At 44.7% G+C, this 63,400-nt stretch overlaps 8 protein-coding genes across 16 annotated transcripts; 7 read left to right on the top strand and 1 right to left on the bottom strand.

The window, feature by feature from the left end:
• Nucleotides 1-4,631: 4,631 nt before the first annotated feature.
• Nucleotides 4,632-15,577, top strand: st6galnac5b (ST6 (alpha-N-acetyl-neuraminyl-2,3-beta-galactosyl-1,3)-N-acetylgalactosaminide alpha-2,6-sialyltransferase 5b). Of its 3 annotated transcripts, none has more exons than XM_029827593.1 (6): nt 4,632-4,710; nt 7,298-7,413; nt 8,011-8,193; nt 11,773-12,182; nt 12,690-12,797; nt 13,984-15,577. In XM_029827593.1, exons 3-6 carry the CDS (start codon nt 8,059-8,061, stop codon nt 14,207-14,209), a joined length of 879 nt encoding a protein of 292 aa, XP_029683453.1. In that variant the 5' UTR covers nt 4,632-4,710; nt 7,298-7,413; nt 8,011-8,058; the 3' UTR covers nt 14,210-15,577.
• Nucleotides 15,578-21,007: 5,430 nt separating this feature from the next.
• Nucleotides 21,008-24,034, top strand: ptgfr (prostaglandin F receptor (FP)). The gene is made up of 3 exons (XM_003974035.3): nt 21,008-21,566; nt 21,864-22,680; nt 23,691-24,034. The coding sequence occupies exons 2-3, from the start codon at nt 21,883-21,885 to the stop codon at nt 24,000-24,002; spliced, it is 1,110 nt and encodes a 369-aa protein (XP_003974084.2). The 5' UTR covers nt 21,008-21,566; nt 21,864-21,882; the 3' UTR covers nt 24,003-24,034.
• Nucleotides 24,035-24,627: 593 nt separating this feature from the next.
• On the top strand, nt 24,628-26,758 carry btf3l4 (basic transcription factor 3-like 4). Of its 2 annotated transcripts, none has more exons than XM_011614625.2 (6): nt 24,628-24,758; nt 25,193-25,254; nt 25,595-25,708; nt 25,794-25,995; nt 26,239-26,298; nt 26,433-26,758. In XM_011614625.2, exons 2-6 carry the CDS (start codon nt 25,201-25,203, stop codon nt 26,477-26,479), a joined length of 477 nt encoding a protein of 158 aa, XP_011612927.1. In that variant the 5' UTR covers nt 24,628-24,758; nt 25,193-25,200; the 3' UTR covers nt 26,480-26,758. The 2 variants fall into 2 exon arrangements, with proteins under 2 accessions (XP_011612927.1, XP_011612928.1); XM_011614626.2 differs by lacking the exon at nt 24,628-24,758 and adding an exon at nt 24,801-24,880.
• Nucleotides 26,759-26,824: 66 nt separating this feature from the next.
• Nucleotides 26,825-33,623, top strand: zfyve9b (zinc finger, FYVE domain containing 9b). The gene is made up of 16 exons (XM_029828894.1): nt 26,825-27,130; nt 28,481-29,217; nt 29,303-29,402; nt 29,483-29,682; nt 29,763-29,874; nt 30,197-30,319; nt 30,499-30,654; nt 30,741-30,965; nt 31,047-31,129; nt 31,200-31,304; nt 31,381-31,531; nt 31,864-31,944; nt 32,176-32,338; nt 32,698-32,803; nt 32,870-33,049; nt 33,387-33,623. Exons 1-16 carry the CDS (start codon nt 27,067-27,069, stop codon nt 33,546-33,548), a joined length of 2,748 nt encoding a protein of 915 aa, XP_029684754.1. The 5' UTR covers nt 26,825-27,066; the 3' UTR covers nt 33,549-33,623.
• Nucleotides 33,624-34,566: 943 nt separating this feature from the next.
• Nucleotides 34,567-50,211, bottom strand: elovl1b (ELOVL fatty acid elongase 1b). 3 transcript variants are annotated; one of them, XM_029828895.1, is made up of 8 exons: nt 50,191-50,211; nt 36,536-36,638; nt 36,269-36,459; nt 36,117-36,197; nt 35,986-36,042; nt 35,800-35,905; nt 35,439-35,575; nt 34,567-35,345 (listed from the first exon to the last, which is right to left on the bottom strand). In XM_029828895.1, the coding sequence occupies exons 2-8, from the start codon at nt 36,612-36,614 to the stop codon at nt 35,025-35,027; spliced, it is 972 nt and encodes a 323-aa protein (XP_029684755.1). In that variant the 5' UTR covers nt 36,615-36,638; nt 50,191-50,211; the 3' UTR covers nt 34,567-35,024. The 3 variants fall into 3 exon arrangements, with proteins under 3 accessions (XP_029684755.1, XP_003974086.1, XP_011612929.1); XM_003974037.3 differs by lacking the exon at nt 50,191-50,211 and adding an exon at nt 45,397-45,553; XM_011614627.2 differs by lacking the exon at nt 50,191-50,211 and adding an exon at nt 38,590-38,984.
• On the top strand, nt 49,149-52,260 carry mob3c (MOB kinase activator 3C). 2 transcript variants are annotated; one of them, XM_029828896.1, is made up of 4 exons: nt 49,149-49,565; nt 50,491-51,093; nt 51,503-51,705; nt 51,882-52,260. In XM_029828896.1, exons 2-4 carry the CDS (start codon nt 50,676-50,678, stop codon nt 51,909-51,911), a joined length of 651 nt encoding a protein of 216 aa, XP_029684756.1. In that variant the 5' UTR covers nt 49,149-49,565; nt 50,491-50,675; the 3' UTR covers nt 51,912-52,260. The 2 variants fall into 2 exon arrangements, with proteins under 2 accessions (XP_029684756.1, XP_003974025.1); XM_003973976.3 differs by lacking the exon at nt 49,149-49,565 and adding an exon at nt 50,197-50,335.
• Nucleotides 52,261-52,584: 324 nt separating this feature from the next.
• Nucleotides 52,585-58,176, top strand: mknk1 (MAPK interacting serine/threonine kinase 1). Of its 3 annotated transcripts, XM_003973977.3 has the most exons (14): nt 52,585-52,724; nt 53,269-53,319; nt 53,787-53,904; nt 54,152-54,250; nt 54,494-54,591; nt 54,753-54,832; nt 54,918-54,991; nt 55,074-55,178; nt 55,263-55,318; nt 55,400-55,495; nt 55,572-55,766; nt 56,200-56,364; nt 56,479-56,522; nt 56,731-58,176. In XM_003973977.3, exons 2-14 carry the CDS (start codon nt 53,278-53,280, stop codon nt 56,948-56,950), a joined length of 1,392 nt encoding a protein of 463 aa, XP_003974026.2. In that variant the 5' UTR covers nt 52,585-52,724; nt 53,269-53,277; the 3' UTR covers nt 56,951-58,176. The 3 variants fall into 3 exon arrangements, with proteins under 3 accessions (XP_003974026.2, XP_011612931.2, XP_011612932.2); XM_011614629.2 differs by having other exon boundaries at nt 55,074-55,318; XM_011614630.2 differs by having other exon boundaries at nt 52,622-52,724; nt 53,204-53,319; nt 55,074-55,318.
• A 139-nt stretch (nt 58,177-58,315) lies between these two features.
• Nucleotides 58,316-59,967, top strand: LOC115247350 (transmembrane protein 275-like). Its single transcript, XM_029828897.1, has 2 exons — nt 58,316-58,544; nt 59,186-59,967. Exon 2 carries the CDS (start codon nt 59,201-59,203, stop codon nt 59,657-59,659), a length of 459 nt encoding a protein of 152 aa, XP_029684757.1. The 5' UTR covers nt 58,316-58,544; nt 59,186-59,200; the 3' UTR covers nt 59,660-59,967.
• Nucleotides 59,968-63,400: the final 3,433 nt, after the last annotated feature.

Raw genomic sequence — 63,400 nt, 5'->3', positions numbered from 1 at the left:
CCTTCTTACTCACTGCATGGGCCTGAATACTTCATTGGGGCTGTTGTACTTTCCTCACTTCCACTTAAACAGACTCTGCATTAGATGACGGCTCTTTAGGCTGCAGAGCAGGAGGCCGGGCCGGCGTGCACGCTGCTGGGTGGGGTCTGCGGTCGGCAACATTTGGAAAAAGCCTGACGGGCACGTTGCACTGGGACAGCGCTAGACTCACGGTTGGCTAACAACAAGTCTCCCATATGGACTCTGCTGGGTCGCGCCGCCGTGTCCTACTACAACTTCAAGGTTTATGTGCGACAAAAAGGGTGAAAATCAAGAATATCTAAAAATGACGCATGTGCTCAGGGAACAGGGCGTGATCTCATTAAGACTGCAGCAACCTCTTCATGGTCCTAGCTTGGCTATACTGGATTCCCAGCGATGAGGACCAAACACAACAATCTGCCTGCGGCAACTTTAAATGCGTCTTACGCTCGCTCCAAACAACAGGTTTAATTAAACCTTTTTGAAGACGGCAGCATAAAATGCTTGTTCTAAATTGGACTGCGTGCATCAGAGGATGACAGCAGCTGTCCTGACAGAGTCAGACGGAACAATCTGGACCCAGGAGATAAGCCATAGAGGGGGGGGTAAAAGAAAAAGGAGGATATTGATTTATATATATTTTATAGTGACAGAATATTAATGCACAGACACGTTCATACGACTTGAAGATACAAGTGAGTAAAGGATAGAAGACACAAAGATGTGGGTTTTATTCAGACGCTACCGTCCACCCACCTTCACCTCAGAGAGTAAAACCTTATTTTCCTGTACTGTGTTTCCAGCATTTCTACGCCCGTGTCTCCATAAACATCGATGCATGCGGACACAAGCAGCAGTGTGTCCAGGCTCCACAACACAGGTTGTCCAACACAGGTCTCTTTCATCGCACAGCTCAGAAACCACAGGTGCTCGACATGGTTTGGGTCAGAGAGGCCGTTTGGGGAGAACTTTTTACTGTTGTTTTCACCCTACAGCTTCATACACATTTCCAGGAGCAGCAGAGGAGGGCTGGACTTGTGCTACGGCTCTGCTGAACTAACAGTCAGCTAACAGAGTCGGAGTATTCTAAGTATGAATGCTGCCTTAGTCATTCATAATTGATGAAAGCGCCGCCAATCTGGTGAGGAAAGCAACGTCAGAACCACGGCTTTGGGGCTTTGTGTTTTCCTCTAGACTCTAGAAAAAAAAAAGCAGAGCTGAAGCTTTGCATGGAATATCAGGCTGAGGTACATGAGATGCTCATAATTAAGTTGCTACTTGGTTGGATCGTGGCTGTAGAGAAGATGGAAGCGGAGCGGAATCTAGCAGGGCAGAGATTTGCTGCGAAGCGGTGGAATTTGAAAAATCGTGCAAAAGGAAGACTAAAAATAGCAATCAGGTGAGAGCTTTTTGGACTAAATGACACCCCCTACACGCTCAACTTGGAGTCCATTTCTAAAAGAATCCAGGTTTAAAGAGTGCCAGATGGCTGCCATCTCCAAAATATTAAAATGTGGAGAGGAAATAGACTCAAGCGCTCTCTGTGCAGCACCAGAGCTCTCTCCTGTCGACCAGTGCCTCCCTCGCTCCTGCCCCACAGTTACCCCACCTCTGAGGAGAGAGGCACAACCATTTAAGTGCTTGTCTCCTCATTGAGACAAGACAACATCCAGATCTGTGGTGTAGTTGTACTTAGGCGAGTCCTTTGGGATTCTCCGAACTATTAGCAGATGGTCGGGGGCGAGTACCTGGCGTATCCATTTTGGCAGCAGGCAGGGTTAACTCCTATCATGGACACTCTTTACTGTTTATATTTACAGAGGGAAGCAAAGGCCCCTCATATGCCAGGAATAGTAGAATCCGGGTTGAGATTCAAGGCCCCAGAGGGGAGTTAGTGTCTGAGAATCTCATCTGCTGACAGCTAGCCTGCCGCTGAGCTCAGACGTGGCAGCATTGTGGCTGGAGCTTTGCGACCTTGGTTACTTCTGTGGGAGCCTCCATGCATGTCGGTGGTAGCCCTCGGTTCCCACAACAGCTAGGCCAGATCAGTGACAGGCTCAACTGGCTTTGCCTGGATTTGTAAAGAATTAAGCAGGAGGGGGACAGCGCACATTCGGAGATCCAGATATGTGAAAATCTGTGATTCGAAAACACTTGAATGTAAAAACAAGCGTCGGTTTCAGATCTATTATTCAAGATATAAGATGAAAAAGTGAAACGGCAGAGGGGAAGATCAAAAGAGCTGTTTTATGTGTACATTTATAGAAAACACTTTTTTTTAGTGTCTTTCGGCGTGTATGTTTTCATGTTTACACAGATTCTCAAAAGCAGAGGAGTAACTAGATCCTGATTAATTATCCAACAACAACTTTTAGTCCTCAATAGCCTGGTCAAGTACCCCTCCAGGCCTTGCAGGCTTTCATGATGCAATTATTTACACTGAATTTCCCAGCAATCGCTGGGCTGCTTCAACTCAAACAAACACGGACGATATTTGCACTGCAACCTGGAAATTTAAAAGCCCTTTTATCAAATAGAGAGCATCTTAGCTGCTAAATGACAGTCAAATGCCCCATTTTTGCCACAAGCAGCAGCGAATCTGCGGAATTATTTACTGACTCACCCTGTCATTAGTGTGAATAATACACTTCGAACTGCAGGCGGACGCATCTATCTCTGGAGAAACGAGCTGTTTCAAACAACAACCAACCCCCCCTTCCCCACCCTCTCTGTTAAAAAAATAATGATCTGAGATACCATAAAGGCTAATAAATGAGTGGGAGCATGGCAGACTGAGGCTCAGGCTTCATTTTAGAGAAGACATCTACACTTATAAAGTCCATAACTGTACTGAGATGCATCCTTCATCCGGCTGCAATTTCGCGAGAGAGCCTGGGAACGTGCAATTCTAAACCCATCCTGTCAGCTTTCTGCCAGGACTCTGCACTGACTCAGAACAAAAAAAAAGAAAAAGAAAAGCAGCATTTAAGGAACCCGTCCATGCGAGAAATGTGTTAATTAACAGTGTGCCCGAACACTTGAGGATAATTTAACGTATACCTAAATCGCTACTTACAAACCTGTCATAGGATGATTAAGAGCCGCTTTTTTTTTTTCTATCTGAATGATTTTAATAGCAAGATATAGACCCGCCGTGCATGGTTAGAATGTGCTGCCCAGGCCAAAAGAGTACAGGCTGGAATGCAGAGCAAATGGAGAAATTCTGTAGGTTGATCGTGGGATGGAACATAGATAGAACAGCTGCTGAAATCTGGCTTTCTGCTGTACCTGCAGCTAATAACTACTATACTGGAGCTGCGCGCTCTCACGCTGTAATATCCTGATTTTAATGAGTCCGATCGTGGTTACAGAGATTGAAGCCGTTGACTCATGATGTTTAACAACTCCTGTATCAGGTTTCAGTGTAAAGTGCCAGTGGGAACTTTGGAACGGGGATTGATGGGATTTGAAGGCCCCAGCGGGGAGCTGCGCGTCTGCAGAGAGCGGCGAGAATCAAATAGTGCTGACAGGCTGCAGCTGTGATTGGCAGAGCGTTGTGGCCACAAGGTCTGTGGGACGCACAAGGTCAGCGGGTGGAGGAATAACAGGGAATAAAACAGGAACCTGTCCCACCAAGAGATGGGAGCAGATGTGTCGGCGTGCCTCCCCGCTCCAAATGCATCCCAGCGACCGCATCCCACTCACCCAGGCTGGATTTAACGAGGAAAAGGCTAATAAAGTTGTGATTACAGCAGCCCAAGTGTAAACGAGTCATCTCCTCCTGAGATGAAAACGCGCCGTGGTGTCATCTGGGGACGGCGAAGGATTAAGCTGCTGCGATAAACAACGGTGGTAGTAAAGCCAGCTAATGGACAGACAATCTGGATTAAGTCTACACCAGCAGCCGCCAAATCGCCCCCCCCCCCCCCCCCCTCCTGCTCAAGAATCAAATCCTTTGTTATGAAGCCCTTGTGCACCGAATGCGCCACACCTGGGCTGCAGATGTTTCCACACCGAAATTACCCACGAGGGTGGAAAATAGACCCTTTTAGTGAGACTCTTGACAGCAGCTCCTGAGCAGACGGTTCCAGGGTGACAGTCCAGACGTGTGTGGTGAACTTGGCCAACATTATATATCCTCACACACACCTAAAGAGGACAATGTTGCCACGCGTGAGCGCGAGCCATAAAGAATACTTTTGCACAGGAATACTTGTCAACATTTCTGGTGATGCAGAAAATTCCCCGTCCTACCTTCACTCCCAGCCAATTACATAACGTGGGGGATGACAATGGGAATGCTGCCAACCGAACAAAAGAATACACCAAATTGCAAGTTGCTGGACAAACAATGATTGACGTGCGTCAGGTTCTGGCTGAAACAGTGACTTATTTCACTGATGCCTCCTGAACATCTACATTTTCTACCATCTTATCTGGACTTCATCTCCTCCTTGCACAGTTCCAGCCATCACACTACTGCATTCATTAGTTTCCTGCTCTTCCTAGGCTACTTTTAATTGTTGCCTCTTTGCTTTTTCTCCCCCCCCTCTGGTGGCTATTTTAAACTTAATGGTTTCGGGTTTCTTGTCTTTCCCAGAATCTCAGTCGGTGATAGGGAAAAGGAGGGGAAGTGGAGGAGGAGGTCGGGAACACTCGCTGCGGAGAACAGCCTGACTTTCACGCCAGGTAGAGAATGGAAGCCAAAATGAATGTTTAATCTCGGGAGGCAGCCAGCAAACGCCAAGAAGGCGCATAGGGACACTCGCACGGCGCCTCAAACGGGGGGGAAAGAGCACTTATTAAAGCGCAATCACCCGCTTTGAGGCGTTGGAGCCTGGCGGCTGACAGTCTGCGCTAACGTTAGCCACCGCGAACACGACACCGTCACATTCCACCGCTGGAACACTGCGGAGTGGGAAATAATCTTGGCGTTCACAACAAAGACGGAGCCACTCACCATAGGAGGGGATGTCCGTCTTTCTAGCCATGGCACTTGGGACAGATACAGCACCGTCGTCTCGGGTCTGGAGCCCGCATATGACAGTCGAGGTGGACCACGGTTATTTTTAGCGTCGTCCTGCGGCCCCGTCGACAGATGTACACTTGGATCCGAAAAGGTCTGGAGCTCTTTTAAGGATGCTTCGACCACGCAGCCGAGCGTCGGTCGTGTTTACAGCGCGACGTCATTAATTATTCCGAAACGTCCTTAAAGGGGACGCGGTGAGTTCAGGGTACCGCGGAGCTGCTGCCGCTCTCTGCCTTTGTTCGGACCGGAGCCCAAGCGCGATAATTCACCCTCGTTTCGGATCACTTTTCGGCTACCGTCAGCTGCTCGTTATATTAAAGATGTAAGCGACCTAAACAAGTATCAAACACTTCCAAAGTAAATCAAAAGCTACTCATTTCTGGACGTTCCTGATTATTTTAGATGGAGGCATGCATGATGACGCTTCTGGTAAATATACACTGACCCCCCGTGGCCAACGCGCGACATTGCACCTTGTTTCATGGGTCTGAATCTTCAATCGAGTTGATAATGTTTGGGACGTATACTGTATGTACCGTATATGGATCAATAAATAATTATCGATCGAAAATAATGGATTAAAAGTGGAACAGGTTCAGTTTAACCATTCTACACATGCCACTGATGGTGGCAGCACAGGCGTCACAATTTTGGCCTGTTGGATTCAGTCTAACGAACACAAACTCAATAAATAAAACTCATGCATTTTAATTCATCCACCAGCTGTTTGCACTAATAAATTAACCACAAAGAAATATTTAGAGCTGAGGAAGTCATGAGATATTTTTGACTTATCATAATCATATAACAGGTTAAAATGTGTAATAAATTAAAGACTGATGAGGTTCATTTATCCAGAGTCAACATGGATGGTGATAATAGATGAGCTGTAATCATCTCTAGGAATAAAGTATTTTCCAGTTGCCAGCCCATCTGTTCGTCATTTGCTGAAAATGATGGATGCCAACTGTTCTCTAATTATATAATCAAGAAGTACTCATTCAACACAGTCAGAGGGAGAGTCTTTTAAAACATTTTTTTAATTGTTGTTCACCGGTCACAGGAGTACCGGTCGCAAGAGGTTCTATTAAAAGTAATGTAGCCTCCAAAATATTCACAAGGCACCACTGTCCTTCCATCTATCTTCCAATGAATAGTTTCTAATCAGGGTCTATCCCAGCAGCCACTGGGAGAGAGGGAGGAATACACCCTGGAGAGCTCACCATTTTAGGACACTTTCACATGAAGGGTCCATTTAGAGTCTCAGATCAACCTGATCTCTATGCTTTGGCTATTAGGACGGGTCTTTCTAGTTCAATCCGAATCACTTTACCTCCCAGATAGAAAGCCAATTAGCCTGGAAAAACACATGTGTAAAGTGTGTGAATCTAGGCCAAAACCATGGAAGAGCCAGGATGATCCCACTGAAGCTTTGAAAGAAGCTACAATGATTTGTTCTTTCTACTGCAGTTCTAATATGGTTTTTTCTGATACCCAGATCATTGCCCAATAAAAACCCTCAAAGCCAATCAGAATATAAAAGGTCCATACTTAAGCTGTGTTACAACAGTGTGAGCAGCATGAACTGATTTGGTTATCAGGTCCTTAGGGGTTGTATCACACCCACCCACACACCCACACACACACACACACAACGACACACACACACACACGCTGTGGTTGTGCGTGGCAACCAGGTGTTCCTCTTCTCCTGTGCAAAGGATTTTTTTTTTCCTTCTTTAACAATTAGCCTTGATGTGATTCAGGCCACAAAACCACATCAGCTGTGGCCATCAAAGCATCGGACAGACGGTACCAGAACACAGCAGAACATCACCTCAGCATCACTGTACATTTGGGAAATATTAAAAGCTGCGATGGTCTTCGTAAGTTTTAATTCAATCTGACATTCATGCACGATATCTCAGGATGATGGCGACACGGTGAGATTTTGGATGATAGGAGGATTGAGCATCCTGATGAAACCAGGGGTCACTGGTGCGATTATGTCTGAATGCAAACAAAAACAATGCACATGTAACCCACCTGATCTGAAGAACAGGGCATATTACTGTACATTCCTATCTTGTATTTCACAGATTATATAACATATGCCACACCAAAAACCAAGTTTTATATCGTGATTCTTGATGTTGTATATCCCTGTTCACTCAATAATCTTAACACTTATGCACGATTCCTGCCAGGATCGTTTACATTCAATCAGGATTTGCTTTTTGCCAACAGCTGTCTGTCTGCAATCTCACGGATCCCCCCGTGAACCACGGAACTGATGTCAGCTCGGAATCGGAGCAGTTTAGGACCATGAGGACGTTGAGTGTGGAGAAGCGAGTGGGAGCAGAGTAAGTGTAGCAACGCGTCTCCGGCTCCACTGATGCTTGCAGTGTGCACGGATGTTGCAAGCTGCGAGAGAGGGGAGCCCTGGCAACCATGCGATGAAGGATCGTCCTGGAAACGAGAGGGAGTTAAGATGAAGATGAGAGTGGTACAGTAATTAGAAATGCAGTCTACAGGATGCACTGCTTGCAATATTCCTTTGTGTGTTTGCTGCTCAGGAGTTAGAAGATGAGTCTTCTGCTCGGGGATGATTGCACTTTGGAATGTTTTTATTTTTTATCTCCTTTAGTTTGTTTTTGAATGTGTTCCTGTCATTCTCTGGAAAGGCTTTCATTCTGGCACTTCTGCCATTTCTGTGCAGGGAAACCTGAAAACATTTGAGTGGCACCGCTGACATTTGATTAATTTGAACAGAGGCAGGAGCGAACAGCAGCTGTAACGAGGTTGCATCTGTTTGGAAGGATGGCATCTAAACGGCAAATTATTCAAGAAAAATACAACTTTTACCCTGAATCCAATCCGTTAAACCAAAATCTTTGCTGTCGACGTTGCATTTTTGGGTGACTCTCAGCGTGCCGTATGTCTCTTCTTTGTCCCCTCAGTGCCAAGGGGTTGGCGGCATCATCATTGTCACCATAGTTACCAGTTTCATGGTGGCTTACAACAGCTCTGGTGACACATCGTCTTCATTAACTTCCCACCGTGTTGCTGAACCTGTTCCATCCAAGAAGCAGCCAAAGGGAGGCTTCACACTCGAAGGTTACACCAGAGTTGTGGATCACCAGGTAAATGAGCATCTTCTGTTCATTAGCTTTTCAAAAAGCACAAATTCAATTCATCACCACCTCTAAACAAACCGAGATGACGGAACGTGAAGGCTCTGACCCAAACATCGGAAGGTTCTCATTACAAACCGAGAAAATTACAAAAAAAACATTAGTCTTTGAGTCCTCTGTTAATGCACAGCGTTATTCAGCTGTCTGGTGTGCACATTCTCACTGTAATTGTGACGCGTGGAACAGCTGCCCTTTGGTAGCAGCACCTACAATCTGCACCTAATCTGTATTCCGCTCTCATCCAGGTAAAGTGGAGTGCAGCATGTAAATGTAGAGTTCAGGTATGCACTGAAAATGTGGTTTTGAAGCTTTGGATTCCTGCCTGGCTGCTGGAGGGATTAAGTACTCTCCTGAAATTATCTTTTTTTGTTTCTTCTTGACTTGTGCCTCCAGAGGAATGTCCTTTTTTTAAAAAAAAATGTTGATTTTATGTGCAAGTATTGTTGTGCATGATCTAAAAGGCAGATTTCCCTAATTTTCCCATTTTTCTGATCCACTATAAACGTGTCACGTGTGAAATATTCAGTGGAAAGGCACCTTAAACAGGGCAGATTTCACCGGTTCCATTTGGCCGCGTAAGTGTCAGAGTGTGTTTTGCTTTAATGAACAGCCCAGACAGACAGATGATCCAGACAGCGGCGCATCTCTTCCCTTCAGTGGGAACGATATGGAGTCAGACACATCAGAGTGGAAAGGACATTATGTTGCATCGCCGAGCAGGAGAGGATTTGGTAGATTAGTTCACCTTTCAGCGATCGGAGATGACGCTCAGGGCTGCTGGAGCGTGGCCTCGTTTGGTTCTGGTTGTGTGTGATTTGGGCAGATTGTAAGACGCTGGGGGAACACCTTCATCTGTCTCCTCCTGATGGATCCGCCAGCGTTTTTTATACTGCTTCGTCTCACTCCCTCCCATCCTCCCACAGGGATGCAGCTCAGACAGGCAGGGAATGACTAACCCACCCTGTAGGCTCTGTGCAGGGGGAGCGTCCCTCCCTTCATCTACTCCAGGTTCCCAAGTGCTTCTGCCACTCGAGCAATGGCACACTGACAGAAAAAAGATGTCCAAGCTGTAAAAATGTTATGTCGCCTTCAGAGGAAGGGCTGGTTGGAAGCATTAGATTTCTATCTAATGCGCCTTTTATCGCCCAAATGAACTTTTTGTTTGCACGAGCTGTAATTTCCTTCATCTTGGGGCTCAACAGGAACACACAGCTCTGGAGGTATCTGGTTTCCTCAGCTCTGTCGCTACCACAGGCAGGAGGGGTTTCCTCTGTGTGCTTTGACCAGCTAATTAGAGCCGTGGTGATGACAAGACAAATGGCGCCACGTATTTTAGGGCCCGCACCTGGAGACAGACGCTCCCCTGCCTCGCTTTGCCCCTCACCACTCTTCCTTCCGTGATGATTCTTTTTAAGGTCGCTGACTGCCGAAGACTTGTCAGCAGGGCACATTTGCAGATTTGTTTATTGTTTATCGTTCGATCTCTGTAAATGATCTATAAATACAGCTGATGTAGTCGGTGTCAGGAAGTGAGAAGTGAGAATCACCCGTGCTTCCTTTTTTCTGTCCAAATTAAATCGACTTACAGATTCACATCACATACCACGAAATGTGGTGAAATACCAAAATTGCTGCTCCAAAATTACTTAGACTGATTATTCGTTTAAGCGATTTTGGTTTTCTGGAGCAAAAGAGCTCATCTTTCCTCCCCTTTATTACAAATTTTAGAAGCGTGTGCCTTGAGGAGAAGCTTAATGAGATGAGTCGTTAATCCTCACACTGCTGCTGGTCCCGTTATCAGCCTCATTATGAGCATGTTTCATGTAGGTAACAGCACAATGTGATCCAAGAAAAGCACACCATATCACAATGTGTGGGATTAACAAGAAATGCCCTGTGGTGTTTTCAGATCTGCACCAATGTCCATATTTCACCATAAATTAGCCTCACGGACGTGTTGAGTACCATATTTCTTCAATGAAGAGCATCAAAAATCAACTTTATGGTGCTGAAAACTCAGCAATACATCTAAAAATACTATGGCTGGACTGCTTTTATTCTCCCAATGTGCTCTAGATTCAGCAATGCATTGTGGGATTCCAACATGGATCCATTCACCTTACATTTAGAGGTCGTCTTGTCTTGTCTTTTGGACCGTCCCTAAGCTGAAGGAGATGTAGGCAGAGACGGGTGCATTAGTTCTACACACGCACCCTCTCTGGGAGTTATCACAACCCCACGTTCCCCTGGGAAGTATATAAGCAGGAGCATACAGATGAGTCTGGCGTCAGCCATTGATTTCTCTCTAAAGGCCAAAGGCTTCCTCTCAATGTTTACATCCCAACAGGGCCACACGTCCCGCATGCAGACGTTACGGTAGTGTGACCAGTGCCAGACCCCCTGTTACTGACATGAACAATTCAATAAATCAAGCCTGTCGCCAGACATTTGACAACAAACCAGTTAAAGTTACGCAGCAAAACCAAACTTTACACTTTCAGCACGAGCGGCGACCACGTGTGGTGGCTGTTGAAGGAGGGAAATGAACTGTGCTGTGAGGAGCAGCAAAGGGTGTGCGAGTGCAGCCAAGTGTGAAATTTCTTACTAAATTGGAAAACCAACCAGGATGCGACAATCGCAATTCCAGACCTACGTGACCCAAACTCCCGAACCAGCCACTGCACTCGTACATAAATCACACAAGTAATATTCTGTTGTGGATATTCTGCTCTCTAATGTACAAAATTAATATATATCTTTCAGAAATGCTCTCGGTCGGTATGATCCGTTGTATCGGAGGTTTATTTTGAGGTGGTTCTCTGTTCTTTATTGGATAACTTGAAACTATTTTTGACTTTCATGTCACCGGTGAAAAGAATCCACAAAGTCTTTTAGATGTTCAGAGAAATTGAGTAAAAGTCAGCATTCCCCCGTATTTCTACACGTTTCGGGTTTACACGTGTGGCCAAACAATCACCTAGTTTCTACCCTCTGGTAGTTGCTTTTGAGTAATATCATACCTGACAGGAAAGGCCATTATCAGTCCAGCTGCTTCATCAGTTTCCACTTTAGAGTGTACACGTGCTTCATGAGTCACTACAGTCAGGCTAAATTTACATTAGCGGCCTGGAGGGACTCCAGGCTTTTTTCCTTGCCCTACTGTGACACAGCGCCAAATGTTTTATGGCTTTGATAATGCACACATCATTGATTTGTTCCCCTTATTTCATCGCATATACCTGAGGACCTGACTGCTCTCCATCTTCTACAGCAGGGACAGCAAATCCAGTCTTCGAGGGCCAGAATCAAGCAGGGTTTTGTGTCCTACCTTACTTCCACCAACGGTAGGGAACCCCAGGGAAATCTTTGTCTACCTGTAAGATAGAGAACCTGGCTCGAGGACTGGATTTGCCCGTCTCTGCTCCAAAGCAAACTCAAAAGGGTGTTTTTATGAAAAACATATCACTGAAAACACATAAGCAATATGCATAGCTACAGTCACCTTTGACCTCTCTTCACACTCGGCAGCCTCTGAAGATGCACTGTGGGACCTGCGCCCTGGTCACCAGCTCCGGCCGGCTGATTCGGAGCAAAAGAGGCCAGGAGATCGACCGGTCGGACTGCGTGATCCGCATGAACGACGCTCCCACCGTGGGCCATCAGAGGGACGTGGGCCAGCGCACGAGCTTGCGCGTCATAGCTCACTCCAGCCTACAGAGGGTGCTGCAGAGCCGACAGGAGCTGCTCAACAGCAGCCAAGACGTGGCGTATGTCTTCTGGGGGCCGAGCAGCTGCATGAGACGGGACGGGAAAGGTCACGTTTACAACAGCCTCAGACTGATGAAGCAACTGATGCCTGCACTCAAGCTTTACATCATCTCTCGGCCCAAAATGTTAAAATTTGATGAACTCTTCAAAAAGGAAACGGGGATTGACAGGTAAATGTTTCTAAAGAGAAATATGGAGATGCAATTCCATTCTCCAATACATTATTGAGCATTTTGGCTTTGATATTAGCATATCAAAGCCAAGTTCACAAGAAAGGAGCCGGCAATTATAATTTCCCTTTTCATTACTGCTGCACGTGTTCTGCTTTTTTTCACATGATCGTTGCCTTGGCCACAGTCACTTTCGCGGCTGCTGAATGAACGACAGTTTGTTAAATTGGCCCTCAAACTTGTTCCATAAACTCATTTGCATGTGAACAGCAAACCAGCAGGAGGACAATGAAGTGCGTCTGAATCCAGTCACTCCTGCCACCAGCCTGGAGAATGGATTTTTTAATCATGGATGTTTGTTTGTTGATGCACAGACATCTTATTATTGTGGTTTTGTAGCCAACTGTGCTCCTGTTTATTCAATCCTTTCAATCCAAACCAGATTCACTGGTGTTGCAGTTGGATGCTTATGGATTTCTTACAAAATTGGGTGACTTTGTCTTCCAGGAAGAGCTCCAACTCCTGGTTGAGCACCGGCTGGTTCACCATGGCCATAGCTCTGGAGCTGTGCGACAGGGTGGATGTCTTTGGTATGGTGCCACCCGAATTCTGCAGGTATCATCGCAGCTTCTCCCTGCAGGAGCAATAAAGCTTCTTTTTAAGGGAAAGGGCTCAGTATAAACTTAATTTCATTGGTTTTAAATTAATTACAATGATTTAACGACAGGGAAGTCACACAATTCATTAACACTCGACAGCAATGTCTGCTTTCATTGTCAGTTTCCTAGCAACCGTGGTCATGTGACTCAAAGTGCATCACAATTAAGAATGTAATGCCCTTGAATATCTGGTCAAAACTTTCTATTGAAGTGGGACAAAAGTATTTTATATCATTTGTATGTAAATTGAATAATTTTGTATTCATGAAGGAAAAGAAAAACACACTGGAAAAAAAAGGGAACCACTGATTTTTATTCATCCCCAGACTCGCACTGAGCCCCCATGTGGGCTGTATATCACACTATGTCAATCAGACTGTTTACATTTTGACACACTAGGACACAGCGCAGACATTTCGCACATCGTGCACGTCTTCTTTGCAGCTGCTGCTCTCTTTAATGTCCTCTCCTCTACTGTGACTTAATTTTTTCTCAGGGTTTCACTTCCTCTTTGACCAGCTGTGATAAATTGTGCATGTAGCAAATGGACCCCTCGCCTCCGCCGCAGCTTCACTTTAGCGAGATGTGCCGTTGGGTGACATCTTGGGTGTGTTTTCGCATAAAAGATCCTTTCCAATACGTGCTTGATGCTGCCTTCAATTGGCAACGACAAGATAGCGCTCGGCCCTGCAGTTACAGCTGCAACTATCTTTTCTGTCTTCTGCTGTCAGACTGGGCCCCGGCGGTAATTTCAGCACTGGCGGAAACTGTCGTCTTGACATTTTATTCCATTAAGAAAGGAGTTTCTCTCCACTTGCTTTCATCTTCAGTGAAAACAGGGATGAATGCGGAAGGGCACAAAGGACACTGGGATATTTTAGCTCTTCATGGAAGAGCTCTATTCCAATGGAAGTGACTGTGTCCGACACCGCGCTTCTGTAAATGTAGAATAAAACAGTGAATAATGAGCACATCTGCGAGCCCTCATTCTTCTGATCCTTCTTTGTTGTTGCACATTTTCATCCCTCCTCTATTACTCCTTCCTCTCCCTCACATCATCTAATTATCACTGTTCCCACATACCTCCCTCACACTTTGACTCGCTCATCTTATCATGCTTTTCTGCTCCCTCCCCTCTGCAGATCCTCCTCCCATCCCTCCGTGCCGTACCATTACTACGAGCCCAACGGGCCAGACGAGTGCTCCATGTATCTGTCCCACGAGAGGAGTCGACAGGGAAGCCACCACCGCTTCATCACGGAGAAGGCGGTCTTCGCAAACTGGGCTCGAACCCTCAACGTCCACTTTCACCAGCCAGACTGGAAGCCGATGGCTGTTGTCTCTGGACCGAACAGCTCACGCACGTGATTTCTGGGTGGATCCTGGGATTCAGACGGGAGGTGTGGACATGTTCGCTGGCTGATAGTCAGAGAAACACCAGTGCTGCTGCTGCTGACCTGCTGTGTACTCAGCTTGGCAGAGCGAGATCATCAACACAAAGCCCAGACAATGTTTTCGGAGTGTAACAACGACAGGATGAGTATTATACTGGTTTAAAGCCACTGCGCGAGGACCTCTTTTCCTTTAACTCCTTGTAGAGCTGCTTTAAAAGAGTTGGTAGTTACAGTAAAACCTTGTAACAGGTTATAATTACACTGCTAAAGCTCCATGTTGAATTATATTGCTTTCAGAATGTTAAAATAAAGTGGTTTGCTGCTGGGTCTGTGTGAAACACAGCAGGACTGGATGGGATTTCTATGGTAGTAATATTTTAAACACCTCTCCCACAGGGTTTCAGTTCTTGAGTGATTAAGGCTTTGAATAAAATCTAAATATAACCCTTTAAATTCATATCACCAGTCTTCTGCTGCTCCCAAACAGATGGCCAAACTGAAAAGCCCGTGAGCCCAGTTCTCTAGGCTGTGATTTGTCCTGGTATTAAAACCAAATGTCTTTAAACCCCCCCGACAGGAGAACCCCTTCACTGCCGAGCCACTGTAATAAGCTATTACATTAAAGTGGCCTTGGCAGCTTCTTCAGTGTGGCAGATCCAGACCCTTCAGACAGACAGGAGCAGGTTATTAGTGAGGGATTATATACAAAATATCCTGAGTGAGATGAGCCACACAACTAGCAGGAGTCGAGATGAGCCCTGCTCGGCCTAATTCAGACTGTGTTGTGTACTGATATTCACTGGTCCCTGCGAGGGAGAAGCACAAACAGATCAGATGTGCCTCATTGACTCCTAGGATGGTCTGTGCATCCTTTACAACACCTACTGTTCTGCAAGCCTGAGAGTCTCCAAAGAACAGGCTGTTGTGTCTGTCCTTAACCTCCTGCTGGAGGCATCCTTATGATTGTCTGTGACTTTGGTGAGAGGCGTCATGGCAACTGGTTTTAGGTTCAGGCCTCTCTCTCCTCACACTGCGCTAACAGCTTTTCTCAAAATGTTGACTAATGTTGATTTAAGGAAGTGTGGAATGTTTTTTTGAAATGGCATTTGATATGAAGTAACAATAAATTGCACATCTGTAAGCCCAATATATCTTGTATTCCTATTATTTTAAGACTAACTGATGTAACTGCTATTGAATGGATTTTAATCTCTTTTTGTCTTGAAACAATGTGACAATATATGTAACAAAGACTACTATAGATTCATGGCAGCGGTAAGTCTACACTGCCCCCTGGTGGACTTGTGCTGTTTTCAAATAGGTTTTTATTCTTTTTTACAGTTGTAAAATAGTCACAATATCTCCTAATATCTGTTTTTGTTTTGACATTAAATTAATTATTTTATTATTTTAATGTCAATCATTTATCCATAACCTGAAAATAGCCAGTATGCTACAAATGTCATAAAGCAAACAAAAGAAAAGGAGCAAAGATATTCTATGGATGAATGACAATCAATCATGGAGCAGTGATATACCAACATTGCAGAACATTTTATGATTCTAATCGTGTGTTCGGGTGTTATTATTCTTCACCTGACGCATATGACACAGAAATTAAACCCTGTCCATGACCTTCATATTAACTCAGCCTGTTTTTCCCTTTAAATCCAGCTCACAGAACCATGAATGATCAATATGAAAATGCCTGGTTTGCAGGTTTGCTCCATTTGCAGAACTGTCAGAAAAACCATTCTGTTCATCAATAACCTGAGGAACAAATGCGCCCACACTTGCACTTCCTATGAGGGTCCTCGCTAATTTCAGCCGGGAGGTTTTCCTCTGCAGGTCATTGTGTCCTGACAGCTTTTTCACAGGAAAATGCTGTTCATCCCAGAGCTCCATTTCCACTTAGTTAGAAAAGAAAATAACAAATACAATCAATCATTCAAAGAGTGTTCTCCTGAGGAATTCATCTGGTAATGATGAAATTATTTTTTTCTTTTTTGAGGGTAATAGAAAGAGAGAGAGAGAGAGAGAGAGAGAGAGAGAGAGAGAGAGAGAGAGAGAGCGAGAGAGCAAATTTTGATTTGATCCAATATTTTTAGGAAGCTCAGAGTTATCTCATTTGAATGATTTATTAAAAGAAAGAGTAAACAAATAGTTACACCAAACAACAGGATAAGCTGAAGTAAGTCCATGCTTGTAGCAGGGCTGCTGAGTGTAGCAGCTTCTGTGTCTGCGTTGAGACACATAGTGCTCGGTTGGACAGACCAGCGAGCAGAGATGAGGCATTGCTCACTGTAACAGAGCACGATGTGAGAAGAATGTTCAAGAGTGTAAACATCAAGGAGCCTGCGGGACTGGGTGGGCTAGCCAGACGGTCTCAGAAGCTAGCACTGGTTGTTTAGAGCCATCTTCCATCTCTTCCTCTCACAGTGCATCACACCCCCCCCCTTCCCGCTTCAAACACCCCATAGTCATCTCTGTCCAGAACCCCTTGCTCACCTCCCTGACTGACGTCCACCCCGTCCACCCAACTGCACTGGGAGGGGGAACTATGTTAGAATTCTCCTTGTGGATTACTCATCAGCACCGTAGTTCCTGCCAGACTGGCCACTAAGCTCGATCTGAACTCTTCCTTGTCAGTTTCTTGACTAGCAGAAGAGGTTCAGGTGGGGGGTCGCACCTTATTCCGCCTCACCTTCAACGCCAGAGCACCTCAAGGGTGTGTGCTCAGCCCCCTGCTGTGCTCACTCTAACTGCTTGTCATTGTCAAGTTTGCCAGAGATACGGTTGTGGCTCTTCTCATCTCCTCATCTCTCATCTGCATCTCAACTCCAAGAGTGAACATCTGCAAAACTAAAGAAGGCCCATCGGTGTCTACAGAAATTTGGACTCCACACTAAATAACTATTATACCTGCAGCGTCGAGAGAATCATTTCGGGCAGTATTATCACCTCAGCGAGGCGCGTCATCATCAGAACCACCTTCCCTAACCTGCGGGACATTGATATTAAATACTTTAGAACCAGGGCCATCAAAATCCAAGGGGATCCTGCTCATCCTGGCTGCCCTCAGAGGGACGCTACTGCTGGCTGAAGGCTAACACCAGGAGGGTGCGGAGGAGCTTCTTTCCCTCAGCCCATCCCTAGTAAACAGTTTTAACTGCACTCTTTACATTAAATTCACTTTATATTTACGTTTTTATATTCCTAGGTTTTATCTGAGGTTGTTTAGTTGCATTCAGAGGTGGGACACACACTGCACATTTCACTGCACGTCGTACAGAAGGATCTGTCGATCCACCACTTCTCTTCTCCACATAAACCCCTGCAAGGTGGCCAGGTTTCCTGTTGACACTGTGCAGGCGAGGCTACAGACTGAGGGAGTTCAGCCAGACATCGAGCATGATATTGTAAATAAAGGCTGACATCGTGCACAACAATTCCATAAAGCAAGCAAGCGAGCTTCTGGATTCCTGGGCCCTTCTGTGGGAACATTTGTCCCTACGTTTGGTCTGAATACACCCTCAGACTCAGATAAGAGATCACTCTGAGCTGTTCTCATGATCCCTAATAACGCCGGCGTTTCTTATCAGGGAGACACTTTGGGCGCTCTGGCTGAATACATATAAACACTGAACTGTTCTTACATCAGTAGAAAATCATTCCACTCCGTTTCTGACCCAGTTTCTTTCCTGCTTTGGTTAAACATCTTTGACATTGTGGTGTAACTGGGTGTGAGTCTGGAGCGCGGGAGATTCTCAGCACCAGCTCACAATAAAATAATTAAAATTGGATTCACAAAATGAATCCAAGGGGAGGGGGTCGTCTATATTGCAGCCCACCAACGGGGGCGCTTAACGTTTGGTTCACTTCAGCTCTGATACATAATCTACATAATCTTTGATTCAGTCTTCCAAAGTGCAGAAACCCAATTATATATCCCATAATTTGCAATGTAGGAGATGTGAAGTGTAACTGATGGTGTTGTAACACCAGATCAACCCAGCATCACCTCATAAAGCAGGAGGCGATCCGTGCTGACCACGTCCTGTCCTTTCTTGGCTCGATCGACAGCTCTGACACATTTCCCTACACCCGTGGCTCCCGCTGGGCGCCATTAACAGCTTAAAATACGAGGGAGCTCGCGGCGGCGAGGCAGACGGTGAAAGGAACTGATGAGAGCGAGGGGAAAGGCAAAAGAGGCGAGAGGTACTTTTGCGCCCTGCAAATCTGAGCACAGGACATTTTGTTGTGATTATCGAGACACATAAAATCAGCGCGAGTGCTGGGGGAGAAAAGGAATTACAGCCAATTTTACCATGCTGTGCTTCTTGCTCCATCTGAACCCACCGAAGACGCCACGCCATTACTGCAGCCCAGTATTGTGTGCTTGTCTAACGTCATCAGCTGCTGCTCTGCCGCTGTCAGACGCCATTGTAATGTCACCTGCGAGATGTCATTCACCATGAATAAGTGATCATGTGACCGAGTCCCTCAACCCACCACTGTTATCAGAGTGACGGGTCTAAATCTGCGACGAGCGCGGACCCTGGCTGTGATTTTGGGAGTTTTTCCCACAACTGGACGGTCGACTAACAAGCTGGATGAGTCGAAGCTGCCGATGGCAGCAAACAAGATGGTCGGGGGGGGGCAGCTGCAGGCTGCTGGTCACAGATACTCGACTTTACTCCCTCGGCCATCGCAGCTTGGAGACTGAAAGGCTAACCGACATTACAGGGTGGCGTATGGGGCAGCCAAGCTGAGAGGCAGGGGAGGGGCGAGAAGGCCTACGGGGTCTGAAAGGAGGCGTGGCAGGGGGTCAGGCGCATCACCAGCAACCCCACCGTGGTCAAGGGCGACAGCACAGCTTGAGGGGGGTGTGAAGATTATAATCAAACAGAAAAAGGTTGTCGTTTAGTCTGAATAAGTAATGAGTGGAGTTCAGCTGTCTCTCTCGCTCTCTCTCTCACACACACACAGACACACACACACACACACACACACACACACACACACACACAGCAAGGAGCAATTTAGAGTTGCCAATCTGATGTGCACATTTCTGGATTGTGGGGGGGCAGACATACATTGGGAGGGGAGGAAAACTGCATGTAGATGTTTACGATGGGAGGGCAGTGCCACCAAGCGGCACTGTATTTACAGTAAAGTTTCCACTTTTTAAAACAGATTATCAGCGAGTTGGGAGGAATTCAGTGATGGAATCATAAGCAAAGGCATGGCTGGGGGGGTCATTCAGGGCACTACACTTGTATGTTTGATCAAATTTATCTCACCCAAGTCCAAGTGATTCAAAGACGCTTTATGATCTATACTCGGGCTTTGAGTTTACATGAGCAGGCAGGGTCTAAAGGAAATACCAGAGCTTGATGATGCAATTTGATAGACAATAATCAGTCCTTTGTAATTATGTTCAGAAAAGCTGTAAAATCAACACTGATGTTAAAAAGTTCCACCAATAACAGAAAAAAAGCCCTTGGACAACTTTGAAATGCAAATATTCTCAATGAGAAGTTAATATACATACACCAAAAGTAGGATTATTTGATATTTTCCTGTGGCTTCTAAGGTTGCCTGGCAACACGTCAGGGTTGTTAAGACTCAAATTAAAATATCAGGAGACATGGAGAAGTTTGTATCGTTCTTGTGATTTCCAAAAAATTCTGAATTCTCAATACTTCTGTGGTCTTCGCATCATATTGTAGCAGAGCGTTGGGGTTTGAGGGTAAACAGCACTGCTTAGTGAAATTACAGAATAAGCATCGCACTCGAAAGGCTCAGATTTCCTCGATATCACTCAGGAACTTCCTCTCTGGATAAACAGCTTCCTGCACTACTAAGAAAGGGTGGCAATGAAGGCTCCAGAATTATACTGAGATTGAATTAATCCATCCATCCATCCATTCTCTACCGCTTATCCGGGGTCGGGTCGCGGGTGCAGCAGCCTAAGGAGAGAAGCCCAGACTTCCCAGATTGAATTCACCATAACTAACCTCTGTCACAGTTTAAACTTATACTCACTCAAGTGTGTCCAAAGATCTTGAAAAAAGACATCATATCGGTAAATCCAAGTAGAATCTGCTGGAAATTGCTCCTCTCTTGCCTCTGGGGCAGCGTCAGACAGTAAAGTGGAGGTTTGACTGAAGCTTTACAACAGAAACGTGGGTTTTCTGCCTCTACTGTATCATCTGTTTTCAGTTTCCTGTGCACAATTTTTAACTTATATTAAAAAAGGAAAGTTGACAGATGATCATAGCCAAAACAAAACAGATGGATGGTGGATGGATGGATGGATGGATGGATGGATGGATGGATGGAAGGAAACAAGTGTTGAGAATAAATTTTCATCATATCTTTCTCCTGAGAACTTGGTTATTGCTATTTTTCCCGACATGGATTAAATAATTTCTTCATATCTTAAAAATGAATAAACATACAACATTTAGCTTTGAATTAGGCATTAGCATAATCACCCTGAACAGCATCATAAATCTGAAAGGAGTCTCAAGATTAAACTGACACTGAACAACAGAAATAAAAAAGTAACGTTGCTGCGTAATAGACACTAAAACCCAGCTCTCTTAAGACATTAAAAAGTATAAAGTAGTAGCGCAAAACCCTTGGGAGGAGTTGATGTCGCAGTAAAATCGCAAGGGGCTGCACATTGGACACACAAACGACCACTTTCCTGCCCTAATAAAGCCAGGTTTTGGTGCCATTACTGTGCGTTTGAGTGCCTCCATCATCGTCTCAGTCCGCTCTAGCAGCACGTCATCACAACTTATTCAACCTTTCTCTGCGACGCACACGCAACAGGATGACCCATAGCCAGAGTCGGTGGACGCCTTAAAAATAAAGATACCTAAATAATAACTTTAAAAATAATAACTAAAACGTCGTTGCTGCTACTTAACTAAAAGGCGACAGATGTGTCTAAAGTCGGACAGTCGCGCCTAATTGCGACATCTGGGAATAAAAGAGCATATCAAAACGTGTTTTTTCCTATTCAAATTTGGCTCCTTTTTCCTTTCTTTCGTTTTTTCCCCCCTTTTTAAATAAATGTAATCTTACTCCGCCACCAGCACGTCCAGAGGTGTTTTACGCAGCAGCTCCGTCCGCCTGTTCTGAGCAGCGGAGCAGAAGGATCAGACTGCGCACTTAGCTGCCTCAACAGGAACATCGAGGATATTCGTGGAACTAAGGAATCAGTCTCCTGAAACCACGTCGGATATATAAACTGGAAAGAGAAGATTAAAAGAGACTGGACTTTATGGCGAGTTGTGAGAAAGAAGACCAAACCTGAGGTGAGGAACGCGCGTTTCCAACTGGATAAACTTATCACTCGACCAGAATGTAGATTATAAGTGTGTTTAGCTTCGCCCTGACGCAAATCGTTTGACTTCATGTGACCTTTGTTTACGAAAAAATACTTTTGGAAACATGGTCGAACAGTTTGGATTTAATCGCTGATGATTAGACCTGTTACACCACAGCTGAGCTCTGAATTTTTTTCTTTTCTTTTAAAAGAAAATATCTGGTTTGCTAGAAAATGTTTTTTTCTCGTTTGTGCTTATCAAAGTCCATCTCACATCTCCTTTTAGGCTCACATTCTTTTGAACCATGTCAGCTAATGGGAGCTCAGAGTCAGGGTGCAAGCTGGAGGTCAGACCCAGCAACAATACCTGCAACCTGCAGCGGGAACTGTCTGTCACCTCCTCTGTCATCTCCATGACTGTTGGCATCTTCTCCAACAGCCTCGCTCTCTTTATCCTCGTTAAGTCCTACACCCGTGCCCGGGTCAAGTCCAAGGCGTCCTTCTTGCTGTTTGCCAGCAGCCTGGTGGTCACGGACCTGCTGGGTCACATCATAAATGGCTCTCTGGTGCTCTTTGTCTACAGCTCCCACGGGAAGTGGGAGAAGTTTGACCCTCACCACATCATGTGCATCATCTTTGGTGTGTGTATGGTCTTCTTTGGCCTGAGCCCTCTGTTCCTCGGGGGTGCCATGGCGGTGGAGCGCTGCATCGGAGTCACCCGGCCCATCTTCCACTCCACAACTTTAGCTTCACACCACATGAAGAGGCTGCTGGGACTCACCTGGCTGCTTGCTGCCCTGGTGGCTGTGCTGCCTGTTCTGCTGCAGAGGCCTTACAGGGTGCAGAGCTCCAGGAGCTGGTGCTTCTTCCAAATGGAGGAGCCCAAAGACTGGCTGGATGTGCTGCTGCCGCTCCTGTTCTCGCTCCTGGGGTTGCTGGCCCTGCTGCTGTCGATCGTGTGTAATACACTTACGAGCTGCACCCTGCTGCAGGCCAGGCAGAGCCACAAGCATCACTGCCGAAGCACGTCGCACCATATTGAGATGATCGGCCAACTCCTCGTAATAATGGTGGTCTCGTGTGTATGCTGGGGGCCACTACTGGTAAGAACCAGACATGCGGAGAGGTTTGTCTGCCTATAGAATCCCAGTGTATAAGTAGGTGATAGGAAAATCGAGATAGGTAATGTTATTAAGTAAAAACAGTTTAAAACATAACTGAATCACTTAATGCTGGTCAACACAGAGGTAGGAAATAAGAATTAACTTTCTCCTTCATATATTTAGGCAGGCATCTTTCCATTGAGGCAGCTTTCACTTCAGTTTGACTTATTTCTGGTTTTTCCATAGAAATGTGGGGGAATGCAACATTTTCCAAGAAGTTAAATGTATCCTGGCTTAAGACATCATCATTGCTATAATCTCCCACTTAAAAACATTCATATGAATATTCATTGAATCAAGTTTGAAGCCAGCACCGTCACAAAACACCCTTGAGGTCAAGAGTTCAGGGCCCAGGTGGTATAGAACAACACATTCTTGTTTTTAACATCTGCCTTGATTCTTTTCTTTTGTCAGCTTCCTCCTGAAAATGCCCAGTCCCATTTCACTGCCACACAGCAGCTATTATTCTGGTTTTCTAAGTACGTCTTCTGGTTGGAGCCTTTCATGAGATTTTGAACATTATAAGTACTGTAGCAGCAGATAATGAGCTCAAAATAACCTGGCAGGTGTGATTCACAATGTTTGATGATTGTTTTCAGATTTCTATGACACGGCTACAGCTGCTGAAGCATGAACTATTAATTTATCCCATTGATGGTCTTACACGTACACTTAGAGCTGCACTCCACACACACACACACACACACACACACACACACACACACACGCACACACACACCTATGGATCCACATTTTTAAAATGAGCATGGCCTTCCTCCTGCGCATCACATTTTGAAAATGTGCACAGAGCTCCATCTGTGCCTGCGTGACATCTGTTAATCCACAAAAGGGTTCAATTCCGGTCGCTTACAGTTAATGATGCTTTTCCAAAGCTTGCATTGTAATAGATGACATGTTTTTCACGCTCTTGTCTTTGATGACTGCGCCAGTTCCATATCATCATGCTGAGCACCAGAGCGAAAGACAAGCCTGCGTCGGTTAATCTTCTGATGGTTGTACGTATGGCCACCTGGAACCAGATCCTGGACCCCTGGGTTTACATCCTGCTGAGGAAAGCTGTCATGAGGAAGCTTTTCATGTTGCTGAACAACTGCTGGGGAACAAATTTTCATCATCTTCACCGCTGGCAGCAAAGTTTTCTCCACAGCTCGATGGAGACCAGCACCTCAGCAGTCGGTCCACCGGCCTGTCACTGCCATGGCGTACCTCTGCGAGACACTGGGATCAAAGCCATCAGCTGAATCTATGTGTTCTCATCGCCTGGAAGTCCAGCGGGAAGAAGCTGTGAAGAATTTAGATGCACAGACATTCAAAGGAAACTGACCCATATAAAAAGCTAATTTAGTTTACCTATTATGTATTACTCAAGTTGTTTGTTGCAGTACTGTGGTCGTCTGTGTACTGTTGGATTCCCTGTGTTGGACTCACAATATGTCTGCATGAAAATAATGACTTTGAACAATGTGATTGCATCATGTCAATAAATATTATAACTCTGTATTCAATTAAATCTTACATAAATAATATAGAACTTATATAGATATTATAAAATACAAGTGAATTTACCACTTTGGATCTACAGAAAACAAAATGAAGCAACTTTGAATTTAGAAAATATTAACTTGGATCTTTGTGTGTTGTTTTCAAAGAAAGGTGCAGGGTTTATATTCCCTTCGTGAGTTTCTATTTTGGTTTGTCAAATTAAATGTTAAAAATAAATGCAATTTTAAAGGCAGCCTTGGTCTCATTTTTACTTTGTTTAAAATGGTTCTAAAAATTGGTTTTAGACGAAAGGGTTTTTCTTTACATTACTTTTCCATGCTTCATATATGCGCCTTAAAATTCTGTATGTTGTAATACATAAATTGGCCTTTAGATGGCAGCAGGCTGGAGAAACATATCAGACGAAGAAGAAACATTCTGTCTATTTGTGACGTAATATCTTCCTCATAGCCTCCATCTTTCAGTGCCGCATGACTGTGTGGATATTTTAGCAGGTTTGGGTCGATAAATATAATTTCATGTAAAATTTTCCGTGTGTGTCGATGGTACAGTGTTGACGGAATACGGTTTTCTTATTGGATGCAGTAACAACACGCTGTTTTGTTTTTTTTAATAGGTCAGGAGGCTGATATGTTATGTTTTCATCTGTTGCTGCTAACCTGACAAACACTAACAGAATGGCTGTCGATAAGTCAGATAAAAAAAACTGCACTTTTGTGGCAACCAGTGCGCTTGGGCCACTAATTAATAGTTCTCTTACCCAATTTAATGTCTGCCAGATTTGGTCTTTGGAATAGAGGTTCTTATTTCTGTATGGCATTGCTACATCTTGAGCTTAGCTTAGCCTAGCTACTAGCTAGTCTCCCACATTGCTCTTTAATAACACAAATCATGTGCCGACATCTTCCACGTGTTCCTCATTTTGTAGGTGAGAAAATGAATCAAGAAAAATTGGCTAAACTTCAGGCCCAGGTCCGGATAGGTGGTAAGGTGAGTAGGCATAATTGTAAACATGTTTAGATATCTATTAATTAATTGACCAATAGTAGTACATGGTTGTGTTCTTGAAGGTGTGTAGCCTTTATTTTCCCTTTCTAGTATATTATTATTTAAGTAGCAACAGAATCAGTATTTCTGAATACAAGGAAAAATATTTGTATTTGTATTGTATGAAATAAACTATACTTCTTCTGTTGTGTGTTATGTTATGGGAAATTTACATCCATGCAATGTTTCAGTAAATGTCTCGTAACTGGGAAAGAGGAAAAACTTACTATGTCTTAGTCAGTGTTTACAAATATTAATACATAGTTGCCTGACATTTTTGCAGGGATCAGCACGTAGGAAGAAGAAGGTGGTACACAGAACTGCAACAGCTGATGACAAAAAGCTTCAGAGCTCATTAAAGAAGTTGGCAGTCAACAATATCGCTGGAATCGAAGAGGTAAATTTATTTTATTTCTTGCCTTGGCTCACAGTGAGACCTCTCCGATTCACCGCCGGCTTTGAAAACTGAGCTGTCCTCGCAGGTGAATATGATCAGAGATGACGGGACCGTGATCCACTTTAACAACCCCAAAGTTCAGGCCTCTTTATCCGCCAACACCTTCGCCATCACTGGCCATGGTGAGACCAAACAGCTGACAGAGATGCTTCCTGGCATCCTCAGCCAGCTCGGAGCAGACAGCCTCAGCAGCCTGCGCAAACTGGCAGAACAGTTCCCACGGCAAGGTGGGTGCACCTGGGTCTCTCTGACCTGTCATATTATATAGAAAATACAAATTTCATTTAACTTTGTGTGTATTGTCAGCGTTCTATGTTATGACTAATATTCACTGCATGTATTCTATGAATCAAGCATAACAGGCGCGCTTAATTTGTTGCTCAGCATCAATTTCTTCAACGCTGTTAATTCCGTTCTTTTAAAACCAATCAAACCTGAGGTGTGAGCGTGTAATTTTCCGTTTTTCACAGCTCTGGACAGCAAGACTCCAAAGGCAGAAGACATCGAGGAGGAGGACGATGACGTTCCAGGTAGGACCTCAAATACATGCGACAGACCTTCTGGTTACTCTTTTCTCAGCATTTAAAGGGATCATTGACTGTATAGGATGACCTTCCAAATGCATCATCATACCCCAAAATAACATTAGTACTCTGTTTTACAGATCTCGTTGAAAACTTTGATGAAGCATCAAAGAACGAGGCAAACTGAGGCCCATGAAAATGGCATGAACGCGGACGGGAGGGCGTGGAAGCAAGAAACCCTGTCGGCGCTTTTAGGACGCATCAGCCGCTGTCTCCATATACCAGAGACTTTTTTATTGTACTGTGGCCCACAGATCTCTGAGACAAACTGGCAAGCTTAATAAACAAAAAACATAATCCTGCCTTCTGGGGGGGAAAAGAAACGTGTAAAACCCCTCCGTCGTGGGCAGGATTAGTCTTAAGACCTTTTTTGTTTATGAAATAAAATAAAGGTGATTGACATTTCTATATGGTGCTGTGATCATTTGAATGATGAAGGTCTTTGAAGCAGTTTGTGGATTTGGAGGATGCTTCCCTGCTGAGACCTCAGCATTCGCCCATGTGGCGGGTTTGCAGCGCGCTGGTTGGCCTGTCTGGCAAACTGCGGCTGGACGTTTCTGCACACCTCTTGAGTTTTCTTCAAAGCGCTGCAGAGAGGCAACGGGGGGAGGAGGAGGATCACAGAGGGGTGAAGTCAGCCCATCTTTAGCTGCGTGAGCAGGCTGCTGCTGCTGCTGCTGGGATCCGCTGTCAGCGCTCACGTCAACGGCAGCGATGCTCAAGTTCTTCTCCGGACGGGATGACGAGAATGAAAGCCTTCTAGGAGCCGTAACTGAAGGTAGGAGCTGCGAGCAGCAGGGCGCTGATGCTTCACTTAGAATTTTGCCCACTACAGGATGATTCTGCGGGACTCTGCTGGCTACGCAGAAAACGCTGATACAGCATTTCTCTCCGCGCACAAACCGCATCAGCAGAAACGCGCAGTTGACGCGCTTTCCAGGCGGGGACCAGCGAGTCGCCCCACTAAAGAGTGTCCTGGCGGGCGTGCTGAGTGTCGCATTGCCGCCGGCCTCCTTCGGTGCGAGCGGATTAAACATTTGCACGTGTGATGGATGCGTCACCGTCCCGGGAAGCGAGCGCGCCAGTCAGCTGCATCGGTGAAGCCGCGCCGCCTGTTCGGAGAATGCTCAGCGCCGGTGAAACGGCACAGGCAGCATTGTTTTAAACGTTTCTGTGAAGAAACTCGAGCAGCTCGAGCGGGGGGTAAATGACTTGATCATCTCCGGTCGATGCTGTGCCAGGACACACGTCATACGCGCAGAAGAACCGCGATGGGAGGTTGGCGCTGCTGATTTCTGTGCCTGTTTAAGTCGATTCAAGCCCCAAAGTCGTTACCATTCGCCATCAGATTGTTACAGGGCAATGAAACAGCAGCTCTGGGTACATTAACTCCGCTGCACTGCGAGGTGGGGCTATTTCTGACAGGGGAGGATGACACAGTAACTGGTGATTATCATCACACAAGGTAATTATCTCATTGGAAGATTATGAATGGAGGCCTGCACAGTGAAAGCAGGACACTGTCAGATACGCACACAAGCGATGTGGAGCACAGAACACATCCTTTACATGTAGATCTGCACACCACGCAGCCAATTAAACACGGATCCATTATCGAACTTTTGGTTCTGTGGGGAGGAAAAGCAGCTTTATGATACAGCTGCAAACATCAATGTTTACAGCAGCCCCTTTTTCATCTGAAGTGTGTGCTCCATTGATTAGCTCTGCCATGCAGAATCTATTAAGGGCACGTGTGTCAATACCCGCGTTAATGATGGCTGTTAAGGAACATTTAGCCTAAAAGGGACATTGAAATGACATGAAGCTCAATGACCGCTTAACACATACAAACACTGTGTTTTCACTTAAGATAATTAGGAATTGATATTTTGTAAGTACATGTAATTAAGTAAATTAACTTAAATATTTCACACTCTGTCTCTGTTGTGCCCCTGCTTACTGCACATCTACAACAATAACATTCACAATACTTTTACAATTTCAGCCCTGATTATTCTAAGAAAAACTAACATTTTTAATTATTTTGTGGAAAAAAAGCTAGAAAAACATACTTTATCAGCAGTTAAACATACTGTGTAAACAAGTGTTTATGTTGTTATGGTACCAGATGAAGGAGACAGTCCATCGGTTCAAGACACACAGCAGTGCTGGCTCAGCAGACCCTGTCTGCTTGTGCTCAAAGATGGAGACACGTCCAAACCAGGAGTGGGCTGCAACCAGACACAACCGAACTCTTCATCCAGCCCCTCCTCAGCAACACCGACCAGAGGGAGCGCTGAACCATCCCAGCATCAGTCTCCCTCCCAACTGCAGGAGGGCGCTTTTACTGTAACCCCCATCTCCACGTGGTGTGAGCGTGACCACGTCCCCTCCAGCCCTCTGGTTCTAAGCCCAGCTGAAGCTGCATGGCCGGACGATGGGGAGCCCACAGGTGACAAGCTGGCCCAGGTACTGCCATCAAAGGAGGACTCTGTCATTGAGGAGAAGGAGCTGGAGGAGAGCCGGCTGGAGCAGCAGGGACAGTCGTCCACCCCTGAGACCACTGCACCGCCCTGTAGCCTCTCACCTGACGGGCCCCAGAGCCAGAGTAAGAAGGTCAGAACTAATGGGGGAGCCGTGGTGGACAGCCAGGACCTTACAGGTGGGAAGGGAAGAGCATCCCATGGGGAACCTGACAATGAGGGTGAGCAGACATCTGGTGGTATCCTGTCCAAGAACCGAGGCACCATCCTGGGGGAGGTGGCCCCAGTGTGGGTCCCTGACGCTCAGGCGCAGGTGTGCATGAAGTGCGGGGTGAAGTTTACTTTCACGAAGAGGAGGCACCACTGCCGGGCCTGCGGAAAGGTAAGGAAACGCTTGTTGAGTGGCAGGAACCCCCCCAAATAGTCTATGGTTATGTCATTTTGGACACATGTGCTTGTTCTCTCAGGTTTTTTGTGGACTTTGTTCCAGTCTGAAATTCAAACTCTCACATCTGGATGGTAAAGAAGGCCGAGTTTGCGTTTCCTGTCACTCAGCCCTCATGAAACGTGAGCGGGGACTACTTTTACCATAGACATTGTCCCGAAGGCATGTTTTGATGACATCTCCCCACCCCTCTTTCTCTCAGGGACACCCCCCAGGGGTAAAAGGAGAGTGTGGTTTGCAGATGAGATCCTCAATAGGCGCTCAGAATCTGCTCCGGCGTCACCGGTCGGAGGACCTCCATTCTCGCCCCTGATGACGCGGGCTGCAGACGGGCTGGGAAATAGTCCCGCGGCTTCACCGCAGATCAGGAGAGCGCTGCGGCCGCACAGGACAGCAGTTAACGTAGGCTCGGACAGGACGCAAGACAGAAGCTGAACTGAGGTCTTAAAGTGCACTTTCACGTCTCATTTCTTGTCTTCTAGGAGGCCTGTGGACTTTACGGCTGGGGGACCACAACCTTACTGAGCAGCTCGTCCAACCTCATCCCGCTGGATGGCCTTCCCCCCATCCTCACCTCTACGGGGGTCAAAGGAGGTAAAACAGCTTTTGAACGGTGAGGCGGCGAGGATCAGGTTCGGCCCATTTGCTGCATCAAGAGCAGGCCTTGGAGATTCATTTACTGGCTGGTTCATAACGAACGTGTGACGTTACGAATTGGATGTCTTTGTTTTAATGAGTCGTTGGCGGGTGAACAGATGTTCTGTTATAAGTGCTGCTCTAATCGTCATGGTAAATGACGGATACAATTAAGACAGTCATTCCAATGTCCTTGAGCGGTTACTGTAGAAATATGGAATTTATTCTTCACAGAAGATCTGCAGACCAACAGCAGTAACTTATCTCCTTATTTCCTCAGATTACACGGTGGATGAGCAGCCCTCAGAGACGGTGCTTATTCAGGAGCTGGAGGGCAGCAGGGCCAAGCCTCTGGTGTTCGTCCTCAACGCTAACCTGCTGGCTATGGTCAAGCTGGTCAACTGTATGTTTCCTCCTTCTTTATTTTCAGTGTGTTGGATAAAAGTGTCTCAGACCCGTTTCCTGGTCAGCCGTCCATACAGGTTAAATAAATCAAGGTTAAATCAACTTCCCCCACTGGGGTGAGTGACTTATCTAGAATTCTGCTTTAAGATATCCCAACTGAGCCATTGTTTTTGACAGATGTTAACAGGAAGTGCTGGTGCCTGACAACCAAAGGGATGCACGCTGTGGGTCAGGTGGAGGTGGTGGTGCTGCTGCAGTGCCTGCCTGAGGAGAAAAGCTTCCCCAAAGACATTTTCAGCCACTTTGTACACGTCTACAGAGAATCCCTCACAGGTCTCACTCACTCACTCACTCACACACACACACACATTGACACCAATCTCTAAACTCGCGGTCCTCTCCCTCCATTCTCCCCATAGGAAAGGTTCTGAAACATCTGTCGCTGTCATTGTTCGACAGCGGTTTTCTTGGCAGCGAGGAGCATGCGGGCTTTCTCTACGTTCACTCCACCCTCCAGTCCCTGCAAGGTTTACCTCTGCCAAACCAGCCCTACCTATTTGGTCTGCTGGTGCACAGAGCGGAGGTGGCCTGGGCCAAAGCCTTCCCTCTGCGCCTTATGCTGCGACTGGGAGCAGAATACAGATGTAAGTAAGCTTCTGGTACCTGCATACCTGCATAATGCTCCAGCACCCTTTTGCAGTTCCCTCTGATGTTTCTTCTTCCAGTTTACCCGTGCCCGCTCTACAGTGTTCGTTTCAGGAAGCCCCTGTTTGGGGAAATAGGTCACACCATCATGAGACTGCTAGTGGTGAGTATAATGGTGTTGGGCCAGATCTTCCTTACGTGAACCAACACCGATCTCCCTGTGCCGCGTTCAGGACTTTAGGAATTACCGTTACAGCCTACCGATGGTGCCGGGGCTCACTGTGGATCTAGAAGCTCAGAGAACCTGCATAAAGATTCCAATCACCAGATATAATGAGGTAAGCTCGAATAAACAAATTGCTCACATTTGATCATCCTCAATCTCCAGCCTTTGACCTGTTGTTTCATATTTAGCTCATAAAAGCTATAAACAAGTCCAATGAGCACGTGTTGGCATTTGGCGCATGCTTCAATGAGGCGGCAGACTCCCACCTCATATGCGTGCAAGGAGAGGACGGCCAGTACCAGACCCAGGCCATCAGCATCCACAACCAGCCACGCAAAGGTGGGCCATAAAGCATAGCGCCAGATGTGAGGAGGTAGAAATCCTGAGCCAATGATTATGCTGACTGTCAGACATGTTTTGGTAACAAATAGCTTATTCAAATAAGTTTGTACACAGGATTTCCCTGAGACATATAAAATGCAAAATAGACCCAAAGCAACTGGACATTAATCTCAGCATTTGCACTTTCCTTTACCGAACACTTGGAGTCAGTGCATGACACCACATTCTGACAAACAACAATGGAGGCAACAGGTAGCCTTAAAAGGTCTCTCCCTCTCTCTCCCTCTCTCTCTCTCTCCCTCTCTCTCTCTCTCTCTCTCTCTCTGCAGTTACTGGGTCCTGCTTTTTCATTTTCAGCAGTGCACTGAAAGCATCCGCAGGCTATTTTGCCAAATCCAGTATTGTAGAAGGTATGCTGACAATTTAAAGGGGCAGGTATTCCATGATGCTAAATGAAGCTTATTGATGTGCCTGCCTCAAGAGTGCTTTATTCAGACTATGTTGATCTTTGTATGTGTGTGTCTGTGTACACTTTATCAGACTTGTTTGTCTAGGTGTGCCCACCTGTGCATGCATATGTGTGCGTGGCCGTTGCTGTGCGCCTGTGTGTTTCTCTCGTATCGATGTTCCCCTTTCTACAGATGGTTTAATGGTGCAGATCACCGTGGAAACCATGGCAGAACTACGGCGGTCACTGCGAGAGATGAAAGAGTACACCGTCACCTGTGGGCGACTTGGCCAATCAGAGAGCCAGGAGCTTGTTTGTGTACAGTGGGTGGAGGAGAAATGCACTGTGAACAAAGGGCGAGTGTGTCCACTTAAGTTCGTGTGGCAGCTTCCATTGTGCTCGGACAGAACATTCAAGTGTGAAAACTGTTTTTTAGCCCTCAGCTGTAGACTAACACGAGCGCTCCTTGTGAGAGTATGAGAGCTGCAGTACATTTAAGTTCAAGTTCTGCTCAATTGTACTTTACAGCAACAAATCATCTGAAATAACTATATGTAATGTAAAAGATAACTGATATGCATTTGGGCTATAGTCGATAGTTTAAGTAGTGTATACATACAAGTCATGTAAATTACAGTACATTTTTAGAGTCGTGAAAAATACTTTTTATCTTACCAAAAAAACTAGTTCTAAATAATGCATATGTGTCACACAGTGTTATAAGTTCCATTGATGGAAAATCTATGGAGTCCATTAGCAGTACAAAGATGTTCCAGAAGTCAGAGTACAAGGAAAACGGGAAGATCATCCGCTGGACAGAGGTACAAAAGTTGATGATCATAGAAATTACGGAGAAATTGTTTTCCTGATGTGGGTGTTTGGTGCAGGTGTTTTTCCTCCAAAGGGGGGATCGTCCCAAAGAAGGAACAAGTGACTCCGCTGAACACAATCGGCTTATAGAGCGGATCGCCCGGGCCTTTTGCTTGGCACTGTGTCCACACCTCAAACTGCTGAAGGAGGATGGGATGGCCAAACTGGGCCTGCGTGTCACTTTTGAATCACAAGAGGTCAGAGGGAACCCCTGCTTTGTCTTCTCAAAAGATGTGGCCGTTAGCATCCACACTATCTTGGCTAAAATCCCATCATGTATTACAAGTACAGGCAGCTCAGGGCAATGCAGATTTAGCAAACACATGCAAATAGGTGAGACAGAAATTCGGTAAACACATCGCCATTGGCTTGTGCCATTTGTGTATTTGTACATATCTTCACTCGGTTGTTAGCACATTTCAGACTAGCCCACCTAAAATGTAATAACAAAAATTGGAATAGTTCAGCCATTTATAATAACGCAACTCTTGTAAATTCAAGTAGTGACTGAAGAGGAATGGTTTGTTTTTTCAGGTGGGGTTTGTGGCTGGGAGCAATGGGCAGCCTCTCCCTGCCCAGTACCTGGACGCCCTGGATAACATGCTGGCTCCCGTCATGTCCAGCAGGGGGCGCAAGAGAGGCGACGAGCCGCTTGTGATGGAGCTCGTCTTTTATATCCTGGAGAACATCACTTAAGAGGACACATCCTACCACAGTGCTTCTTAACGATGACCGCAACTCTGTCTCCGGCAGCTGTCGGGCTCAGGTCCATTAAAAAAAAGACAAACCAGACCTCAACCAAGACCTCTGCATCCGTCTTCACCCACTAGTATACGATGATCTGAGTCTGAGTCGGAGTCTCAGTCGGTTTTTGAACTCAATATGCCCTGCAGCAGACTCTGGATATGCATGAAGCCTTTGCTGGACCATCGAATAGAAACCTCACAGCTTGATGCCATTCATGTCACAATGTACAACACAGGGAGAATACCTTCATAGTGGGAGCTGATTGGGCACCACCACCTTTGACCTTCATGCAAGCGGAAAGAATGACTTGACGTGTAGATATTGTTAGCAATTTGATGCACACTGAACGAATGTCTGAATGTTTTCTTACAGAATGCGTTTTAGCCAACTGCTTGTGAAAAATTATGTCAGAGTGGGATTAAATTTGATGGACTTGGAGTTACATCCTGTTTGTGTGCTGTCCGATTGAAGGGAAACACAGCACTGATGCCACTGAGGTCTTTTGACTTTGCTGAATTTACACAAACTATTCAGTGGAGGTGAATAGTTGATCCACCAGACACAATTTTGGACATCTTTCACCGCTTTTATAAGAACGATGCCGTAAACACCATTTTCTACAGGAGATTAGCATCTTAAATCAACTTTAAAGTATGTTTAATATCAACTGTGGTGTTGGAAATGCTCCTGACCCTGACGAACCAGCTGAAGGTAGGAGGAGTGTGGGTGTAGATCTGCTCTGAGGGATGCCTTTTCCCTGCCTCAATCTTTATAAACAAAAGAGAATGAAGCGCTTGTTTAGTTCCTACTCACTCCACATACTTGGGATGGCAAAGACAAGACGCAAAAAAAATTGCAGACACTTATTTTCTTTGTTGCAACACAGCACATCAGTCCTCCTGAAGACTCTTTAGTGTAACTCTGTGGCAGGTTGCAACACTTGAATGAGAATAGACGATCCAAGGTGTTAAGATAATTTAAACGGGAATTTATTGGAATTTTTACATTTTAAATACAGACGGTAACAAAATTTTAGATCGTCAGAAAGCGAGACATTTTCTTTTTTCCTTTGTGTTTTTTTTTCTCTGTGCGGTAAAACTATTTACAAAATATATCTGTGTGTGTGATAGAAACTGTACAGTCGTCTGTCCACAGAGGGTAAAAGCAGACACATGGGGTGAGTGAAGGTCAGGGTGGTGGCGTGAAACTGAACCAGGAGGTCATGGCAACGTCAGTGAAGAACAGTTGCGTCATCTTCTCTTCATGCATTGTGATTCATTAACGGTTCCCCAACTACAAACAAAAACAAGCCAACCAAATGTGGAAACCCTCACTGTGGAAATCATTGACCATATCGTTTACCAACCTTGCCTCGTTTGTAAAATTTAAAATGAAAAACAGAAGGGAAAGTGATCTTTGGTTAGTTTAGGCCTTCTTCATCTTGGACACGTGGGAGCTGCCATTCTCGTGCGGAGTGGAGCCGTTGGCGGTGCCGTTGTGGATGCCGTTGCCATTCTTGTGGTGCTTCCCGTTGGTGTAGACGGACGTGCCGTTCTGACACTTTTTAACGTCCTGCTTGGGCAGCCGCTTACCCTTCACGTACGCCTGGATCCAGAAGTTGGAGAAGAGCACAAAGAAGAAGGTTCCGTACACCCAGACAAGGTGGATTACCATGGGGAACTGGTAGTCACAGCTGTCCATGAAGTAATACTGAGTAGCGTGGAGTGATACCAGGACAAATTGGACCTGTCGGGAGGCATCAGGAGACAGGTTAGAAACGTAGGACAGGCCACACCTTCTGAAGCTCTCCCCCAGAGAGTTCAGTTAAAAAGTGCATACCAGCTGAATAGCAGTCATGTATTTTTTCCACCACAAAAACTTCTGGAAGCGAGGGCCTGCGGCAGAGAGGCCGTAGTAGAAATACATGATGATGTGGACGGTAGAGTTCACCATGGCGTGGAAAGACCCCATTCCACCTGTGGTATCAAGGACAATGACATCTCAGTCAAGCACCATCAAGACAGCAGAGGACAGTGGAGGTTAATCATTTTCAGACTGATAAACCGAGGCAGCTACTTTACAGGAACACGATTTCCTTATCAATAGCAGACACTGCTGCAGATTGTGGGGGTTAACGGGTACAAGAATGGGCAACGTGGCTAATGGCGCCATTAATTATTGCTGATATCTTCCAACTCACCAGGAGCGTAGGAAACTCCCCACCACCAAGTCCAGGGCATGAAGGAGTGGTGGAAGATGTGGAGAAAAGTTATCTGGCCGTGTTTCTTCCTCAGCACAAAGAAAATCTGATGGAGTAGAAAAACGGCGATTAGATAATGCCGAGGTTATTGAACGTTATCGTCAAGGTCACCGGTGGTGAACTTACTGTGTCTATGAGCTCGATAATCTTGGAGAACCAGAACAGCCAGGCCACTTGGACCATCTAGAGTAGAGAACAAATGGTTAAATCAACTAATATAATACGGAAGTTTATAACAGAGTCATCAGCGATCTTACTCGTAGTGCTTCAGGACTGTCGGATGTATCGACTGCATCGCATCTCCATGTGTATGTCGTGACCCAACCGGACATCAGGAACTGAAATAATTGGAATATTTAGTAGAAATAATGTGGAGACAATCCGTTACAATCCAAAAATGGCGTCTCACTTCATAGACGATGAATATCGACAAGGCCACGAGGGCAAAGTTGTACACTATCATGGCTTCTTGTAATTTGAAGGGCTTGCGGTTGGCCATTATTCGAGGCCCCAGGTACAGTACAAAGAACAGGTAGCAGAGCAATATTGAAGTCATCGGGATCGGACTCTGCATGAGAGGATACCCCTTCAGCCGTGGATCTACAAGAAGTTTAGGACATGTTAGACCAACAGAACCGTCCGGGGGAACCGTCTTGGGTTTTATCAGCTCACTCACCAATTCCTGCCAAGAGGTAGTCGTATATATCCACAGCGTGTGAGCCCATCTCCTGGACACCTCGCAGTAAGTTTGCCATCTTATACTGTTGTTATTCAGTGATCTGTCAAAAACAAAAGACAGGAGCAACTTTTGTGAATAAAAGCAGATGTTAGTCAGAAAAACCACCACTTTGTCTACAGAAGTCAACAGTTATGATCATCCCCGGTGATCAGAGTGTTGCCTTGATGAATAAAAACCAATGGGGAGAAGCCTTTTCCACAATTTACCTATTCAGCAGGAGTGAAATGAAATTACTGGGAGAGCAGCTTCTCCCTCACTAAACAGACACTCCCAACAAATATCCCAGGATCCTTTGCCCCAGCTGCAACCACTCAGAAACATGGCCTGATGTTAGAGGAGGTGCCTGAGGGACAGCCCTCCTTCAACAATAGGATCTCAACTTGGCACAACTTCTGTGCACCAGTTGCTCTCCAAAAGTTCTTTCTAATGTGGGAAATGTAAGGAAGGTGAAGATCCCTGGGGAAAAAAACGTCAGCTGTGTTTGAGAGAATGACATCTGCAGTATAATTAGGGACCGGTTCCAGTCAAACATATAACAGAAGCACAGTGTCTACACAAGAACGTCGTTATGGTTCCATATCAGCTCTTTTTCCTTTCTTTATCAGGTCCAAACTGTGGCGTGTTCAGAGTACAGGACGTGCAGGGTGCGGTCTCCTATCACAACAGTGGACCCAGAAAGAGCCATTGTTTGACGTGAAATCTACTAATACAGAGTGCCCAAAAAAAGCATGACATTAATCCAACATAAATAAAAAAACAAGCATTGTGAAGATACTGAAAAGAGGTTGCGTCATTGCAGATCGGTAAAGCTTACAAGAAGGCATACATTTAAAGGCCGTCTCCAAACAAACATCAGTCTCCAATCACAGGCTATCAAACTGGAAATTAGGCAATTTGATCCAGATGTAAGAGGATAAAAGTGAGTTCAGGGAGTTTTAGCCCTCCAAGCATCATTTTTCTCTTGAATAGTCCTCCTGGGCGGGTTCATTCATGTCAGAGTTAAAACTATTCAATGACTTTTCCTGTTGCTATTTTTTTTCCACTTCAACCACAAGTATGTCAGCACCAGAACATCCACCTGGTCAGTCTTGTTAGGCTTTTCCAGTGATCAAGTGCAGCATTCCAGACCAAAAGCTGCAGCGCCGAAGGCGGCAACTTACTCGATTGTGTTAAATAGTAACGAGTTCCAGGTGCTTTTGGGCCACCTCCTGTGTTCTCCATCTAATTATATAATGCTTCAACCAAATCGATCAGTTTCTTTCTGAATTTTTAGTTGAGGAATGTTTAAATCTCCTCATAAGACCTGAATAAGCCTCCGCAGTGGCAAAGATCCATCAACTTCTGCATCAAGCCATCGGGAATAACTGCCCGATCTCTGCAGTAATCCAAGGGCGTGTGTGATCCATATAACATATAGTTTTTTTTTTTTTTTAGAGTTTTCTGTTGTCTAGCTGCGTCAGCTACACTGGTAGGAAATCTACAGGAGGAAAAAGTAGCCTTCAGGCCTGCTGCTCCCATGACAGAATGGAGCAATTTAGTCGTAAAGCACATGACCACTTTAGCAAAAGTCAACCTTTAAACAATGGCTTCTGTCATGTGTTGAATGTTGCTGATTTACAGCCCCCCAGCTACATCTTATCACCATAGTGAAATGCTCACAACTCCGTGTTCACAGTTACTCTTTCAGCGCGAGGAAGCCTGAACACAGAGGCTGTTTTACATCCAGCACGGCAGAAAGAGAAGCAGAGTTCCTTATGAAAGCTGTGTCAATGAATCATAGGGATGGAAAATGGGAAACTCGTGCTTATCGTCCTCGGAGTTAATGATGAACAAAGAGGAACAGACATGCAGTTGAGACGTCATTGATCAAACACGCGTGTGTGCTTTAAAGTGACATATGAAACGCCAACAAAACCCTTTCCTGTTTAAAGAAACTGCCGAGTCGTGTGGAGCCTGTCCCAGTTAGTCCTCCCTTACATTGAGCAACTTACCTTTGGCAAGGCGAGAAATTTTCCAAGTGATCATCAAAAGTCAACTCCTCCTTTTTTTTTTTTCTTTCTTTTTTTTTTAAAGCACAGCAAAGCCCCGCTAATCTCCGATGCAGGCAGCGGCGGAAAGAACGGCGAAGCACAGAGAGAAACAGAGAGAGAGAGATGAGAGTGGGGGAAATGAAAAAGTAACCGGACCAACTGTGACTGGTACAGCAGTCTTCCAAATCCCCACCCTCCCTGACTCACAAGGGATGAATAACTAGCTCACAGGAAAAAGGGAGTGAAAGAGGGAAAGGGAGAGAGAGAGGGAGCGGGAGAGAGATAGTGCACCAAGTAAGCTACTCAACAGACTACTACTGAGTTCGCGCCGCAAAGGGTCCCTCATAAATTCCCACACATCAGAACAGAGAAAAAAGAGGAACAACCTATTCCTCCTTGGCTGAAACCCCAACTTCAACAAGGTTGTGACCCCCCCATTTCACTCTCCTGGTCACACCCACTACCTGCTGAAACACATACAGAAGGCTGGGGTCACCCTGAATGTCTCCTCTCAGGGTTGGGCAGATATTGTTATGCACTGTAGGGGTGGTGGGGGTGGGGGGGGGGGGGGTGGTCAGTGGAGACGCTGTTGTGATGAAGAGGCCTATTGTTCCGCTGGGCCTGGACCTCTACCCGACTGCCACCCATTGAGCAAAACCAACATCCATCCCTCGATATCAAGGATTCGAATCCTTTTTCGCTTTTGCCCTTTCTGGGTTCTGATCCGATGCCCGTTTCCCAGTAAAGTTAAAAAGGAGCCCCTCACGTCATGGGCCCCTAAAGTTAAACACATGCTCGTTAACTGGTAGGACTGCAGCGCTAATAGATTTGACCTACTGTTTAAACTGGGCTGGATAAGGTAGCGTTACCAGGCTACTGTGAGCGCTGTAAACTGATGAATAAGACTAATGTTTTAGATTCTTCCACACTAAATATACAAAGAAGGCTCGTCCGTCTGTTATTACCAAACACTGTCTTCTCACTGCCACACCCAGCTTTAAAAAGAGGAAGAAATGGAGCCGATAGTAGTATGTATGTTATTATTTGGACTTGGGTGTGCACGGTTTATATGTGTGGAGGACAACTTTCGTATATTTGTATCCATCCCAACCTAAAGTTACACATCTGGGAATCAGGGCTTTGTTTCCACATGCCAGCCAGTGCCGTGCACGGACCTAGGAGGGGGCTGACAAAGTGTGCAATGGTGAAATTGTGCAAAATACATTTTAATCTCCCGTCAAAGGGATATAAAATAGTTGAGCACTTCCAGCATATCCTCCCGACTCGAATGATCCCGCTTGTGTAAATAGTCTTTTCGCTTATGTTTAGTAGCTGTTTGACTGGGCTGGTTTTACCCGTCACTCCATGTGCCTGCCAGGCAGCGTTGAGGTGGGGGCGGGGGCGCCAGCACTCCCTTTTCTCCTCCAAATACCGAAACACACCTGAAAACAGAGATCATCTTTCCCTACTTTCAGATATGATTGTCATGTTGTTCATCTCGTCCTGGGAGACGCCCCTTTACACGTGGTAAGATAAGCAGCGCAGGTGTTTGTTGTCATCTAGTTTATTTTGAAACATGTCAAAAAATTATAATCGTACAACAGTGGACAGACAAAGGCAACAAAAAACTATGATTTTCATAACCAAAAAGCAAAGTAGTAATAATTAATGTACTATTTTTTGGGGCTTAATTATCAATATGCATCTACACAATATTTAATTATCATATACACATATAAACACACACTAACACACGCAACCAAATAAATAGTAAACTCCCTGTGTTTAAAACACCTTCACTCCTCTAGCCAATGAAAATCATCATTATATTTCTTTATGTTTATATTTGGACATCCCTTCAACAGCAGCGGTGTGGATGATGCAAATATAAACAAAGGACTGAAACGACCCCTTTGCATAGCAATTAAATGCCAGGTAATGAAACCACTATAAAGCAGTTTCCAGGGCTGCAGCTGTGAGCTGAGGCCTCATGGAATTTCCACCAGCACATCTCACACTCCTGTGATGAGAGATCTGGCCACTGGGCAAATCTAAACGTAAAGCTAGGGTCAACGGCGCTGGCGGTTCGGTTTGTGAGCTGGCGATGTTTCATATCAGAACAGCTACTTTCTAAACACTTACAGATACGGAACAAAAATAAATGAATTAAAAGCCAGCAGTTAAACAAAGTGGCTTAGCTCAAAGTCATCTTAGAGAAGCGAGTATCCAGATGAAAACCAAGATAATGCTGTATTCAAACAAACTGACCCAACAACCGGTTCAGCTGTTTCACAATTTAAGAAGTGATGTAACAGACGGGAAGTAACAGCCATTATTCTGAATAAATCAGGAGGTAAATTTAAAGGGCAACACACAGCGGACGCTGCACTGATGAGAAGCGTCAACAGAGGCCAAGAAACCGAGTCAACTGTCACTTTATGGAGAAACATTTCCAGCGATGGTTGACAAGATCTAATGGCGCAATCTGTGGTCACAAAGTGTGAATTGTGCCAGTTTGTAAGAAATTCCCTCCATTTCGACACATATTGCACCGACAAATCCCCGGAGAGTGTGTGGGCCAGCACGTGAAACACTACACACTCAGCATTCCTGTTCTGCAAGATTTCTTTTCTTTTTATTGCCGTATTCGACTACATAAAATTTCACCAAAACTTTTTTAACAAGACTGGTGGTGAAACACACTTAGGTCTTCAGCTACGGTCACTAGCTTGAGCTTAAAACCCAACAGAGACTTTTGTATGACAAACACAAACGTGCGTACGTTGCTGAAACAACGAAGAAAACCCGGAGGGGACAAAAGTCAGTGAAATCGTAAAAACCCTTATGGCAACTATTACCAGGCAGCGCAAGAATGTTGCAGTGTCTGCCTCAAGGTTGTCATGTTTACACCATCTTACCCTCATTGTGTGTGTGTGTGCGTGTGCGTGTGTGTAGGGGAAGCAGAATCACCCCTAACGGCAAGTGTACAGACAAAGCCGATCATCCAAAGACCGGTTTCCTTCTATTCATTCCCTCCCCCCCGTCTCTGAGAAGTTTCTCCCACCAGTAACTTAAATTTCTGAACCTTTCCATTGCCAAGTAACTGCATGAGGCCTTGACTCAAACTGTTACAGTTGCAGCGACGGGCAAAAGTGGAAGCTGCAACTGTGGCGCATGAAAAATATGAAACTCTTGATTTGACTCATGGGACTTGCAGATGACTTATTAATGTGGGTTTAAGGTCACGTTGCTTTTAATTGAACCGCGCGGGTCCTGGGTGACGTGTGCAGACTGTTGAGGCATGTTCACACTCTGCTGCAGACTATGGAATGCAATCTGGACAGGTGATCTGCGCTGGCACCACCCACCTGATATCTGATCAATAAATTACAGCCTCATGAGACCCAATGGTGGAACAGATGGATCCAATTTGTAGGTAAATTGACTGAAAGAGGGGGAAATTCAATAAAAATAGAATAGAACCCAGATGGTGCAGGATAGACCATCAACACTGATGGTTCCAAACATCAGGTTGGTGTGATGGTGTGCATTAAAAAGGAAAAAAAAGAGGATTCAGATCAACCATTACCCAGATTATCAAGTGAGCTGTGTGTTGCTGCACTGCTGGTATGTATCATGTGTTACAATGTAACACATACCATAAATGATCTCACACACTAGCACAGTGAGTCATTAATCACCTATTTCTCATGAAAGAACTCCTTTGGTATTCTACAACGCAACTAGAGGTGTTAAAAGGGAAGAGACAAAGATTACGCAAGAGTTAATAACGACAAGAATGACAAACCAAAGAATTCCCAGTATATTTGCTCCAACAGCCCAGCCTACTGACGTTTAATTATTAAAAGACCTTTAACAAACTTGCAATTATCTTTGCAGATGTGGACACACAAGCGACGGAACGTAACCTGGTACAAACACCTGGCCCGATTACCCCAAAACTGACGAGGCAACGGTTCAAAAGTTGATACAGTTGAATTTCAAATCGCACTTTAATGAGAAACTTCAGCCAAAAGCATGAGAAAATGTTACCAACAATTGAAATCCCAATAGGAGTCACCAGAGACCCAAGACCAAAGAGGGGAAAATCCCAACTGTTGTGTGTTCAAGAAACAATACAAGAGGTCAAGGTTGACAGTGAACCAAACGAGGCCACAAATAGGGAGGATTATTCCCAATTCTCAGCATCAGAAGGCGTCCTCTCATTTTCTGGATCAACAACAGTTACAGTCATTCACTTCAAACCACCGTCCCAGGGAATTGTGGGAAATACCTAGCCAAAGACTGAACTGCATTGAGGTATTTACAAGGCATGTCCAAATTGATACCTGCTGCTGTGGGGGTGTCAAAACAAGTACATGGGCCCTCCCAGCACCACAACAATCCCAAGCCAGTTTACTTACACATCCCCACTGCCCAGCGGCTTACCCAAACATCTGATGTCCAGGCAACGTCCAACAATCGGCCAAATGATCAGTGGAGCTACACCCACGGTTTGAACGACAGCACAAGTTTGTTATTGTTGCACTGACAAGCAAATTCATTCAATCAATGAGTTTAATCCCAACCCTGCACCGCATTCACCATTCATTAATGCAATCTCAGACCATGAAAGAAGGCAGTCAAATGTCAGCTAATGTTATCATTTTCTTTATTAACTTACCTAGCACACATCCCGAACCTAAAATCCTCTTTAAAAAAAAAAAGGCCCACCGTGGTACATTGTGCAGCATGGAAATCTACTGCCGTTTAGCTGTGTTTTCATTTTACTGTGTTGAAATTCTGACCACACCCTCTTCAATGTCATCACACATCTGGCCTGTACACAGCATTCAACACTTTCAGCACTTTAATTAAGACTATACTCCATTTTCAGGGCCTTCAGCGTAAACTGGCTGACAAGCAGTTTAATGGTCACGGGTGGTCCGCTCCATCTTTGAAGAAAAACAAAGCAGATGAAAGTCAAGTTATTATTAGGTGTTTGTTTTTTGTTTCGGTTCAGTGAGGAAGTGTTAACACAAGGGAAATGAGCTGTCGCACGATTAAAATAAAGTAGTGAAAGCAGACGATTGGAAATCAGGTAAAAACCTTGCAGCTGACCCAAACTGGACGATACTTTTGGAAAAGAGAGCTGAGCAGCAATGGACAATGAGAAAACAGCAGATAATCCAAATTACACCAAGTCATGTGGGAAACATGGAAGTGAATCTGTCCAAAATATCCACAAAGTGCCTGCAGGAGTCTGCAGTCGCAAAACTGAGGGGGGGGGTTAAATAAACTGCTTAGATTCACAGTTTTGAGCACCGCACGGTCACATGAGTACACAATTAATCCTAAACCAACACTTCATTCTCATCAAGGGTCAGAATCTGAGGACAAAAAACCCTTAAAAAGCACCAAAGGACAACAGCAGCTGCAGCATCCACCTATGGAAACCCTGACAAAGGGAACAGGCAGACCATCTCTGCCATCCCATAATGTCACCATTCATCTCTGTGACATGTCAGTCACTCCGATGAGCCCCTGGAGCTCTAACTGTCACCTCCAAACACGTCTTGTGACCCAAAACACGCTCACAAATCCTCTTCCAACAACGCCACAGCGGAGTTCCCAGACTTTAAAAGTAAAGGTCAGAGGTTGAGGTCACTGTTCTACCATCGCCGGAGTTTGTTTTATCAACAGAAACACACCTGGACGGTTGACCCGGACCTAATGGGTCTCCATCCCACAGCCCATGGATACAGTGTTTACATGTCCACACACGTGAGAGCAGAGGACAAACGAGGGCCAGCAACTGACAAGAAATGCCACAGAGGCACAGTTTGCACGTCTTAATCTGCAGTGATGCAAGAAAAAGTGATTAGCAGTTTCATGCAGGGGCTGTTAAAAGCAGATTGGGAGCAGGCTGTGAATCAGTCGAACCCGGAATCAGCCTATATCTGAGCGTTATCGCTCTTATGGCCTGGAGCGAGGTTGGGTACGTTTTTGAGAGTTCGCCAGAGCCAATAAATATTAACACGCGAACTTTGCACAGAGCTACAAATAAAAAATGACAGTTTTCCAACCGTATAAAGTAACGGAGGCTGTGCACTGTGGAGAAACGGGTTCCTATGGGAAACTGCTGATCAAAAGCTGGATTATTCAGACAGGGGGGAAAGAAAACGTTTACCACTGCAGAGGTTTTCTTGTTCAACCCAAACAGGGCATGCAACACGGTGGTAACTGGGTTTAATCCCGCTTTAAAACAGAGGCGAGACGGATGGTGCGTTGGTCAGTGTGTCGGCAGGAAGGAGCTGCTCAGGGCGGATGGGTCAGGTCCAACTGTCACCCTTTGTCCGCAGCACAGGTGCGGATAAGGAACAGCGGGCAGATAGAGGACGATTCCATCAATACACAAATTTAGATGCAAATCCACGCACGACCACGCGTTTTCAAGGGACGCGGCAGCATCCCGCGCTCAGGCAGCCTAGAGCCATTTACAAAACGCTTAAATCGATTCATCTGGAGATCACTGATGTAAAGTAATTATAAAAAAATATTGTTATAAGCAGACCACGTCGTCTCACGAGAAGATGATCGAGATATTCAACCCGGGCAAACGCCCCACTTCGTCAGATGAAAAGTAACGAACATGAAGTCGAGCCGTTTTTCGAGCGCGCCTGAAAAGTTGGACCAGCGACGCCCGCTTCGACAACGACATAAACGGACGAGAGGTTTGAAAGAAAAAGCTGTAGGAAAGTAACAGACCTGTGGAGGATGTATTGTGGGGGGGTAGTTGAATGAAAATGTCGCCGAACTCGTGAGCGAAGTCAGCCCTCGGCTTCCTCTTCCTTTCCGTTTAAATCTTAGAGACCCAGCCCTGCGGGGAGAGGTGGAGCCATCTCCGTCCGTCCGCCGCGCTCACTTCTGTCGCCTAATATGGACGTAATCAAACTGGCCATCAAACACTTTTATCAACAAATTGCACAGGAAAATACACGGCAGCCACTTTTAAGACTCCTAAAAGATGAGCTCCGACGGAGCTGTAGTCGTCTAAGCTCTGTATCAATCGTTTACAATTAAAGATTCATTAAAAATGGACATTGATCATTTTTAATTATGCCCGCCTGAAAATCCAGTGTTTAGTTGTGGTATTCATTCATTCATTCATTGGTCTTGTTATGTCATCTTTGTTTTCTTCAGTCTTTTAAGATCATTTTAGCAAATCATACATTCATAGCTTTGATACAAGTTTTACATAGAATTGTGTTGGGAGGGGAAAACATACAAGTCCATGGGAGGTTGCAATAAAACCGATTGCCATGTGAATTTATAAATGCACTCAAAATGGAAATACAAAATTATGACAGTGTTACATATTGTTGTTACATATAATGTGGTGCAAGTAATCAAAGCAAACATGTAGTAATAATGTTTAAACGATGTACCACTTTTAAAATGATTAAAAGTCCAGACACAGGAGAGATTTTTGGAGGTGGACGTGTTCTCTTACTACAGTCATAAATCATCAAGCTGCACAGATGTGCTGTTATTTATTCTCTTCCTGTGCCTGGAGCCTGGCCTGAGATCAGTGCAGGACTAATTGGATACCACTGTTTACAGAATGGACAGAGGGATTTGATCAGATGCACCAAACTACTGTTAAGATATTATGATTTAAAGGTTACAGTTTGACTGTAGCAGTTTCTGAGCTTTTTTAGGCAGTCATGTGTACTCAGGGTGACAGGCAGCATGCTTCCTGTGAGTAATGAGTCACTGCAGGATCAAAGTAGGAGGAAAATGCATGACAGGTTCTTCTTCCTCCCGTGCCACATTTCTGAATGGTGACATTGCACTATCCAAAGTAGAGCATAGGGCAACTATAGGTCGGAGGTGTTTCATCCACATACTATGAGTCATATTGTTTCCATTTTATCCTTCCTGAATATTTATTAATATTAATATGTATCCTATCTGAATATTATATATTCTTATATATTCTGATATGTATATTGTATGTATATGATATATGATATATATAAATGTATATTGTATTCACCCTCTGTACTATGTACAGGTATACAGGGGCTGAGTATCCATTTACCTGGATTATTGTAAATATACATCCTCTTTGTATATTCCAAATTCTATTCTATTCTATTTTATCTTATTTTTCTCTGCGTGCTCTTGCTGTTGTTGCACTGTAAATTTCCCCGTGTGGGACAATAAAGGACCTGAATCTGAATCTGAATCTGAATCTTCTGTCAGATTAGATAATATCACATTCCTCCAATGCTCTTTAGAGCTAATGCTCTGCATGAAACCAGCATTATATGGGGAAAAACGAATAAGATAATAGTAAGAAAAATGAAACTATATTCAATCAGCATTCTAAACTCACCACTGTAAAGGAAAACCTCTTACTGACAACTCTGAACTGATTAAAACGGCTCTTATAGCGCCGTCTAGCGGTTATTTGGTGCATTATCGGCATCGTAATCTTGCGATTTCCGTACGTTAACGTACCGTTAAAGGGGGATTTAAGCAAGAAGTCATCGCCATCTATTTCACTTCTGCATATTCTGCTGAGCTTTGCAAATCCAAGTGTGTCAATTGGGTCAGATGAACCTTAACACAGTTGGCTGTGTCCACAGGGTGTTTCCAACAGTCTGTGCAAATATTAATTTAGTCCTGTAGCAGATCCTCCTTTGTAATTGACCTTTTATTAAACAGCTTTGTCATTTGAGGCGGAACAGCTGGTAAAATCACAATCCGGGCAGAAATCTGAAATTATACAATATTCATAATTCAGGGAGGAAATGTGGTCCTCGGGGCCTTTTTCATGTATCAACAGACATGCAAAACCTATATTTGGTACTCCCAGTTTAACCTCAAGAAAACTCAGTTTTAATATCAATCCAGAGTTTGGATCATTCAGAAGACAGTTTCAGTTTCTCATCCTTTTGCTGTTTTTGAGTGCCTCCTCTTTCAGTAACACCTCTGATCCTGACTGCTCCCTCTTTTCTTTCCCCTTCCTCCTCTTTCCAATTCTTTGATTCCTCTGATTTCTGGCCCCTCTTGTTTTTCCATAGTTTCATTTTATTTTAACTCGTGCTTTTTCCCCCCTGTAAAATTTCCCCCTCTTTCTTTCCCCTGGATCCTTCATTCACCATTTCCTGTCCCTCAGCTCTGGTTCCTGCAGATCTTTCCACTTCTTCAGCTTCCTATTGATTCTTCCTGCCTCTTTTTGCCTCTCCATCTCTTTGCTCTCTTTCTCTCTCTTTTCAACACTGCCTAGTTTTGACTCTTCCACCCCTTGTGTCTGTACCCCTGCGTGGAATGCACTTCTGAGGTGCTGGCCAGGATCTCTTTCCATGTGAAAAGCAGTCGACGGGACCACTGTGCTGCACAATCTCAATCCCGTGCAGCCTTGCCTTGTTTATGGGCGTCATTTGTGTAAATCTCAAGTATCCATCATCACCTTTCACTCACAGAAGAGTGCTGATGAGGATGAAGCCAGATCAAACTTCTGCTCAGGTCCATAGATTTAGAAACAAACTTCTGAAGTGCGCATTGTAAAACAATCTGGGGTATCATAGCTTTCGTTTCTGGATCTTCATTCAGTGCCAAATATGTGACCTACTTAGAATTTGTGAAGCCTTCTGGTTTGTTTAACGTTCATTTTTGAGCCGATCAGCTATAATTCAGGGTGAAAATTGACTGCACGTGCTTTTGCAACTCACAGATATAAAACGTTATTTTCCATCAAAGCGTTACCACGTACACTGTACCTATCCGTTCTGTTTGTTATTTGCTTTGTATTTTCTGGACATTTTTCATTCATGCGGCTGCTCAGATCAGAGCATGTTGATCATGTCAACGGGCCTTGGTGCTTTGAGTTGGCCCCACCCGACTGGCTGATTAGATATATACAGTATTGACATCTAAACAGTGACCCAAGACTATTAATCCAGTTTTAACTGCAGTTATTACCACCAATAATCGCGTATTTCCAAGAAACAAACCCCAGTAAACTCCATAGGATCCTTGTCAGCAGACTTCTGACTTTATCTGACCCCTTGGTTATCACTGCTGGCGGCAAATGTGTCATAAAGAGGCAGCTTTGTTTTCAGATTTGGGTACAATTACACAGCAGAGAAACCGACACCCTTGTCATTTCACAGGCATCCATTCACCTTGGACACAAAGAGTCGCTACAGTTATCACAATACCACTCCGCCCCCGGGGGCTGTTGCAGCCAGTTTATGTTTTTACAATCTGAGGGGATTTTTCTTCTCCACCCCCCCTTTTTGAAAGTGGGGTTAGCTCTGAGTTCAATGACAATATCTTAAAAAGGCAAAGAATTTAAATCATAGGTTTTTCAAGAGGCATGCTCTGCCAAACATACAGATTTTTTGTGGGATCACTCTGCTCCCTCTGTTCTATATGTGGCTTCAGAAGAGGGGTTGTTTTCTCAGGACCTTTACCAGCGGGCCGGGCTTTGGTGGGATAAGTGGGCTGGCTGCTCTGCCTGCAGGATGAAAAGGATTGGAAAAAGAGGGAGGGCCGTACGAGGCCTTTTCTAGCCCTTCTGCTCTTTCATTTTATAGGTTCTCCATACACACAAAACACACACGGACAGGGAGCAGAGCCTGGTAGACAAAGTCAGGATATGACATCACCCATGGGAAGAGAAGCCAAACATCTTTTATTTTTTCTTCGCTGTTGTCTGTCCTGCTGAGTGAAGCCGGAGCCTCTCGGTCTCTCAGTGCCTGGCGTGACAGAGAGAATCCAGAGGAGCAGCAGGAGCGTCACAGCAAATAGACGTGTCCTCCTTATGGATCAAAGAAATCAAGGAGCGTAGCGCCTGAATCCTCCCCAAGCTTCCCATGCCTTTTTCTCTCCTTCCAGGCGCTCTGCTGCAGGATTTCACTCAGGTACAACACCCACAGAGTTTGTTTGCTCTCACTTGCTTCTCGTCTCCTTCGCTCTGGTCAATGCACCTTATATACCTGCTGTTTACATCTACTTCTCTTGACTCTTTGGGTTATTTTCGTACATCTGCAAACTCGAGACACATTCCATCGCAAGCGTGATCAGACATGCTGAAACTGGAGCATTTCTGTCAAGGACGGTTTGAAGCGTCCTCCTGCACACAAACTAAACAAGGCCAAACACATTTATGAAGTTCTTCTGAACAAAATCAAAACAAGCGAGCATGCGGGGGGTCTGCGGAAAAGAGAAACGCAGTCAAAAAAAACAACCACTGGCTGGGGTATGAGTTTAAAAAAAATGTGACCAAAACCTCCGGTCATTTGAGTAAACAACCACAGGAAATGTCAAGACCCACAAAAAGGGACTCAAACGCTGATACACAACAGAACTGCGTGTGGGCACCGCCGCTGGGATGTGACCGTGTTGTCAAGTCAACTATTGCTGCGTTTCTCAAGCTGCTACCGAGGAAATGTTACAAGCGTCACACAATGAAATGTACGACTTTGAGCTGTGCTAAATGCATCTGCTACAATATCTTATACTTGGGCCACTTCTGAAAATGCTTACCGTGGCTGTTTAATGAGGTCGCGCTGCATCAGCGGCCAGATGGTTAATGTCAGCCAGGGATGCGTTTGTAGGAAGAGGAACTAAAACATTACTGTTATTTCACAATACTCCGCTCAAGCGCTGCATTCACACCCACAAAAGAGTTGTAAGTACCTTCTTACTGTGTCTTTAAGGCTTTAATGTAGCTGTCGTGCCCTTTTCTTGTTATACAGTAATACACAGTATAATCTCTCGGTAAGTCTGGTCCACAGTGGTGGACTGACAGGAAACAAATTTGATGGCTCTTGTTCTTCCTCGCAGATACGGCCCTTCATGTGAAAACAAGCGCTCCCAGAAATCTTACCGAGACAGACCCTGACCCTCTGTGACTCGATTTCCGTGCAGAGGCACGCCTGCTTCCATCTCTCAGGAAGGTCACGTTACCCAAATCAAAGCTAATTACGGCCTGATTCTTCTGCGATATCTCAGGGGGAAACACGCACTCGATGGCACTGTGTCTCGGACAAGTCTTCAGCAAAGACAAAACGTTCAGGCCGAGGAAGCGTTTCGAACCAGGCACCCAGCGCTTTGAACTGTACAAGAAAGCCCAGGCTTCGCTCAAGTCTGGCCTGGACCTGAGGAAAGTGGTTCAGCTCCCAGAGGGAGAGAACATCAGTGACTGGATTGCTGTCCACGTGGTGGATTTCTTTAACAGGATCAACTTGATCTACGGCACGATGAGCGAGTTCTGCACCGAGCGCACCTGTCCCATCATGTCGGGGGGGCTGAGGTACGAGTACAGGTGGCAAGATGGGGACGAGTACAAGAAACCCACCAAGCTCTCTGCCTTGAAGTACATGAACCTGCTGATGGACTGGATCGAGTCGCTCATCAATAATGAGGACATCTTCCCCACCAGAGTAGGTGTGTGACGAATAAAGCAGATTGTTGCCCGACTGTGCTTCAGCAGCATTGAAATGTCATCCTGGAGTTCGGTTTCGCCTTTATTGAGGTCTAAAACAGGCAGCCGATCATTTAAAGAAAAGTCTCTGTTGATGCGTAGATGATTTGTTAAAACCTGCGTGGTCGCCAACGAGTCTATGGTTATAAGAAAACTACCTAATAAGGAATCAACACTGTTGTGATACTGTTTTTGTATCTTCCAGGGTACTTTTTTGTCCAACTGCTGGCATTTTTCATTGCGTCATTTCAGGAGACGCTAACGCTGATCTTATGAATTTAACTTCTTACTTTAACTTTTGCCTTTCTTAAATTTTAATCCACTAATCAGAATAATCTCTCAGGTGTTTTGTTTCTCCTTCCTTTATGACAGGGGTACCTTTTCCCAAGAACTTCCAGCAGGTGTGTAAGAAGATCCTGAGTCGCCTCTTCAGGGTGTTTGTGCACGTTTACATCCATCACTTTGACAGCATCTGCAGCATGGGAGCAGAGGCCCACATCAACACTTGCTACAAGCACTACTACTTCTTCATTTCGGAATTCAACCTCATTGATCACTCCGAACTGGAGCCCCTGGTAAGACAGACTGGTGGTCTAAGACGAAGTGTGAAGATTTAGAAGAGAAGATATGATCGCTTAAATGTATCTGATTACATGATTTGTAGACTGTAGCAGTACACTGCAGGCAAATCCTTCAGTCTCCTGTTTTCTATAATGTGCTAAAATGCTCTTTTTGTTTTCTTGTCTTGCAGAAAGAGATGACACAGAAGATATGCAATTAAAGCAAGTCAGATGGAGCAAGTTTACATTTTAACAGTATCTGAGCCCATGACACACCATTGACTTCCAAACAAATGATTTGTTGCATCATTGAGTGGTTTTGGACAATGATTGGACAATGCATTATTGAGTGGTGTAACTGGGAGGTTTTAGTTTAGTTTTAGTTTATGACCACATTTCTTCAGATGTGGTGCCACTACAATAATTATGGCATCAAAATCGGACCTTATTCTGGTTCAGGTTACATCTGCTACGAGCTTTCCCTTGTGTCTTTTGGTGCATGTGTCTTTATGTTTGTCCTTTTAAAACAATATGTGTTTAAGTGAATTAAAGTTTTATTTTTATTTGCTGTCAATTTTTTAAATTATTCTTTAGTGTTTATTATTTTGTTTTCTTTTCACGATTAAAGAAAAACATAGGTATTTTCAGTAGTATCTAAAAGAAGTTTAAGTTATTAAAAGTGGTTTAAGTGGGATACTAGCTATAATCTTATAACATACTCCAGAGTAAACTATCACTAAATCACGACGGTGATGAAATATTAAAGCTATGTGGCGTGACTACACGTCGCCAAGAATAAAATCCCCTATTGCGTCTTTGGGGTGTGGCTTGTATACGACAAAGTCACATGACGGTGATATCCGCTTTTTTTAACCAATAGTAAAGGAGGCAACGCGGAAAGGGGCGGGGAAAACCAGTGTTTTGTTTCTTCCCGCTCATGCGTCATTTCTGGTTGTGTGATGGATTTCAGCTAGCAGTGGACACTTACATCAGCTCCAAGGAGCTTTGACAGGAGGGAATCTGGCAGCTTCCAGGTAAGAAGGCATCGTTGCAATTATTATTTGATTTTAATGACTCCCGACTGGCCTATAAACTAGAAAATACCGATTAGTTTTAAATCGATAGGACCTACGTACGTTAGCTAACGCTAACGTAACACTGGATCGGTCGTGCACAAGTTAGCTTACTTCACTTTTTCCCGATGTGTTTAAATTTGTCACAATGTTGTAATAAACAACATTGTTTTAGGTAATGACTGAGGTTAACAGGCTGGTGCTGCCCTACTTGTTAAACTTTATATCTGTAAGAACATTAAGATATAACGTAATTCTGCCTACAAGCTGGCATTTATTGCACTCTTGTATATGAGCAAATATTTTACTCAAGAGAGTTCCAAAATAATCCTAACGGTAATAAACTTGAACAAATTTAATGAGAACTAGGACTTTAGAGAGAGTGAATGGTGGTCTTTTTTTTGTTTTGTTTTAAATCATGTTTCTTTTTCTTTTTAAAGAATGTGTTGATTGAAGCATCTGTGGTCGTATTGAGTCCACCTCAGTAATTGTGACGCACTCATAGTTTGCAGATATGGTGATGACGGAATTCCAAGCCTTCCAGCACCCTGTCCAGGTGAGAACTGAAGACTAGAGACTGCTGGTGCTTTCAGAACCTCCAACGAATCCAACCTCCAACGTATCCAAAACATGTTAGATAAAATCAAGCCCAGAAACGATTCCACAGCCTGTCAGGGTAATTTGCATATGAACTCTGCCATGCACCGACTGTTGTAAATGCTTCTGGTAATATCCAGGATCAGATAAGGCCTTTCACAATAATTCCTGTATTCTCGTCAACCCACTGTTCTGGCAGGTCACCAAAGAATTTTATCTTCTATAAAAATGGAATTATCTGGCTGTTTATTTCCGTATTCTTAAAGGAACCGTTTCTCAGGTCTATGTATTAACATTTTGCTAAATTGAAGAGACCAGTAGGAGGATACATGATGTATTCCTTCACATGTTTTCTCTTATGCACTATCTAATCGCCATGTTTACTCTGACATGTTCCCTCCATGCGGCCTCCTGTCTGTGTTACAGGGTAGCTCCCTGGCTGTGGGCCAAGTGGGGAAAAGCTACAGAGGAGCTCAGGAGAATGGGGGACAGACAGTTTCAGAGGACAGAACACGTCTTTCTGAGGACCCGAAAGGTACCACAGGTAATTACCGCCTGTAATTTTAGAATTGAGTTGATTACAGTGGTCGCTATGATAGAGCAGCATAACCACCACCTGGTGTTGGGAGGATTGCTACAATTACTATTGACTCTGAGCTTGATTTTAGTTGTTATGTCTGGAATTGCAGACATAACAATACGACCTATACGATTAATACAGAAACCTTGAAATTTGCTTGATATTCATTGTATTGACAAACTTGTTTGTGTGGATGGTTTTTTTAATACAGGATTTGAGAAAAGTCAGCCGGTGAACATCCCAGATGCTGTAAAAAAGAAAAAGAAGAAAAGAATCAGGGCCAGTGACAGCTCAACTGGGACATTTGAGGGTAATGAAAGACAATTGTCCTTAAGAAAAAAAATGTTATTGTGCTCTTACAGTGATAGAGAACTGGAGAAATTCTCATTTTTAAGGCTAAAACATTTTAAATGCTAAAACTCAACTAAACTAGCTCATATGGTTTAAATGAAAGTTGTTCTGTTACAGTTGAGGCTATATTAAGATACCACAAACGCACAGGCGAATCACTCATGGATCATGTGTCACACTCTTGCATGTGTGTTTTTCTCAGATCTCTACAAACTGACAGATGAAGTGCTTGGACAGGGGGCATATGCAAAAGTTCAGGGATGTATAAATCTGCAAAACAGACAGGAATATGCTGTAAAGGTAAGGAAAGATGTGCTGCCTGTCTTTTATTTGGACATTGATAGTGAATAGAATCAAGCCATCAACACAACAACAGTCAAAAACAGAATAATACAAAGTTTGAGTTTGTGGGGGGTCCTTCAAAAGTGCTGTGCTCATTACCTTCATCTTTTCTTTAAAAGATCATCGAAAAGAGCGCAGGACACAGTCGCAGCAGAGTCTTTCGTGAAGTGGAGACTCTCTACCAGTGCCAGGGAAATAGGTGTGTTTGGTAAAACCTTTACCAATGATGACATAAATAAAGAACTAAAACCTATTCTGACCACCACTTCACTACCTTAATGCAGGAACATTTTGGAATTGATTGAGTTCTTTGAAGACAGCTCCTGCTTTTATTTGGTGTTTGAAAAGCTCTGTGGGGGTAAATTGACCAACTCGACAGTCACATTTCTTTTGTTTCCTAAATGGCTTTTGTTGATCGCACGTCCTTGCTGCTCTTTCAGGGTCCATTCTCACACATATCCAGAACCGGAAGCACTTTGATGAGCTGGAGGCCAGTAGGGTTGTCAGGGACATTGCTCAAGCGCTCCATTTCCTGCACACGAAGGGTTGGTTGATGTCCCAACAGCTGTCACAGTCCAAAGATAACATGTTTGTTTTTGTCGTGGCAATGATGATCTGCTGTTCTGCAGGGATTGCTCACCGAGATCTTAAACTGGAGAACATCCTTTGTGAAAACACCGATCAGGTAATGAGAGATTTCACACGTTCATCTCATTCCCAGGAGAATGCTGTTTTAAAGGGAAGTTGTTCCCTTTGTTACCGCTAGGTGTCCCCTGTTAAGATCTGTGATTTTGACCTGGGAAGTGGAGTGAAGCTCAGCAGCGCCTGCACCCCCATAACCACTCCAGAACTCACCACACCAGTAAGACCCTTTTAACTAGTCTTAACGTGAGTCTGTTTCATGTTTTCTATATATTTTCAATTGTGTTATTTCTTAGTGTGGCTCAGCTGAATACATGGCTCCAGAGGTTGTGGAGGTCTTCACTGATGAAGCCTCGTTCTATGACAAGCGATGTGATCTTTGGAGCCTGGGGGTCATCCTCTACATCCTGCTGAGTGGCAGCCCCCCTTTCATAGGCCACTGTGGGAGTGACTGTGGCTGGGACCGTGGAGAAACTTGCAGAACCTGCCAGGTATGATTCTGTTGTGGCGCTGGTCATGGAGTGTGCAGTCTAAATCTGGAAAGTGAGGCTGTTTAATCTGGTTAATCTGGACAGCAGACCACTGTTATTCATTCATTTCTCGTGTGTTTTTCCAATATGTGCTGACTAATGACTCCTTGTCTACACAAAACCACACTTCAGGAAATAGAAATGCTTCTTTTTTTGGATGGAAACATTTTTAAAAAAAGGTTATTATCATGGTAAATTCCTGCAACAGCAACCTAATCTAGGAGATAAATCCTTGGAATTACAGATAAGAACAGAGACCTCAAAAACCCATTTCAACAAGGTTTTAAAGAGAGAATAAAAAATGCCTCCCCTGTTTCCACGGCAATATTTGACTCCTGGAGAATGTTGTGGTGCTTTCACCTGACGGGATACTTCGGGATATTTATGTCCACAGAGTCAATTGTTTGAGAGTATCCAGCAAGGGAAGTATGAGTTTCCAGACAAGGACTGGGCTCACATCACAGGGGGGGCCAAAGATCTCATCTCCAAGCTGCTGGTTCGAGATGCGACGCTGCGCCTCAGCGCTGCACAAGTCCTCAAGCATCCTTGGGTGCAGGGGGTGAGAATCCTTGCATCTGTTCCCTTCCAATCATCCTCCAATACTGATACTTTTAGCTTTATGAAAACTGTCCTTTCTTGGGTGAAATGTTAATTTTTCTTTTTTTCCCCCCAGAATGCCCCAGAGAGAGGTCTTCCAACTCCTCATGTCCTACAAAGGTACATCACAATATCAAATATTCTTAAAATTAAATGCGTATGTAGCTTTAAAGAGGTGGGATTTGTCCCCAGGAGTTAAATTTTGGCAACTTTAAAACAAAAATTGAACAAACACTATTCAGTATTGGTTTTGAGGACAAACGCAGCGTGCAGGAGACTTGCCTGGAACAAGGACGGTGACGTTTCTGAAATCTCCTCCCTGGTGCAGGAACAGCAGCACCAAAGACCTGACTCAGTTTGCAGCCGAGGCCATCGCCTTTAACCGGCAGCTGTCCCAGCACGACGAGCAGCAGGGCGACGCGGGGGCCATCGTCTGCACCATGAGACTCTCTCCTCCGTCCAACTCCAGACTTGCCCGCCGACGGGCACTGTCCAACGCTCGGCGCATCGGGGAATTTGCACCCTCACCAGATGACCTCAGAGCCTGAATGACCAGTCTAAACCTGTGTGTGTGTGTGTGTGTGCGTGCGTGCGTGCGTGTGTGTGTTATCAGAGCCTTGTAGCATCACATACACTGTTGCTTCTGATGGCCAGTAAGGTGGTGTCAGGATCAGAACTCCTGTGATTTGTCTTTTTTTTAAATTTTTTTACCACATTTTGAACAACAAATCTTGCATTTACTGATTTCTTTGAGTTTATTTTTGCATGTTAGAAGATTTATTTTCTACTCGGAGATGATGAAATACACAAAAACCTGCAAGCCAGCAGTTTTTAGGTGGAATTGCTCCATATCAAAATGAAGGCGATGCTGTCTCGTGCCGGACTTCTAGATATAATTTCTCGTTGCCCAACTGTGCTGGAGGCTGTTCTTTTCTTGTGACGCGCTGGTCAGAGAAGGGAGCAATTTCCTTTTTACGTTTTAGCTCTCTGTGATTTTATGTTCTAAATGCTATAGTAGATTCAGAGCTATGCTGGGCACTACAGGACGTTGAGTGGATCTGGTGAAGACCCTGTTTATATTCCATTTCACTTCAACACAAGCTACCTGCAGCACTGATGTACTTTAAAAAATATGCCCTGTTTCTTCAAAGGGGGGAGCATTATAGCAATCTAACAATGTGAGTTTAACAGATGGTTTTAGTTTTTTTAATGTGTCCTTCATCCCCCAGACTCCTGTTTTCTACAGCTCCACCCCAAAAAATAACTTATGGTTTTGAGAGTGAGTGATGCATTGTGGTTGTTTGTGCTTCGTGGGTATTTTGAAATGTGTATTAATAAGGATTCTTTGCAGAACTGGATTTGTCTTTCAGTTCCTATTTTTGTTCATGGCCTGGATGGATCACCCGGAGACTTCTTGTCGCTGATAGGAATATTATTATCTTGCACTTATCGGGGACCCTGATTATGTTGGAAGTGCGTCACTGATGGTCTGTATTTCCTATCATCATTAACAGCGCAGCAAACAGACTGATTCACTCCGTCCCCATGGCAACTGAGGCCCTTCAGATCTGGCGGGAATTGATAGACACATTAGCAGAGGTGATAACCTCTCGTTGCATCAGGAATCATAAAGAACGTGTTTGTTTACCTCTCAGAATGTAATTTTGGGAAGGAGGCAGAGTAATCGTGTTGCTATGGAAGCTTGTCCCAGATCTCAGGATGGGGTTTGTTTTCCTCGGTGTGGTGTGTTCAGACTAATAAAAGTAAAACATCAGCTTCGTCTCATGGATTCAGTCTAATCCTTTAATCATTTACTGCAAAAGTCTTGTTTACTGAGTGTCCTTCCTGTGGTGGGGGCCCAGAGAACATATGAGGAGGGGGTATCTAAGCTGCTCAGACAGACAGAAGAATAAACAAAACAATATATTTGATACATATATTTGACGTTAGGACATACAGTAAAACGGCGTTGGCGGAAGTTCCACCTTTATTGGGCTCTCTGGCGCCCCCCTGCGGTGCGCTCAGGTTCTGACCCGGAGGTAAGCAGCAGGTCTTCGTCCACCTCAGATCATCTCCGCTTCAGCGACTCCTGCACAACATGACGGAGCATCGGACCTGATCCTGAACCTGAGTCTGAGCTGAGTGAGTAACACCATCACGACGATCATCGCGCTCTTCATTAAAAAAGAATCTTTACTGCGTTAAATTGAGCGACAAAGATGGAGCGTGGTGGTTTTATGTTAGCTGCTTTTGTGTTTTTCCTTATTGAAATGGCGTTATTGACCTTTTGCTTTTGGGGGAGCTCAGCAGGGCTGGTATTTCAAAACCTATTTAACATAACAGGAATAGAAAATAATTGATGAAGCAATCTTTAGATGAAGTCATTTTCATGTCATGGTTGAAAGGCAAAAGTAAATATTAAAATAATTTTTCGGAATTAAGGAGTTTGGGTTGGATGTCATTGTGGTCTTTTAAAAAATATTTTATGTTATAATCATTGCTGACACATTTCCACTGCTAATAAAAATTTGTACATCTAAAGACAACCCATCTTCAGCATGTAAATTTATTTATTTATTCAATTTCCCTACGGGGATGAATAAAGTATATCTTAATCTTAATCTTAAATGACAAAAAAACCCTCAAAATTCTAAATAAACTGCAGTTGAGTAAAACCAAACATCAGTCTTCTGATGCAGCAGGAGACTGAACTCCTTCCTTTACTTGTGCACATAAACACGATGTGTTTACTGACTTGAGTCCGTTATCTTATCGTCTCACAGAACTCTGTGTCCCACATGGGGAAACCTGAACGCACCACCACACCGTCTGGCTTCCCCATGACCCCCGCGCCGCCCTCCTTCCACCAGAACCTGCCCTCGCCCTCGCTCTGTTGTGCCTGCGGCCTGTGCATCATGCTGGCGGGCATCAACGTCACCCTGGTGGGAGCGCTGGCCTTCGGCACTTTAGTTCCCGCTGGGAACGTCACCATCGTCATCGGCCCCCTCCTCTTACTGATAGCGGCGGCCTTCTTCGTGGCCTGCTGCGTGGTCAGCAGGAGACCCCGGGCCCACGCAGCTAATGGGGCTAAGGGAGGTGAGAAATGGGGGCTGATGCAGATCGGGACTGTGGCCTTTGAGATGGAGACCAGCGAGCACACCTTGCAGGACAGCACGGCCGTCCAGCTCAGTCCCACCAACTCCCCCTCATCCTCTCACAGGTCCAACTCCAGCCAGGGAAGTGGTGCTCCAGCCTGAGGATGGAGCAGTGGGGGTCACTCCAGACGGGGGTGGCGTGGTTCTCCCTCCGCTGCTGTCTGGACTCCTGTCCCTGGGTTATTTTAAACAGTCGTCTCTGTTGCATTTATCCAGTTGTTGCATGTCGTTGTTGTTGCCATGTTGCACACAAGTGTGCGGGAACAAGAAAGGGTCGTTCCAGGCAGTTGCTCTCAAACAGGCAGAAATGGAACCATTAACGTCGGACTGTCAGTGGATGCCTGGATCAGATCCAGCACTTAATGTTCAGGAACAAATGACCAATGTCTTCATGTCAATAAAACTTGCTTGTCATTCCGGGGTTTTGAGTTGAGAGGAACAGAAACGGTCACGCGTGCACGGAATACACCAGCAGCAGCTGTACAAATGGCTCCTTCCAAACACACACACACACACACACACCATCAGTTTTGCCTCTGGCCCAACATATGCTGGTAAAAGTAAGAGTTCTGTTGACTCATTGTCACACATCTGCTGTCGACAAACACAGCAGAACACGCAGTGATCACTCACACGCACACACACGCGCGCGCACACGGTAACAGACAACAGAGCAGTCACCATCAACTATTGGTTCTGGTTATTATGTGTTGTAACGTGGTGCAACCTAAAAAGATGGTTTGTGGGTTAGACAGGGTTTGGTTCAGGGTCAGAGGGGATAGTTGGCATGGTTAGGTGCTGGGCCACGCACTTAAAAGCTAGTGTGTGCGCGTGTGTGTTTCTGAGTCAACAGGACTTGAACCTGCAGGTGTTGCTCTGATGTGTGCTGGCAGCCACATGCGAACCCAGAGGTGAAATTATCCGCAGCGATCATTTATTTACCCAGTAATCAGTCCGCACATGATTACAAAAGGTTGGTTGGTAAAAGGAAGTAAAGAATAAAAAAAAAGCTTAAAGACACATTTCCAAAGTCAATTAGAAAGAGCTTTGTTTTCATTGACCGAAGCTCAGATTTCATCAAGCTCAGCACATTTGTTACAAATCTTACATCAATATACTGAAAAGCGTTTTTTTAAAAATAAACAAATAAACAAGATCGTATTTTACAACAGGATTTTTTTTTTTTTGCTGGTAATCACAAATTCCTTTCGACTGAAGGACGTGTCCGTCATTCAAGTTATAGTCCAATCTAATAAAAAATGACAAATTAAACCATTTTAGTTCATGTGTTTGATTTGAATTTGGTGTACTTTACTGTAACCGGGCCTACGTGGTAACGGTGACAATTACAGATCTAAATTAAATAGATACACGTTATTTACGTATTTTACCTGCTGGAGTACGTCGTCCTTTGTCCACTAGAGGGCATCACATACCCGGTAGTTCCATTTTCCTTGCAAGGTTAAATAATTTAAACGTAGATTTATTTGACTGGTCTAAAATTGAATCAATTGTTTAAGCCAAATAACCGCTGCAATTCCTAGAATAATGCAGACACAGTTTAATACTAACATGTTTTTGATCCGTGAAAAGACGAGTCGGTTTTGGTCAGGAACTAAATTGTGCTGTTCTTGATTAATATTGTTCAGTATATCAGGTATATCTAATAAATGATGTTTTCATTTACTAGACTGACAAAAAAGCGTTAAAATATGTTGCTATTTACGAAAACACCAAATAATTAATAAGGCGCGATTCGTGTTTCGCTTCTGTAAATACTGAAATGTCCTGTAGATTACTCATAATAATTGATTATTTTCTATACTTTCCAGCAGGTTTAATATTGTTTTTCCAACAGGCAGGAGCTGCATTCACTATTTTGGATAAATTAAATATACCATTCTTAATTTACGTATTGTTATCTAAACACATATTTTCTCTCAGAAGACCTATTGAATATCTTTGCTATGTTTAATATATAAAAACATTTTGATGTTAATTAACTAAACGAGCTCACTGGAAATATTAAATATACGTAAAATTGAATCACATGTATTAGCAAAGCAAAACGTGTGTGATATCTCAGCCCTTATTATTACATCATATCTTAAATGTGAAATTTTACATTTCTAAATGTCTTGTGTCAATGTTTTAAGGTAAGTTTAAATAAAGACTCAAAGAGAATTTAGACTTAGGGGACGTGATATGAAATTAGTCACGATCAGCCTAAATAATTTGAAATGTCTATGGCACTATGAAGTCATTAAGAACAGGAAGTTCACCTTATTTCCCTATATACACGTGAATTTATTTCACATAGATAAACTTTTTGTGCTTACAGACGATATATAAATAAAGATTGATTGATTGACACCTATAATTCCTGTATTAGGTGAACATTAAATCCATCACGCCTGTAGTGGTTTGCATGTATTTGGGCCTCTTCAAGCCTCGTCTCTTCACCAGTTGCGGCCCCGGACCTCAGGCAGGTCGTCTCTGGAACCGCTGCTCCAAAGACACCAGCAGGAAATACGCCCTCGCCTCGTCGCGCGTTGCAACAATAACAAGGTCAACGTGTTTTTGACCTCCCTCTTTGAACACAGGCATCAGCAGGTGAGGGACCTCAAACGCTCCAGGCCCGGCGTCTCATCTGAGACATTACTGCGTTCAATCAAACACTCCTCCACCCCCCCCACAGCTGGAGTGTCTTTAATTTGATCGCTCCATTCAGTTTTCCAAATTCCTAACGACTCATGTGAGCGCTGACTCGGCTATTGTAAAACAAATGATATCTCTGTTCTGTCGGAATAATCCTAATCTATTTGAACGGAAGGAGCCGCATTAAAATGACAAAAGGGGGAGGATATTTCCATTTAGTGATAAATGTGCAAATGTCCACCAAAGCTGAATCAGACACCACGTTTTAATGGCCTGATTGCTCGTTCATTTCTCGCCTCATTCTTTCGCCGCCCTGCTCCCTCGTCTTTAATGCAGAGCTGGTCATATTTTGTCCCAGATTAGCAAAGACGCCATCTGACAGTTGCCTCTGCTCAAGGTATTTAGAAGACATAATTCATTCATAGATGTGGAAGTGCTCCCATTTGTCATCCCCATTTTTTATGCTCAGCCTCGGCAGTCGCTCATTCCTCTGTGTGTGTGTGTGTGTGTGTGTGAGAGAGAGAGAGAGAGGGAGAGAGCGCCGAGGGAGACGAGGGGCCAGGGCAGTTTTCAGCTGATGTATTAGCTGGCATATGCAAGCAATGAATTATCAAAGAGGAAAAGGAGTCAATTATCCACTCCTAAAGAGGGGCCGGCCCGTGTGGCCTAGGGGCCCCTTTCCATATTTACCAAATCAGTTCAAAGGAAGGTGTGCAGGGAGCCCTACAGAGGAGGACACGCACACAATGGCCACCCCCAGTTCAACCTTGTCCTGTCTCATCACTTTCCTCCTCACAGGTAACAAGGACAAAAATAATTTGTGCTTCCATCAGATTATCATTCTTTTGCACATTCTGGCTTGCTGCAGTAACCATCCTGCAGCCCCCCCCCCCCCCAACTCCATCGAAATAGAGCCCTGACTAATAGTGTCGGCCAGGTAAATGAAATGAAATTCCCAGCACTTTTATTCCAAAGTCTCTGACCCCCTGTGTCCTCCAGTCACTTTGCCTCGACATATTTTCAGAGATTGAAGCCTCAATCCTGTTTTTGATGAGGACGGAATGAGACGATGCAGCAGCGACGCCCCAGAGCCGCCGTGACTCTCGGACATGGGGGGCGCCTGAGCCGACGGGGGCCTCCGGTGACTGACGGGGTTGACACTTAGGGAAATGAGGTCGTTAGACA

Source organism: Takifugu rubripes, chromosome 20 (assembly GCF_901000725.2).
Source record: "Takifugu rubripes chromosome 20, fTakRub1.2, whole genome shotgun sequence".
Lineage (NCBI taxonomy): Eukaryota > Metazoa > Chordata > Actinopteri > Tetraodontiformes > Tetraodontidae > Takifugu > Takifugu rubripes.
This window is presented reverse-complemented; position numbering and strand designations above follow the sequence as displayed.

What these genes read in the sequence shown, in the direction of transcription:
- elovl1b (XM_029828895.1), bottom strand. Translation starts at nt 36,614, where the DNA reads ATGGCAAACTTACTGCGAGGTGTCCAGGAGATGGGCTCACACGCTGTG. An exon ending in ACAGTCCTGAAGCACTACGA is followed by an intron (nt 36,043 to 36,116) that starts GTAAGATCGCTG and finishes TCTCTACTCTAG; the next exon opens with ATGGTCCAAGTGGCCTGGCT. An exon ending in TTATCGAGCTCATAGACACA is followed by an intron (nt 35,906 to 35,985) that starts GTAAGTTCACCA and finishes CTACTCCATCAG; the next exon opens with ATTTTCTTTGTGCTGAGGAA.
- mob3c (XM_029828896.1), top strand. Translation starts at nt 50,676, where the DNA reads ATGGCACTGTGTCTCGGACAAGTCTTCAGCAAAGACAAAACGTTCAGG. An exon ending in CATCTTCCCCACCAGAGTAG is followed by an intron (nt 51,094 to 51,502) that starts GTGTGTGACGAA and finishes CCTTTATGACAG; the next exon opens with GGGTACCTTTTCCCAAGAAC. An exon ending in ACTCCGAACTGGAGCCCCTG is followed by an intron (nt 51,706 to 51,881) that starts GTAAGACAGACT and finishes CTTGTCTTGCAG; the next exon opens with AAAGAGATGACACAGAAGAT.
- btf3l4 (XM_011614625.2), top strand. Translation starts at nt 25,201, where the DNA reads ATGAATCAAGAAAAATTGGCTAAACTTCAGGCCCAGGTCCGGATAGGT. An exon ending in AGGTCCGGATAGGTGGTAAG is followed by an intron (nt 25,255 to 25,594) that starts GTGAGTAGGCAT and finishes ACATTTTTGCAG; the next exon opens with GGATCAGCACGTAGGAAGAA. An exon ending in GGAGGACGATGACGTTCCAG is followed by an intron (nt 26,299 to 26,432) that starts GTAGGACCTCAA and finishes TCTGTTTTACAG; the next exon opens with ATCTCGTTGAAAACTTTGAT.
- st6galnac5b (XM_029827593.1), top strand. Translation starts at nt 8,059, where the DNA reads ATGGTGGCTTACAACAGCTCTGGTGACACATCGTCTTCATTAACTTCC. An exon ending in CCAGAGTTGTGGATCACCAG is followed by an intron (nt 8,194 to 11,772) that starts GTAAATGAGCAT and finishes CACACTCGGCAG; the next exon opens with CCTCTGAAGATGCACTGTGG. An exon ending in GTGCCACCCGAATTCTGCAG is followed by an intron (nt 12,798 to 13,983) that starts GTATCATCGCAG and finishes TCCCCTCTGCAG; the next exon opens with ATCCTCCTCCCATCCCTCCG.
- zfyve9b (XM_029828894.1), top strand. Translation starts at nt 27,067, where the DNA reads ATGCTCAAGTTCTTCTCCGGACGGGATGACGAGAATGAAAGCCTTCTA. An exon ending in CGCACAGGACAGCAGTTAAC is followed by an intron (nt 29,683 to 29,762) that starts GTAGGCTCGGAC and finishes CTTGTCTTCTAG; the next exon opens with GAGGCCTGTGGACTTTACGG. An exon ending in CAATCACCAGATATAATGAG is followed by an intron (nt 31,305 to 31,380) that starts GTAAGCTCGAAT and finishes TTTCATATTTAG; the next exon opens with CTCATAAAAGCTATAAACAA.
- ptgfr (XM_003974035.3), top strand. Translation starts at nt 21,883, where the DNA reads ATGTCAGCTAATGGGAGCTCAGAGTCAGGGTGCAAGCTGGAGGTCAGA. An exon ending in TATGCTGGGGGCCACTACTG is followed by an intron (nt 22,681 to 23,690) that starts GTAAGAACCAGA and finishes TGACTGCGCCAG; the next exon opens with TTCCATATCATCATGCTGAG.
- mknk1 (XM_011614629.2), top strand. Translation starts at nt 53,278, where the DNA reads ATGGTGATGACGGAATTCCAAGCCTTCCAGCACCCTGTCCAG. An exon ending in GACAGGAATATGCTGTAAAG is followed by an intron (nt 54,592 to 54,752) that starts GTAAGGAAAGAT and finishes TTTCTTTAAAAG; the next exon opens with ATCATCGAAAAGAGCGCAGG. An exon ending in AGCATCCTTGGGTGCAGGGG is followed by an intron (nt 56,365 to 56,478) that starts GTGAGAATCCTT and finishes TTTTCCCCCCAG; the next exon opens with AATGCCCCAGAGAGAGGTCT.
- LOC115247350 (XM_029828897.1), top strand. Translation starts at nt 59,201, where the DNA reads ATGGGGAAACCTGAACGCACCACCACACCGTCTGGCTTCCCCATGACC.